Source organism: Thermobia domestica, chromosome 18 (assembly GCF_964235325.1).
Source record: "Thermobia domestica chromosome 18, izTheDome1.hap1.1, whole genome shotgun sequence".
Classification (NCBI taxonomy): Eukaryota; Metazoa; Arthropoda; class Insecta; order Zygentoma; family Lepismatidae; genus Thermobia; species Thermobia domestica.
In genome coordinates this window covers 22,140,993-22,203,252 of record NC_137471.1, presented here as the reverse complement: position 1 = coordinate 22,203,252, position 62,260 = coordinate 22,140,993, and the positions used below count along the sequence as shown (strand labels likewise).

Genomic DNA, 62,260 nt, shown 5'->3' with positions numbered 1-62,260 from the left:
CGGCCACCCCCTAAATTTTTGGGCTGGCTACGGGCCTGCTGTCTATAATGGAGTAAGCAGAGTGGGTCGGTGAGTTGTAGTGGGTAAGAGTGGTTAAATGGATCAGAACGGGTCATGGTAGGCCCCACGACCCACTAACCCACACATAAATCTAGACCGACTTGACTCACGACCCATTCCATCTTTGGCCTTAAGTGCTTGACTTTGAGATATTAAACTATTAATTTCATTTCAGTTTCTCCCTCGTGACTATATAGTTAGCGTATGCTCTTTTGTTGGGGAAAGCCCTAGTTCGATTTCCGGTTAAAGATCTTATGTAGTTCAGACCAAATGGTGTCGATTTCTATATAACTTTGGGGGAATAGTATTGAGGTATGTATGTTTCGTAGTCAGACATTCAAAGATCTTATGGAATGCATGCAAACTTTGTGGGAGAGATACGGGTTTCCTCCCCCTGTCCTCTAGAATCGGAAACAATATTCGGAAATAAAATGAAATAGAATCGTTAAGTTTTACGTCCCGCATTTATGCCAGCTAAGCTAAAAGAGACGGTGATGATGAGAATGGAATGAATAAAGTGGGAGGAAATGGTAGAAGCCCGAGAAAATCCCCGTATATGGTGTTTGTCCATCACAGGGCTGACTTTGTGTGAGCTGGGATCGAACCAAGGACCCCCATGCACCAGAGGTGAACTCTCTACCACTGAGTCACCGCGGCCCGGCGACCGTGTTCGGATGCCATTTCTCCCTAGGTGGTGAAAGGAACGCACAAGTCTTAAAGCAAACGACTAATCGATCCACTGTTGCAAGCCTATGTCAGTGCAATGCTATTTTGTTAGTTCCAGTAATTTGAGCGATTCGAACATGAAGTTATTTCGGCCGGAATATAGTTGCAAATAAATAAATAAATAAAAGCTTACTTTGCATTCCAGGTGCGAACCCAGAATTTTTTATTGGGAGGCGTCCAATACTATAAGCCTATACGTCTATGTAGTGTTCAACGGGACTTAATCTGCACCCGGAGAAATAATAAGTAATACAGTAGTAAAATAATTTCACCTATATTTTCAGAAAATAGAGATATAACTAGATTGCTTTTATAAGAGAAAAAGGACAGATGAAGTGTAAGATCAAATTTTCATGCTGATTACATCAATCATTTCCCTGTTAAACAAATCTAGTTTTATTGAGAGTGTACAAATGTATGTTAAACTAGGATCAAAGCCGTGCCGTGGAAAATCAGGGCCCGGGGCGAGAGTATACGACGGCGCCCCATACATATATTCCAAGCAATTTTCCCTATCTTTTTTCCTTTTTTCTCCCGAATTTTTCCCCCCCTTACTTCGGCACCCGGGGCCGTCGCCCCGCTCGCTCCCCCCCCCCCCCACGGCACGGCCCTGGCTAGGATTTTTTAAAAAGGGGATTCCGGACTCTGTGTGTGCGTTCCTGTCGCTTTCCTTTAACCTTCTTAAGGTATGACAATCACACGCATTGACAGAAAAGGTGAGTAGATTAAAGTCGTAGTTTCCTGCATAATCCTCGGAGCAATTATCTCAGTTCTTTGTCGAGGTTTTGAGAAATGAAATCTGATACATTTGGAAGACATATAAATATGAAAAAGAAAGAAGAAAAACATTACGTGGTTCAAAATGAATATCGGATTTAGGTAATGCATTGGAAATCATCAAAACAATCCAATTTGTTCATTGCCATGAGCGGTGACGTTGTGTGTGACGAAAGTAACGTAAACTGTTTTATTTATGTGTCGTAAATCCAGGCAGTGGACGCCTGATCGTTGGCACTCGTGTGTTGGTGGCTATTTTTGCCCAAAGCTCTGACCCTAGGCGGAGGGAGGCAGAGTACAGACAGACAAACACACACTCATACACACACACACACACACGCGCACAGGTAGGAAACACAAACTGCATTTTGTTTTTTGCTGGAAGAGAGACAGGAACGTGACTGTTACATAAGGTGAGTTAGTGCTGACAGTTATGCCTAATAGAGGGAGAAGACTCAGCCATGATCAAACATGTTGGATTGAGCAGGACGAGGAAGAACCTTTGAGGGCTCTACGGTAAGTGGCATCAGCTGCATCTCAGCGACAACATATGATTAACGACGTTTCCTGAAAACATCCGAGGAATACCTAGTTTGTTCTAATGTCACAGATGACCCCTTTTGCGTAAGTAGCACCAATTATTATAGTCGATTCTCTTCAATCAATAAGTACTTTAAAATGTATGATATTTTGTGTCCTGTCAATTTTTTTTTTCTCTCTCGAAAGCTTTTCAGCAGCACCAAGAACAATATGAAATGTTGTTGTCTGTGAAATTCGAACTACAGTAATGTGCTCTCCCACTGGGAATCGAACCCAAAATCTCATGCACTACACGCGTGCATCCTAGCCACTAGACCAACGGAACGATATATTGTTAATTTGTTATAGCCGAGTAGTTATAGCATGTTCTCTCTAGTTCAACTCACTGCGAGGGGAACGCGGAGGCTCAGTGATAGAACGTTCACGTCTGGTGTATGGGGTCCTTGGTTCGATCCCAGCTCGTGCAAAATGAACCTTATGGTGGACAAACACCGTGTGCGTGAGGTTTTTCGTTGTTCTCTCGTTTTCTCCCTCTTTCTTGGTTTCACCATTTCATTCATTTCACATCATTACCGTATTCTTTAACCTAGCCGGCATAATAGTGGGACGTAAAACTTAAAGATTTCGTTTTTTCTCGGTGAGGGCACAAGATTTTCCCTTTTATATTATTATTATTATTATTATGCCCGCTCTTCGCATGGACTGGATAGGATGAAACATGCAGCACCATGGGCGGCGATTAGGGGGAGCAAGAGGGGGCAGTTGCCCCCCCCCACTTTTTTGAAGTGACGCCCTAATTTATATAGTTTTATTTGGAAATGTAAACAGGGTATTCACACAATTTGGAGGGGAAAAAAACGACTTTTCCCTGACTTTCCATGACGAAAGTTCCAGATTTTCCTGATCCGTGAATAACTTAAAAATATAGAAAAAAGAAAGAAACCCCAGCATCTACACTCCCAATAGTTGGCCTTGTTCTCTTCCGCTTCTGTTTCTTTCTTTTTTCAATTTTCTTTCCAAACGAATGTAAATTTACAAACATATGCATTAGGCCGATATTGATTAGGCCTACATATTACACAAATTGTAAAGTTATAAACGAAAGTGTGCAGTATACAGAGTACTTAAGATACGGAAAAAATACACATTATAATACCAATTACAACATTATAATATTGCCTATAGTAATAAACAGTTCAAACATGTTTATTAAAAAAAAAAAAAACACACATACACACACATAACGTAACATACTTTTGCTGGGCAGTTGTTAAATGCAATCCATTTAGAAATTTGTTTTCATCCTTTCTCGCATAGTTTTCTTCTCATTGATCTGAATATCCTTCTTGTTGTCTCCGCATTTTAATTTTCTTTTTTTCTTCCTCCAACACCTTTAGTTGTTGCTGAATCTTCCGTTTCTCCCTCCTGTTCTCGTCTCCAGCATTTATTTTTCTTTTCTTTTCCAAATACACCTGATATTGTCTCATTGAACTCCTAATTGAATTTGTCATACCTATTGTAATTATTAATCCTGATGGTCCACCTATTCTCATCACAGAATCATATATGATCCGTTGAGCCACAAGAGATTCTTCTTGTAAGTTCTCAACAATGAGAATTTTATTTATTGTGAAACCACTTTCAAAAAATGCGTTTCCGTGAAAGAAGATAAAACACAATTTCATAACTGACCATAAGTCAGCGAAGTTCTTCCCATTTCCTAAGACTAAGTAAAAAAAAACTCATCAAGTCCAATACAATCTCTGTCATTGGCTATGAATTCACTCGAGTGTTCCTTAAATTCTTCCGTGTCTGAGCTTTCACTGTGAGCTGGAGATACTATTTCTTCACGTTCTCAGCCACCTGTCCAGACATCCTCTTGGCACCGTGCAATTCTTCTAGAACAGCGTCTACCCTTTTGAGCAAATATGCCAGGATGCAGTTAGATGTGTTTCTCGCAGGAAATTAGTTTCAACAACTACATCAGAGAACACTGTCTCCCTCAATATCATCATTGAGGACACTACATTTTGCATCCAGTAACAGTAAAGAAATCAACCTTATTTTATAAATTCAGTAATTGAACAGTGGACCAAAATAGATTTTTCCCTGAATTTCCCAGACCAATCTGCCATTTCCCTGACTTCACCTGATACATTTTTACTTCCCTGACCTTTCCCTGACTTTCACCTATTTTCCAGAATGTGGACACCCTGGTAAAGGTTTTGTATGTATTACTGTTTCATAGAAAAAATGGTGCCATATATTTGCCGTTGCGTGAGTACGTATTGGTTATTTGTCTTTGCGTGGAGTTAAGAAAACTACAGGAATTGCGTTTTAATTGCAATTCAAAGCAATTAATATTGCAATTGCATATTTCTTTAAATGTCATAGCATATGCTTGCAGTACTTACTGTATTTCATTTTCTAAGAGTAAAAACATTCATTTAATGGCATGCGTGGAATTAAAAAGTATAAGTTGTTCATTAATTCCTAGTTTCAATATAACTTCTACAAAACAAGCGTCATTATTCATTACTATGATTAATATTGTTCCTTCTATTTATTTGTTTTGTAAATTTATTAAATAATCTAATCACACAATTTTCCAGACAGAATTTTAAGATGTTCATGAGCAAAAACTCAAATCTCTTCTTACACTTTCGTTGTTTAAGAGTATAAAGGGTTCATATCTACCTGTATTGCTCTTATGAATTTACTTAATAAAATAGAAATACGATATGCGGTATTTTAAGTGAAAAAGATAGTATCCTATTAGTTATACAACCTTTCATCAAACAGTGTTAGAAACAATCAGGAAATCTAACATTGATATACAATTGTTCAGATCATGTCTTGCCCCCCCACTTCTAACGTCCAACCGCCGCCACTGTGCAGCACAGTAGAAAATGAAATGAAATCTTTGAATTTTACGTCCCACGGTTATGCCGGTTAGGCTAAAGGAGACGGTGATTATGAGAGATGAGTGAAATGGTGGAATGAAGAAAGTGGGAGGAAACGGAAGAACCCCGAGAAAACCCACGAGCACGGTGTTTGTCCACCACAAAGTTCACTTGGCGGGGGCTGGGATCGAACCCGGGACCCCAAGCACCAGAGGTGAACGCTCTATCACTGAGCCACCGCGCCCCCCTGCAGCACAGTAGAGTAGTATGGGTTGTCTAACTTGAGAAATTTCAGAGATACAGGCTAAATCAGTGCTATTCAACCTTTTTTTTTCTCGCGTACCCCTAAACATAGTTCGCCATCCATTGTGTATCTCTGAAGCTGATTAAAAGCAAATTAAATCGAAATTAACTTATTAAACTAAACACACGTGTTCTATTGATTAAAAAAAAGGGGGGGGGGCAAATAGAGACTAAACAAAAAGACAATCAGTGTGCCAATCAAAAGATTATTTACAGGGGAATAAAGTGTATATCCGAAAAAATAACATGGAAAATTTCAGAACATATGGAAGACATCTAGTTGTACTGAGAAGGATTTTTCCCTCATCCTCCCTGATAATTCGTACACTGAGAACAATATTAAAAATTCAAAAACTAAAAGTAACTTTAGAACTAACATGTTAATGAGATGACTGAGCTCGTTTCCGGGACGCCAACTCCTCGACTCTCGGTTGAATCTTCGAGAATGCGAGAATCAGAACTGATTCTGGATTCAAACAATTTCTGTGCTTCGTTTTTATTGATGTTAATGCAGAGAAACCCTGTTCACACAAATATGTTGATGGAAATGGAAGAAGTTGTGAGATAGCACTGTCACTAATTTCATTGTAATCTTTTCGAGCATAAATGCAAAAGTCACAAATTAACAAGTTATCGGATTTCATTTGCAGTGAACTGTCAACAGACATTTCCAGCAGACCCCAGAAGCAGCATTACGTATTCCTAGAAACATCTTTGCGTACCCCGGTTGAATACCATTGGGCTAAATAGTCGTGAGTTTAACAAGAGTGTGGGGCGTAAGAAAAACATTCATTTTCATACTTAATGGTGTACTTAGAAAATAAGTAAGTAAATAATTTACATAAAATTTACTTCATACTATAACCTTTAAAAAAATAGAAAAAAAAGGTAATCCTGGCAGTAGATAGATACCTAGGACCATATGCAGAGTCGTTTTGACGTATGATTTGCGTCATACTAAAGGCCTGACTACTGCAAGAAACATGTTAGTCGAATTCTTTAGTATGGCACTAATCATGCATCAGAACGATTCTCCATAAGGCTCCTACTGTTTATTTCCTACACGTGACATCGTTTTCCTTTAACTAGCATTCGGAAACACGCTGCCAGCACTAGCAATCTTCAGAATGCTTGTTAACTACATAGATCTCACTTGGGACCTATTCTTCTCCAAAAGTTGTTCACACTGATGTGTTTCACCGAATGTGGAAATCACGTTATGATGTAGTTTTGCGGGTTTCTGAGAAGTAGGCAAGTAGAATAATCGGCATCCATAGTCCATTTTTGACCTTGAAAGTACTTACACTTTTGGTACATAATGTCGTTGAAGTAATGAATATTGTAATTACTCTAAGTACTCTCATTGAAGTACAAAGGTTCAATTGCAATTAAATTATTACGGCTTTCTTTTTACCGGTACTTTAGGTACAATAACTGACATGTAATTATGCTGTACCGGACTGTAGTTTCATTATTTTGCCTACGTAATAACGACCTACATATTTTTTGTTCACTTTTTTTTTATATGCGTTCCTTTGTAGAGCATGTTAAAGTGACAGGATGAATTATTTTTTGATAAAGGTTTAAATAGGAAATTGAACGAAATGGTTGGCTGTGCTTGTACTTTATGTTGATTAATTATTTTCGTGTACTTTGTAACATTTTGAATGTCTAAACAGAGCTCGCCCATATATAGTGATAAGTAAATGCATTTATAATGAGGGTGTGACATTAGATGAATTGAATCGGCAGACTTTGTAGTGCTTTGAATTATAGCGAAAAATGTAAAGAAAACAACATTAGTTACTGAAAATAAATTGTTTTGGGTTTAAATGAGAAAATAATGTTAATTTAGTTCTGGGTAGGGTGGACATTTTAATATAAAGGAAGTAATTAATAATGTAAAGAATTCACGCGTGGTTCTTGAAGTGTATAATTAATGTCAACCGTTTGATTTTGAAAGACTTTTTTTTGAAACGGAAACGCAATCCTTTAAAGATTAATTGTTTGGGGAAACAACAGGCAAACAAAACTGCAACCCGGCAGGTTTAGGACGCGACAGGAAAATTAATTCAGAACGACAAGGGTTCTTTAAGAAAAGAGACCGCCATCTGTTTTAACATAAGTGCCCGCAGGGGAGGTTGGGCGACACAGAGGATGTAATATATGAGTTATGGAGAGTGAGGTTCTAGAATTTGGTAGAACTTTCTGGATTTATTTTTGTTGGTATACAAACTTTGATGCAAATCAAGTGGTTACATTTGAAGAAATAAAAGCACGATGCGTTTGAGTTGGTGAATTGTATTTTATAGAAGTTAACAGAGAAGAAGAATTTATCTGTAAGTACTGGCTTTGTTTTTTTCTTGTTTTATGTTTATGTTTTCTTTTTTTCGTATGAGAAGGGACATTGGAAATGAAATACACGCAAAACATTTGTAATTGTTGGGAGTATAAGGGGGACGGAAGTGTTTGTTTTTATCGGGAATTGATTGCGGATTTTCCGGCATCGAAAATCATATGACTCGATGTACTTATATGTAATTATAAATTAACTAAGGTGTAGTGTAATGTAATATGGAGGCTACAGGGATTTAATATTGGTCATTGCACTTGGATTTGAACCAGGGCCCTCCCACGTGGAAAACCGTACGCTAAAATTTTTTTTGTTCGATGAAGTTTATTACTTATATGGCACTAAAATTGAACACAATCTGTGACTTGCCGGGAATCGAATTATGATCTTCCGCGCCGAAAGCCAAACACAATAAACAAATAGCAAGGGATTTTGGATTGTTTGGACCTCTCCGTTAGGACGAGGCGTAGTTATTATTTTACATATTAAAAGAATAGTTGTATAGACACACAAACGGACACATTTTATAATAAATATGCGATTATTTTCTTGTTCATAGGACCATAGCATATCTTCAGAATATAAGAAGTTAGTGTTACATGAAAAGACCATTAAATGATGTGTGAAACTGATTACTTATGTAATATGGTATTAATTTTTATTATTTTTGTGTGTGGTATTAACATTTACAGTAGGGGAAAGGAACTGGGTAGCCTACATCTGCTTTGAGTTTTGCTTATTTTTATCTTTAGTACTATTGAACTGAACATAAGTTTGAATTTCGGTGACGAATAATATTTTTATAATTGTTAGCATATGTCAGTGGTTTCCAACCTTTTTCATTTTGAGGCGCATTTGGAAAAAATGTTGTTTGTAAAATGCAGGAGCTGAATAAAACCTTGGTATGTGATACTTTTGTAATCATTTTATGAGAAAATTTAGATTTTTTCTTATTGTTCCTTGATGGTACAAATAATCGTATTTGATTTGAAGTTTAGCGTCCCTTTTTAGCACCATAGTTATGTGGGACATGGTCCTACTGATTAACGTTGAATTAGAATCCTTCAGCTTCCGCAAGGAATTCAATCCCCACGCCAAAGGCGCGTACGCTAACCACGTAGCCACAAAGAAGATTTATTCGTGTTTGAAACAGTTACATGAACTAAAATACGGTATATAGTTAATTTCTTTTGGTAAGCTTCGTGTTTTATATTATATATTCACCTCGTGATTTACAGCGGTCCTAAACTAATAGATAGGAGTTTTGTGTTGTAAATGAGAGGAGAGTATTTGAAAATGTTATTTAGCTCAAAGTTGCGTCTCAGTTTCATTAATTGAATGCCGGACAAGCGCCTTTTGTAGGTATAGAGCATATGATTTTTTACTTTAACGTTTTAGGCTTACACTTCCTTGTTATGAAAGATGGGAAACTAGTTTAAAAAAGTAAAACGATTATTATGGTTTATATGAAAAAAGCACTGTGAATCAAACTTGGACCTACGTGTACGAAAAGCGCCCTGCTAGCCATTAAATTATCGGAATATATTAGACAGTATGGAGAACAAGAATTAGTACCAAGAATGTAATTTTACGTGCGTATGTGACATACACGCTGGGACGTTTTTATACTAACATTATCAGTGAGATTATTTTGTTTTGCTAATATTATATATCTAGGGTTTAGGGTAAAGTAGACGGATAAAAGCGAATACTTATAAGTAATTTATGAAGGGAAGAAATAATAGTGGTAGAGGGAAACAGACATAATGTTTCTTTGGATGAAAGGAAGACATTTCGTATGAGACATAACCATACTATTTTATTGAGGCATTAGGTCACAGATATTTTAGATCAAGAATTTTTAGATGGGGATAATGTAAAAGTAATTAGAACATGATACGATACTAGTTAACGAAGAATCTTCTTTATTGAAATTCTGTGTATGAAATTAGTACACAGTACTAATACTGCGTACTGCAGTGTGCTAAGATGAACCGAGAATAATAAGTTGTCTAATATTAATCACGTTGATTGCATGGTTTAAAGACACTTTTTAAATATAGAAAACATATTTGTTTCTCGCCGAGCGACTTTGTATGAGAAGTGACTAGTAAGAGGAGATATATATGTAATAACAGGTAGTGTACGTTAGGGACAACTTGTAGTCATCTAATCAAGGTAGGTAGCGACACTTGTTGTTACGGAATATAAGAGATAAACGTTTATTCGGCAGTGCAGGTAACGGCATCTAATAGTGTGATTAATGTACTTATTATTGGAATTAGCCTTATATACTGATTATAGTATTTAAGTTTATGACAAGATTTATTAGCTTTGAAATTTTGTAGGTCCGCAAATTTCCTGTACACTAGTGCCATGTTTGCCGTCAGATACGAGGCAGCTCAGATAATAACAACAATTGACTTAACCGACCTATTAGGAATTACCGTGACTGAGTTACTGAGACGCCTTGCTGTTACAATAAGGATAGTAGTTTTAATTCGGTAACAATATCTACTGTATAAAAACAAGCAAATGAAAAGTGGCTTGTTTTAAGATAGCACTGGATAAAGCATACCCTTTAACTGGCCTACACACCGTCTGCATGATGTAACTAGCTCTATTAAGAGTTAGGATGGGTTGCATTTTAGATATAATGAAAGCTTTACGCAGTATACTTGACATTTATGCTACGTAAAAATAACGTATTTTTAAATAATGTTTCATAAGTTTCTTTTTTGGAAGTTTGTGATTTCTGTGACAAAAAATTGCATTAGGAAGTGTGCTGCAATCTATTTTGTATTTATATAATTATTACTATAATTATATTTTCTATACTTTAAACAAAATCGAGACTTAGCCCTAATAAATGACTGCTTAATATTTTTAGCAAAACATATTGCATTCAAATTGTTTTGTTTGAAATATAATTGTGTTCTTATATTTGATATTGAGGAATTTCCGGCTATACTATGATCGTAAGACTTCTAAGAAGGAAGTGAAGAACAGCAAGCGAAACGAAAATGGCCCTAACTGTGTGTAAATCAGCAATTCACAACTTTTAATGCAAGTTGGCTACTAGTATGTAACTGACAGATTGTTAGATTCTTGCAGATGCTCGCTTGCTGCTAACTTAGAGATCAGATAACTTTTTAAAGTTTCGCAAGTCTAGTGCAAGTGAAGCGCAAACTTATGCTATGTAGGATGTGACATACTCTGCAATGAAGCAGAAACAGAACTGGTGGGTCACATACCTAGAACAGATAGAAGATGGACGAGAAATAACATACATTGGATTTTCTAGAGACAAGAAACGATGTACATAGAAGACAATCGAATACAAAATGTATAGATATAACCTGCCGTTTAGCAGAAACTGTACAAATGGAAAAGATCAGCTGATGGAAACATGTAGAAGAAAATGATGGAGACCTTCGTTCAGGAGATGATTTATATCATTTGAATACATAGGAAAGTTACACTTTTATATTTAAGCTGAACGTTACAATTTTTTCTACAGCGACAGGAAAATGATCTAGCAGTTGGCAACACTGAAAAAACGTTAGAAGCACAGACGGTGGATGATTTAAATTATTTATTTTTACGTCCTAATAGTTTTTTAGTTTCACATACATTAATTGTATTTTCGTTTCTTTATTATAAACATGAACATGCAAAGCATTTTGTTTATACAGTTACTTTTAATTATTTGATATTGTACTGATTGGTATATTATTTCAATTACTAGAAGATAGTTGAAAAGTTTTGTGTAGCTAGACGACTATGGAAACCTTAGAGTATTGTGATATGAGCATGTTTAAAGTTACAGAAGAAGGGTGAAACAGAATCATGATGGAAAGTTGTAAAAGGAGAATGTGTAAGGAAATAAGAGATTTGTGAATTTAGAGAGACAATTGAAATCATATTTAGTTATTAAACTAAAATATTTGATAAAGATTTTTAAAATTTTCTATAATTTTATTTGACATATCCAGTTAAAAATGCGCACGCTATTCACAAGTAATGTAGTTAGACACGTATTTGAAGACATTTAGTGGTATTTTGATACATTTTTAAAGATATGCCTGAATATTATTTTTAACGATATATAATTGTTTTGACTATATAGCTGAAAAGTAATCATACTGATATGTATTTTGGCTATATGTTTTGTTTTCCAAGGTCCTAATACGTGATATAAGCTATTCAGCATTTATGAACTTATTTTGTTCATCCACTACTAAATTACATCCATCAGTTGCACATTTAAATCAGTAATTTTTTTACTTATGAACCAACTAGTTATTACTGTGAAGACTACGTTACATCATAATAAATTATAATTGAGCAAATCAATTATTTCTAAGTCTTTAGCAGTGGAGGTTTAGATGTTAACTATCTCAATTGTTCAAAATTGGATTCCAATTGTAAGTGCACTTGTTATGATTACTTTTTTGATATTTTAGTTTCATATTTAAGTATAAAGTTTGTTTGTTTATTATCTATATAAGTAAATGTTTGTATTCATACTATTTAAAAGTTCCTATAATACATTTTCAATGAAAGGAAAATTTTCTGCATCTTAGTTTATCCGAAGAAACAATATGTAGTGTATTCCCCTGCAAGAGAAATGTTTCTGAAATTCAGTTTAACAGAAAAAGTTGGTAAAAAAAATATGTTAATAAAAATTTTAGTGCAAAAGTTAATGTATATTGTAACCAAAACGTTTCTACATTTTTAGTTTCTCAGAAGTTAGAAAAAAAAATGTAGTGTCAATTTTCTGCAAGAAAAGTTTCTGAAATACAGTTTAACAGAAAAAGTTGGTAACAAGATATGTTAATAAAAATTTTTAGTGCAAAAAGTTAATGTTAACGCTGTAACAACAAACATTCTGCATTCTAGTTTATCAGAATCGTTAGAAACAATATGTGGTGTAATTGTCTGCAAGAAAAGTTTCTGAAATACATTTTAACAAAAAGTTTGTAACAAAATTTATCTGTATAGTGTTGTAACAATAAACATTCTGCATTTTAGTTTATCCGAAGAAACAATATGTAGTGTAATTTTCTGCAAGAAAAGTTTTTTGGAACTTCGTTTAACAAAAGAGTTAGTAACATAATGTTAGTAAAACACTTTTAGTGCAAAAGTTAATGTTTAATGTTCTAACAATAAACATTCTGCATTCTAGTTTATCAGTAACGTTAGAAACAATATGTGGTGTAATTGTCTGCAAAAAAATTTTTCTGGAACTTCGTTTAACAAAACAGTTTGTAACATAATGTTGGTAAAACACTTTAATGCAAAAATTAATGTTTAATGTTGTAACAATAAAAATTCTTAATTCTAGTATATAAGACTCATGCCAGAATAAGAGTTTTCGCTTTGCTCTCAAGTCAGAGAAAGAAGAAACTCGTATCCACGAAGTGAAATTTCTCGAGTTGCTACTCGCCAAATTTCACAAGTTTCGTGTTTCACAAGGGGAATACACTACATATTGTTTCTTCGGATAAACTAAGATGCAGAAAATTTTCCTTTCATTGAAAATGTATTATAGGAACTTTTAAATAGTATGAATACAAACATTTACTTATATAGATAATAAATAAACAAACTTTATACTTAAATATGAAACTAAAATATCAAAAAAGTAATCATAACAAGTGCACTTACAATTGGAATCCAATTTTGAACAATTGAGATAGTTAACATCTAAACCTCCACTGCTAAAGACTTAGAAATAATTGATTTGCTCAATTATAATTTATTATGATGTAACGTAGTCTTCACAGTAATAACTAGTTGGTTCATAAGTAAAAAAATTACTGATTTAAATGTGCAACTGATGGATGTAATTTAGTAGTGGATGAACAAAATAAGTTCATAAATGCTGAATAGCTTATATCACGTATTAGGACCTTGGGAAACAAAACATATAGCCAAAATACATATCAGTATGATTACTTTTCAGCTATATAGTCAAAACAATTATATATCGTTAAAAATAATATTCAGGCATATCTTTAAAAATGTATCAAAATACCACTAAATGTCTTCAAATACGTGTCTAACTACATTACTTGTGAATAGCGTGCGCATTTTTAACTGGATATGTCAAATAAAATTATAGAAAATTTTAAAAATCTTTATCAAATATTTTAGTTTAATAACTAAATATGATTTCAATTGTCTCTCTAAATTCACAAATCTCTTATTTCCTTACACATTCTCCTTTTACAACTTTCCATCATGATTCTGTTTCACCCTTCTTCTGTAACTTTAAACATGCTCATATCACAATACTCTAAGGTTTCCATAGTCGTCTAGCTACACAAAACTTTTCAACTATCTTCTAGTAATTGACATAATATACCAATCAGTACAATATCAAATAATTAAAACTAACTGTATAAACAAAATGCTTTGCATGTTCATGTTTATAATAAAGAAACGAAAATACAATTAATGTATGTGAAACTAAAAAACTATTAGGACGTAAAAATAAATAATTTAAATCATCCACCGTCTGTGCTTCTAACGTTTTTTCAGTGTTGCCAACTGCTAGATCATTTTCCTGTCGCTGTAGAAAAAATTGTAACGTTCAGCTTAAATATAAAAGTGTAACTTTCCTATGTATTCAAATGATATAAATCATCTCCTGAACGAAGGTCTCCATCATTTTCTTCTACATGTTTCCATCAGCTGATCTTTTCCATTTGTACAGTTTCTGCTAAACGGCAGGTTATATCTATACATTTTGTATTCGATTGTCTTCTATGTACATCGTTTCTTGTCTCTAGAAAATCCAATGTATGTTATTTCTCGTCCATCTTCTATCTGTTCTAGGTATGTGACCCACCAGTTCTGTTTCTGCTTCATTGCAGAGTATGTCACATCCTACATAGCATAAGTTTGCGCTTCACTTGCACTAGACTTGCGAAACTTTAAAAAGTTATCTGATCTCTAAGTTAGCAGCAAGCGAGCATCTGCAAGAATCTAACAATCTGTCAGTTACATACTAGTAGCCAACTTGCATTAAAAGTTGTGAATTGCTGATTTACACACAGTTAGGGCCATTTTCGTTTCGCTTGCTGTTCTTCACTTCCTTCTTAGAAGTCTTACGATCATAGTATAGCCGGAAATTCCTCAATATCAAATATAAGAACACAATTATATTTCAAACAAAACAATTTGAATGCAATATGTTTTGCTAAAAATATTAAGCAGTCATTTATTAGGGCTAAGTCTCGATTTTGTTTAAAGTATAGAAAATATAATTATAGTAATAATTATATAAATACAAAATAGATTGCAGCACACTTCCTAATGCAATTTTTTGTCACAGAAATCACAAACTTCCAAAAAAGAAACTTATGAAACATTATTTAAAAATACGTTATTTTTACGTAGCATAAATGTCAAGTATACTGCGTAAAGCTTTCATTATATCTAAAATGCAACCCATCCTAACTCTTAATAGAGCTAGTTACATCATGCAGACGGTGTGTAGGCCAGTTAAAGGGTATGCTTTATCCAGTGCTATCTTAAAACAAGCCACTTTTCATTTGCTTGTTTTTATACAGTAGATATTGTTACCGAATTAAAACTACTATCCTTATTGTAACAGCAAGGCGTCTCAGTAACTCAGTCACGGTAATTCCTAATAGGTCGGTTAAGTCAATTGTTGTTATTATCTGAGCTGCCTCGTATCTGACGGCAAACATGGCACTAGTGTACAGGAAATTTGCGGACCTACAAAATTTCAAAGCTAATAAATCTTGTCATAAACTTAAATACTATAATCAGTATATAAGGCTAATTCCAATAATAAGTACATTAATCACACTATTAGATGCCGTTACCTGCACTGCCGAATAAACGTTTATCTCTTATATTCCGTAACAACAAGTGTCGCTACCTACCTTGATTAGATGACTACAAGTTGTCCCTAACGTACACTACCTGTTATTACATATATATCTCCTCTTACTAGTCACTTCTCATACAAAGTCGCTCGGCGAGAAACAAATATGTTTTCTATATTTAAAAAGTGTCTTTAAACCATGCAATCAACGTGATTAATATTAGACAACTTATTATTCTCGGTTCATCTTAGCACACTGCAGTACGCAGTATTAGTACTGTGTACTAATTTCATACACAGAATTTCAATAAAGAAGATTCTTCGTTAACTAGTATCGTATCATGTTCTAATTACTTTTACATTATCCCCATCTAAAAATTCTTGATCTAAAATATCTATGACCTAATGCCTCAATAAAATAGTATGGTTATGTCTCATACGAAATGTCTTCCTTTCATCCAAAGAAACATTATGTCTGTTTCCCTCTACCACTATTATTTCTTCCCTTCATAAATTACTTATAAGTATTCGCTTTTATCCGTCTACTTTACCCTAAACCCTAGATATATAATATTAGCAAAACAAAATAATCTCACTGATAATGTTAGTATAAAAACGTCCCAGCGTGTATGTCACATACGCACGTAAAATTACATTCTTGGTACTAATTCTTGTTCTCCATACTGTCTAATATATTCCGATAATTTAATGGCTAGCAGGGCGCTTTTCGTACACGTAGGTCCAAGTTTGATTCACAGTGCTTTTTTCATATAAACCATAATAATCGTTTTACTTTTTAAAACTAGTTTCCCATCTTTCATAACAAGGAAGTGTAAGCCTAAAACGTTAAAGTAAAAAATCATATGCTCTATACCTACAAAAGGCGCTTGTCCGGCATTCAATTAATGAAACTGAGACGCAACTTTGAGCTAAATAACATTTTCAAATACTCTCCTCTCATTTACAACACAAAACTCCTATCTATTAGTTTAGGACCGCTGTAAATCACGAGGTGAATATATAATATAAAACACGAAGCTTACCAAAAGAAATTAACTATATACCGTATTTTAGTTCATGTAACTGTTTCAAACACGAATAAATCTTCTTTGTGGCTACGTGGTTAGCGTACGCGCCTTTGGCGTGGGGATTGAATTCCCTGCGGAAGCTGAAGGATTCTAATTCAACGTTAATCAGTAGGACCATGTCCCACATAACTATGGTGCTAAAAAGGGACGCTAAACTTCAAATCAAATACGATTATTTGTACCATCAAGGAACAATAAGAAAAAATCTAAATTTTCTCATAAAATGATTACAAAAGTATCACATACCAAGGTTTTATTCAGCTCCTGCATTTTACAAACAACATTTTTTCCAAATGAGCCTCAAAATGAAAAAGGTTGGAAACCACTGACATATGCTAACAATTATAAAAATATTATTCGTCACCGAAATTCAAACTTATGTTCAGTTCAATAGTACTAAAGATAAAAATAAGCAAAACTCAAAGCAGATGTAGGCTACCCAGTTCCTTTCCCCTACTGTAAATGTTAATACCACACACAAAAATAATAAAAATTAATACCATATTACATAAGTAATCAGTTTCACACATCATTTAATGGTCTTTTCATGTAACTCTAACTTCTTATATTCTGAAGATATGCTATGGTCCTATGAACAAGAAAATAATCGCATATTTATTATAAAATGTGTCCGTTTGTGTGTCTATACAACTATTCTTTTAATATGTAAAATAATAACTACGCCTCGTCCTAACGGAGAGGTCCAAACAATCCAAAATCCCTTGCTATTTGTTTATTGTGTTTGGCTTTCGGCGCGGAAGATCATAATTCGATTCCCGGCAAGTCACAGATTGTGTTCAATTTTAGTGCCATATAAGTAAAAAACTTCATCGAACAAAAAAATTTTAGCGTACGGTTTTCCACGTGGGAGGGCCCTGGTTCAAATCCAAGTGCAATGACCAATATTAAATCCCTGTAGCCTCCATATTACATTACACTACACCTTAGTTAATTTATAATTACATATAAGTACATCGAGTCATATGATTTTCGATGCCGGAAAATCCGCAATCAATTCCCGATAAAAACAAACACTTCCGTCCCCCTTATACTCCCAACAATTACAAATGTTTTGCGTGTATTTCATTTCCAATGTCCCTTCTCATACGAAAAAAAGAAAACATAAACATAAAACAAGAAAAAAACAAAGCCAGTACTTACAGATAAATTCTTCTTCTCTGTTAACTTCTATAAAATACAATTCACCAACTCAAACGCATCGTGCTTTTATTTCTTCAAATGTAACCACTTGATTTGCATCAAAGTTTGTATACCAACAAAAATAAATCCAGAAAGTTCTACCAAATTCTAGAACCTCACTCTCCATAACTCATATATTACATCCTCTGTGTCGCCCAACCTCCCCTGCGGGCACTTATGTTAAAACAGATGGCGGTCTCTTTTCTTAAAGAACCCTTGTCGTTCTGAATTAATTTTCCTGTCGCGTCCTAAACCTGCCGGGTTGCAGTTTTGTTTGCCTGTTGTTTCCCCAAACAATTAATCTTTAAAGGATTGCGTTTCCGTTTCAAAAAAAAGTCTTTCAAAATCAAACGGTTGACATTAATTATACACTTCAAGAACCACGCGTGAATTCTTTACATTATTAATTACTTCCTTTATATTAAAATGTCCACCCTACCCAGAACTAAATTAACATTATTTTCTCATTTAAACCCAAAACAATTTATTTTCAGTAACTAATGTTGTTTTCTTTACATTTTTCGCTATAATTCAAAGCACTACAAAGTCTGCCGATTCAATTCATCTAATGTCACACCCTCATTACAAATGCATTTACTTATCACTATATATGGGCGAGCTCTGTTTAGACATTCAAAATGTTACAAAGTACACGAAAATAATTAATCAACATAAAGTACAAGCACAGCCAACCATTTCGTTCAATTTCCTATTTAAACCTTTATCAAAAAATAATTCATCCTGTCACTTTAACATGCTCTACAAAGGAACGCATATAAAAAAAAGTGAACAAAAAATATGTAGGTCGTTATTACGTAGGCAAAATAATGAAACTACAGTCCGGTACAGCATAATTACATGTCAGTTATTGTACCTAAAGTACCGGTAAAAAGAAAGCCGTTATAATTTAATTGCAATTGAACCTTTGTACTTCAATGAGAGTACTTAGAGTAATTACAATATTCATTACTTCAACGACAATATGTACCAAAAGTGTAAGTACTTTCAAGGTCAAAAATGGACTATGGATGCCGATTATTCTACTTAGGCAGGCAAGTATTTGTAAAATTCGAGGATATACAGTTCTCTGAATTTTTGCTTTAGAATTGATTCTCGCTGAATTTCTGTTAATTACATCTATAAATAAGCTTGTTTTTTCTCAATGACGGTTGAAAAAGTGACTGAAAATAAGGAGTATTCATCTTGGACAGATCGAATATTGTGTAAACTTTCTTTGAATTGAGTCTTCATACGCTGAAACTTCTCGATTTTTTTGATTTGGTTTCAGTTCAGTGTCCCTTTCAGCAGCAAAGCTATATGAGACGTGGACTTACAGGTTAACGTGTGCCTTCGCTCCACCACATGAGCTCCCGTCGGGATCGAATCCAGGTCTCCAACGCAAAAGTCGCGTAAGTTAACCGCATAGCCATATGCAAGCTTATGAAACTTCTCGAGAATTTTTTTTAAAGCAGGCTTCCTTCAACTTGTTTTGTATTTAGCAGAAGTTGCGAAGTGTGTCAAGTCTTAAGTTTTGATTCCCAGAGGGAGCTCATGTGGTTCGGATTCCACGATAATCAGTAGGTCCCGTCTCATAAAGCCTCGCTGCTGAAAGGGACGCTAAACTCAAAATCAGCTCAACTCAACTCTTAATTTTTGAACTGTTTCTTTCAGACTGCATTCGAATATTACCTCATGTTCGTAATATGAATATCGCTTTTCCTGCAGTTTCCCATTGACATCTGACAATTCATAATGTCAACAGTAAGAGAAAGATCTTGTAGTTACGAAGGATATGCCAGTAACTTATATTTTAATCTCTGATTCTCTCCTTCCCTTAAAAAATGGCCAATTTTGTCTTACAAGCTCCTAAAATTCTCGAGTTCGATATGCCTACTTTATACTTTTTGAACCTCCAGAATGTGTGACTCCCCAGTTACTTCCCTTGAGTCGAAAATCGAAAAGACAGTTTCGTTCACGAATAGATCTGATGCAGGTCTATCTTTTAACAAAATTTGGTGGTTCTAAGAGACTCCTTTTTAAGGAGAAACCAGACAATAGACACATTCACACATATTCTTTTACATGTTAATTTAGTCTTATTTATTTATTTATTTAATATTCCACAATTGTGCTCCGGGGTTAAGTTAGATGGTGTTAATTTATTCATTCATTTATTTATATAAAGTACACAGGGTTACATCCATAACATACCTTCTTGACATACATAATTAAAGGTAACATGAAGCTTAGAAGGAAAAAAAAGTAAAAACATTTTTAAAAATTAGCATTTAAGGCTAGCATGTAAATTTAATAGGGGATGATAGAAGAACAATAGAAAGAAATGAAGAGATCTTATTAAACGCTTGTAGGGACATGGGTTTAGAAGTAAATGCAGAGAAAATTAAATACATGGAAGTGCGTCGCTACCGTAATACGGCAAATTATGGATGCGTTAAAATATTAAATAATACTTTTGATAAAGTGGATACTTTCAAATATCTAGGATCAATATTAACAGATGAAAATCATATTCACGAAGAAATTAAATGTCGATTAAAGACAGGGAATTCGTGTTACTATTCGTTTCAAAATCTCTTGTCGTCGCGAATTCTGTCGAGAAATTTGAAGTTTAAAATATATAAAACGATGATCATGTCTGTTGTATGGTTGCCAAACATGGTCGCTTACTCTGAGGGAAGAACATAGACTGAAAGTTTTTGAGAACAAGATCCTGAGACGAATATTCGGACCCAAGAATGGGGAATTGCGGAAATTTCATAAGGAGGAACTACATAATTTAGACGGTTTACCAAACATTGTTAGGGTCATCAAGTCTAGCAAGCTTAGGTGGGCAGGTCATGTAGCTAGAATGGAAGAAAGTAGAAACGCTTTCAATGTCTTGACTGGAAGACCTATCGGAAAACGACCATTAGGGAGACCTAGACGCAGATGGGAGGAAAATATTAAGATGGATCTCCGAGAAATAGGACTACAAAATAGAAACTGGATCCATTTGGCTAAGGATAGAAGTCAGTGGAGAGCTTTTGTAAACGCGGCATTGAACCTCCGGATTCCATAGGCCATAGAGTTAGTTTGTTAGTTAGTTTAGTTAGTATTTAGAGTTACCCAAGTCATTATAGAATTTTCTGTAATAATAAATATACGTATGGTTTAAATTTATGACCACATGGTCTTTGATGTACTACCATGAGCAAAATAAATGACGCGTCTCTTTATTTTGAAGTTTTTTGAAAATATCTCCGTTTTCTTTATATGTTCGAAATTTCGGAAGGTTTCCCCAGCAGGAAACGTTAATAACAAGCCCGTTTTAAATATTTGTGTTAGATATTAGCTTAAAATAAATAAATTAGAAGCAAAAAACATTAAATCGACCGAAATTACGAGAATTACCAACTCTGCTAAAGTGGGAAATTTTCAAGAACTCGAGGGAATTCTACAGTTCAACACGAAGCAACGACATCTATGTCATTGAGAGAAATGCGGATTAAATCTACAAACGAAACTTTCAACGAAACATTTCTAATATGTCTTATTACATGTATTATCTGCAAACTTCAAATATATGAATCTATGCCAAGTATTAGCGTTTAGATAGAGCAAATAGTTGAAATTACCTATGGAAAAGGACGAATTGGTAGCACGATCGTAATGAAAAATCATCTTTACCGTATAACATGTTCAGTTTGCCTAAGAAAACAAATAGCTCAGTTAGTTAAAGCAACGAGTCTGTATGCCGAAGGTAGCTGGTTCGAACCCCCACAGAGGTGCAACTGTCATTTCTATTACTGTGGTTATTTTATTTATTTTTTATGTGGGAAAGAATCAAATTGTAACATATGTGTAAAACTCATGACAATACCAAAAAAGAAAAAATGTTGTCGCACTTGCATTAGTGTCTCTAATTTTTGTTTGCAAACAGTTTCGTAATTATTTTCCCTGTGCTCACTGCTCACAATATGCTCGCTGGTGTATAACGAATGCTTTCCAGTAAACGTTAATTCTAATTTGGAGATTTTTATAAAGTTTCACAATGTTTATCATTAAATAATCTTCTATCTACTTGTTTGGACATTTTGATAACAGATTTCCCTATTAAATGTTTAATTTTCCCTAGATGTTTCATTACGGAAAAGTTTTACAATGTATTTGTTTTAAATTGAAATTGTTTTGAATTTACCCCATGAGGTAAGTAGCCCGAAGGAGGAGAACTGAAGTAGCTGATATTCTACGTAAAAGCAACCTATTATAGAATGATGACGCTTCTTACCTTCAGCACATAATCTTTACATTAGAGAGTCAGAGAGAAAAATCCTGTTTTTTCCTCTCCTATGACCACCCATCTTAAACCACCTCTACATACCATGGTTCGTCTTACACAATTTCGGTGCTCCAAAGACATTCATATAATAATAATAATAATCCTGAATATGCCATACAGTGGCGGCGATTGGACGTTAAAAGTGGGGGGGCAAGACATGATCTGAATATTTGTATATCACTGTTAGTTTCCCTGGTTGTTTCCAACACTTTGTTTGACGAAAGGTTGTATAACTAATAGGATACTATCTTTTTCAGTTAAAATACCGTATATCGTATTTTTATATTTTATTAAATAAATTGACAAGAGCAACAGAAGTAGGCACTAGCCCTTTGTATTCTTAAACAACAAAGGTGTAAGAAGAGATTTGATTACTTGCTCATGAACATCTTAAAATTCTGGGGGTCGCGGTGGCTCAGTGGTAGATCGTTCACCTCTGGTGCATGGGGTTCCTGGTCCAAACCCTGCTCCCGCCAAGTGGATCTTGTGGCGGACAAACACCTTGTGCGTAGGTTTTCTCGGGCTCTCCCGTTTCCTCCCACTTTCTTCATTCCACCATTTCATTTACAGTATTTATCATCTTCACCGTCTCCTTTAGCCTAGCCGGCATAAGCGTGGGACATAAAACTCAAAACTTTCATTTCATTTCTTTCTCTTAACATTCTGTCTAGAAAATTGTGTAATCAGATTATTTAATAACAAATTTACAAAACAAATGAATAGAAAGGATAATATTAATCATAGTAATGAATAATGAGGTATGCTATGTAGAAGTAATATTGAAACTGGGGATTAATGAACAACTTAATTTTTAATTCCACATATGCTTTTAAATGAATGTTATTACTCTTGGAAAATGAAAGCCAGTAAATACAACAAACATTTGCTACGACATTTAAAGCAATACATGTATTTGCTTGTGCAGCTTCTCGAAACATGTTCGTTGCCATTAGGTGCAGTTTTAACTCACTTGGAATACATCAAAACACAACCACACTTAGAATCATTTCACACTCCAGTTATACAAAATAATTCTAAAACCTAGAATTATGTTGAATTTACTAAATCTAATTGTGTATAAACTCGTACACCCCTAAACACACCACTTCACTCGTATATTACACTACAAAACAATGGAAAAGGTAGAAGTTGTTTCTTATTACGCTCTTTTTAATCAATATTCCTTACTTTAGAAAGAAGAAAAGACATTTTAGGAACTGTCAATTTTTGTGCAATTAAAGAATTCCTTGTGAAATACTTTTTTTTTTTTTTTGCAAATGTTCTCTCAATTAGTTTCAAAGCGGCTGACTAACATATCGAGCCGTTGTAAGAAGGTTGTATAGAAGCAAAACCTTCTAAATTCGTTTTTGAATTTTGGCTGGGAACGAAGAAAAAGTTACGCCCTCATGTTTTCAGAATTTCTTAACAACTTTTTTGTTTAGTTGTTGATTTCACTCATTTGTATTATTGATAACAAATAAAACACAGTTCTGACCAGAGCAGAATGAAATATATTAAAAACTATACTTACAATGTTACAGTTTCAAGGACCTAACGTCCTCTTCATCAGACACAAACACTCAGAGTGTTTGTGTCTGATGAAGAGGACGTTAGGTCCTTGAAACTGTAACATTGTAAGTATAGTTTTTAATATATTTCATTCTGCTCTGGTCAGAACTGTGTTTTATTTGTTACTCTACTTATCCAGAGCCATGGAGTTTGTTCATTGTATTATTGATCACTAAACAAAAAAATGTTCAACAATTCTGAAGCATAAGGGCGTCACTTCTTCGTTTCCTGACAAAATTGAATAATGGATTTATCAGGTTTTGCTTCTATACCACTGAATTGAAAGTATGCTGGAATTATTGTGCTTCAATAGGTTAATTTTGGGGATGTTTTCCGTGGCAATTAAAACGCAATTCCTGTTGCTTTCTTAACTTCACGGGAAAACAACCAATATATACTCACGCAATGACAAATATTATATGGCACCATTTTTTCTATGAGACCGTAATACATACAAAAACATTACATTTCCAAATGAAACTATATACATTAATGGGTTACTTCAAAAAAGTGGGGGGACAAATGCCCCCTTTGCCCCCCCCCCTAATGCCGCCCATGATACCATACTTACCTAATGTAGTAACCTTAGACATCTTAGTTTAAAATGCTTTCTTTTGTAATAATTTGAGCAACCATGTGGGAGGCGGCACGACGGTTTTTTGCCCCTCTCATTTCCTCCCAACAGACAAGGACAACGTTACTGACAAACAGGGACAACGTTACGTAATTTCTGATAAGCAGGGCAGACAAAATGAATAAGAAAATATATTTATATCACCCTCTCCCCGTTCATGATTGGAATATCACGTAGCATTTTTAATTCTACTGAAGATAACCCTGTGCGGTTAGGGGTAAGTAACTAAAGAGATACCTAATACATAGCTCCCCTTGATTGTAATATTACCGCTTCTTTATTTGTTCGAGGGAGCTCCTACACAACCAAGGGTGACAAAAAGAATAGGAAAAGTGTCTATTGATTCTAGTGGCTGATCCAGCACGGATTCCTGAGTGGGGGGGAAGCGGTGAAGTGAAGGATTCTTTTGTTGATATGAAGCTGTCACAAATTACCACTTAACTAAACTAAACATAATGGTGTGGTTAACCGGAATCCAGTCAGTTCAAATTGATGTAAAAGTTTAATTTTTTACTTCATATTAAAGTTTTGGTTTCAAATGAGAATTTCAGTCCGAGTGGTCAATGATCAAATCTTGGGGGGCTTTTCGGTGTAGAGGCTATGACCCCCTTATGGGAAAAGGCAAAAATATTAAAATTCTTAAAACTTTCGAAGTTTTCGTCTATTTTAAAGGAACTTTTGGCTTCATATTCAAGTGTTTGTTCCAAATGACAATTCCAGTCCGAGTAGACAATGATCAATTCTCGGGGGACTCTGCAATGTAGGAAAAATAATGACGTCTATATCGTGATCCTGTTGGTGACATCACGAGTCATGACGTGAATATAGCACAAAATAAACGATAAACGCTGTCGGCTCTCGTAGCTGAGTGAGCTAGCGCAGCATGCTAGTAAGGAAGATTGGTTTTGGCGTGGGTTCAAATCCTGACTAGGGACGATTATTTTTATTATTTTTAAAAAAAGTTTATAACACTTCTTTCGTTTAAAAAAAGATTTAAAATAATATTCAGAAAGTGATTTAACAATTATTTTTTTTTTATTTTCGTTAAAATAAGTTGTACTATACAGTTCCACAGATCCATAGCGAAGTTAGTAATAAAAATAGTAGTAGTAGAAACGGGTTACAATGCAATTCAGCATTCATTTGTTTCCGTGCGATGTTGCCAAATGTAACTCGCTTACAATGCTTTCTGGCTAGGCCTTAGTGTGTTTCGAAAATATGCTTGTGTTCGGGATGAAGTTCCAAGGTTAAGCATTGACTATAAGTTTTTGCTATTAATATACCTTCTAACAATATTGGCAGTGGACAAAAGTTGGACCGTGTTGAAGCTTTTTGCTCCTAATTTAGTTATTTTACTTTATTATTTAACGAATATATTGAAAATATCTTTGTCAGCAAGCACGTATGCAGGAATTTATTTCGGGAGGGGTCCAAAGTTATCTGGGGGTCCGACTTCAATATTAGGATAAATTATCATATTTTTTTAAAAAAATAACCCCCAAAATTAGGTTAAATTTACAGAAAAGTTGGGATTTCAGAGGGGGTCTGGACCCCCTGAACCCACCCCTAAATGCGTCCTTGTTTTTCAGTAATGTTTCCTCATTTTGAAACCCTCAGAAACTTCGAATATATAAAGGAAAACGAGTTATTTTCGATAAAGTATCACTTCAAGGAGACGCGATATTTTTTATTGCACATGGTGGTACCCCAACTTAACAAGGGCAAGAATTCCTTTACTTTGGTTCTCTGCAATTGCGCTGTATCGAAAGGTTAGGTTTGTAATATATACTCCTAAGAACAAACGTGTTTGCCAGAGAACCGTGATACTGAACAGAGCTCCACAGAAATGCATGCTGAACTTTCGTTATAGCTACCCTTTGGTGTTTTTTGCCCTCAAGGTCAATCGAGTGATGATTCAGTTCAGTCCCTGTTCTTAAGCTGTGTTGGTATTACTTCGAATAGTTTTGACGTGTGTTTTCCAACCACCGTATCAACAGACAATCAGGGCAAATCATAGCATACAATACATTTAAGCAAGTATATATGTCGCGAAATTATTTCACACATTATCCAAAGACACTTAATATATGAATCCATACATTTATTTATATAGGTAAAGCAAAGAGTGGAAATTACCTATCGAAAGAATAAATTAACAGCACGATCATAATGAAAAGCATGCCTCGTAATATAACAGACTTCTTTCGCGTAAGAAATCGAAACTCAGTTGGTCAGAGCAACTAGTCTGTACGAATTAGGTTGTTAGTTGGAGCCTAATACGAGTAAGAGTTTTTTTTACTATTGTTTTTCTCTTTTTTTATGTGAGGAAAAATCAAATTGTAACATCGCGATATCAAATGTATTTGGTTAGGTAACTTTGTCTTAGCTAAACTTTAACTGTCGAAATTATTTTACTAACCCATCAGTTACTGAACATTTCAAACACCAGTCGCATAACATGAAGGTTAACCTCACGTCCGCAGCCCTTAGTTATGCGTCCATACTTTCATGGCCGGACCTTGGGCGGGGCAAGAGTCAGAGGGACGCCAAAACGAGCCTCAAAAAGTAAATTTTATAATGTGTTTCCTACTGACTTTTTTGGTTTATATTCTTGTAAAGTAGCGGCAATTACATAATCTTTTTCCATTTCACCATGGAAGAAGAGTTTCATAGCACTAAGGGGACTGTATCGACAAATTGAGAGATGGCATGTAGAATAAAGAGTGGAGGGGGAGTAAGTATTGTTTGTTTCTTTGCTTGAGTTTAGCGTTCCACATTTATGCCTTAATGGCCAAAGGAGATGTGGATACTGATTATAGTGAAATCCGAACCACGTTTATCGTTCAACAGTAACCCACCGGGAATTGGACCCGGGACCACAGAAGGCAGGCATGCTAGCCACTAGACCAAGCTGGAGGGGGGGCGTTGTTCGTATTGTTTATAGCAGGCCATATTTTTTGTGAAGTTTTCCTAGGTAATGAATGTCTTTCTGAAAAAAATGGGTTTAAACTATTAAAAACGCTAGGATAAATGTAAAATATAGGCTAATACTAGGGGGGAGGGCGCCATAAAGTCACTTTGCCCAGGTGAAAATTTGGCCTGGTCCGTCCCTGCGTACTTTCTATATATTTTTTGACTTTGCAGCTTGTGCGGTCCCCATGCCACAGGGTTGTGGGGGCGCCATTTACGCCAATAATTATTATTATTATATGAATATCTTTGGAGAGACGAAATTATGTGACACGAATCATTACATGTAGAGCTTTAAGATGAGTGGTCAAAGGGGAGGGAAAAAAAAGGATTTTTCTCTCTGACTCTCTAACGTAAAGATTATGTGCTGAAGGTAAGAAGCGTCATCAATCTAAAATTGGTTGCTTTTACGTAGCATATCAGCTACTTCAGTTCTCCTCCTCCGGGCTACTTACCTCGTGGGGTAAATTCAAAACAATTTCAATTCAAGACAAATACACTGTAAAACTTTTCCGTAATGAAACATCTACTGAAAATTAAACATTTAATAGGGAAATCTGGTATCAAAGTGTCCAAACAAGTAGATAGAAGACTATTTAATGATAAACATTGTGAAACTTTATAAAAATCTCCAAATTAGAATTAGCTTTTACTGGGAAACATTCATTATGCACCAGCGAGCATATTGTGAGCAGTGAGCACAGGGAAAATAATTACGTAACTGTTTACAAACAAAACTTAGGGACACTAATGCAAGTGCGACAACATTTTTTTCTTTTTTTGGTATCGTCATGAGTTTTACACATATGTTACAATTTGATTCTTTCCCACATAAAAAATAAATAAAATAACCACATTAATAAAAATGACAGTTGCACCTCTGTGGGGATTCGAACCAGCTACCTTCGGCATACAGACTCGTTGCTTTAACTAACTGAGCTATTTGTTTTCTTACGCAAATTGAACATGTTATACGGTAAAAATGATTTTTCATTACGATCGTGCTACCAATTCGTCCTTTTCCATAGGCAATTTCCACTATATGCTGTATCTATACGTTAATACTTAGTATAGATTCATATATTTGGAGTTTGCAGATAATGCACGTAATAAGACATATTAGAAATGTTTCGTTAAAAGTTTCGTTTGTAGAATTAATCCACATTTCTCTCAATGACATAGATGTCGCTGCTTCGTGTTGAACTGCAGAATTCCCTCGCGTTCTTGAAAATTTCCCACTTTAGCAGAGTTGGTAATTCCCGTAATTTCAGTCGATTTAATGTTTTCGCTTCTAATTTATTTATTTTAAACTAATATCTAACACAAATATTTAAAACGGGCTTGTTATTAACGTTTCCTGCTGGGGAAACTTTCCGAAATTTCGAACATATAAAGAAAACGGAGATATTTTCAAAAAACTTCAAAATAAAGAGACGCGTCATTTATTTTGCTCATGGTAGTACCTCTTGTAACGGGAAAGTTCTGGTAACTTTTAGATGATTTTTTTTAATCTGGGCATAAATTTTGTACATAAATGTACAAATCGAGACGAGATGAGGGACTTTTTTTTCTAAAAATGAGACGAAACTAGAATGAATTCTTGAAGAATCAAGATGAGACGATAAAACTTTATTTTTCGTCTCGTTTGTTGGACAAAATTAATGTTTCCATCACAGAAGAGGAGCACAATTTGGATTCGAACAAAACCACGTAAATAAAAATTACGTGCATTAGCCACTTGGCATTATTTATTTTAGAACTTAAGTTGGCTACCTTTACTTCAAGCAACTCCCTAAATGTGTCAAATGGGGAGACAGTAGCTCAGTGGTAGAACATTCATTTCTGCTGTGAGGAGTCACTCGTTTGATCCCAGATCATATGAATTTCCTGGTGGAAAACATCGTGTCCGTGGAATTTCTCGAGGTTCTCCCGTTTCCTCCCTGCTGATCTAGTGGATAGAGTCATAATGATAATGAATAAAATGGTGGAATGAAAACGATGGGAGAAAACAGGGGAAACAAGAGAAAACTCACGTCTCGAGCGTTTGTCTACTACAAAGCACGTTGAGACCAAATCAGAGAACCCTCGCACCAGAGGAACCGTTATACCACTGAGTCACCGCGGTACCTTCTTTTTAATTTAACGTCCCGCGCGTTCCCCCTAACTTTTACCCCTAGTGTTGTTATAATAATAGGCCTAATAATAATAATAATAATAATAATAAGAAGTTGTAATAGTAGTCTTATTGATAATTATATTGTCTGTGTAGGATACTTGAAGAGATTATTTGAAACTACACGCAGGATTTAGCTCGATTTGGCTCGACGCGACTCGAAACTCGACCCGAATTCGAGTCGAGTTGGAGGAAATTTTTCAAGCCAAATTCTGGAGTCGAGCTCAAATATGTCTGTTTCGAGTCGAGTCGAGTTTCAAAGAAAACTCGTTCGTGCCCATCCCTAGCCATAAATAGTCAATAGAAAGATGTGGAAAGAAAATACTTATAACCTTGTCTAAACAGTGGCCTAGCTAATTTGAAAGGAAGTGAAATCAAATATTACGTCTCAGGATTATGCCACCTAGCCAATAGGAGTTCTGATGAAGAGAAGTAAAGGAAGTGGGAGGAAACAGGAGTACCCCGAAAAACTCACGCACACAGTGATTATCCACCAGAAAGTTCACTTGGCCCGAGCTCGAATCGAACCAAGGATCCCATGCACCAGAGGTGGGTGAACGCTCTACTACTGAGCCATCGCGGCCTTACTTTGTTGATTTGTCCAAATGACGTGCCTATAATATTTTTCTGGTAATAATACGTAGCGTTTGACACGAACATCAAAATATTTAATATTTCAATAGATCTTGTGGAATTTTTATATGAAGGAGCTTTATAGTCCTTTTAGGGCTAAGGCTGTGAGAAATCTTGAATAATATTAAAAAAAATGCTTGTTTATTGCACAAAAGGACAATAGAAGTGTCTTTCATTTAAGTCTCCCAAATTTTGCTCCGAAATAGTGGTTCTAAATGAATCGGATCTCTCTCTACTAGGGATGCACGCGAGACGCGAGAAGTCTCGTCTCGTCTCGCGTCTCGTCTCGCATTTGCGAGACGAGACATGAGACGAGATTGAAAATTTTATGCGAGACGCGAGACGAGACTAAACCATGCGAGACGAGACGCGAGACGAGACTCAGTTAAGTCTCGCACGAGAAGTCTCGCGAGACTTCTCGCAGTCTCGCAACATTTATGAATTACATGTGATTATATATTTAGTGATTTTACATTTATAGGATTTTCTAAGTTGAGCGTTAATGCCTCCAGGAACAAAAAAGTGATTGGGGCAATATACATTTTATGAGATTTATTATTATTCAAGGTTGATTTTCAGAATTAAAGCCTTCTTTAGTTTCTAAACATCATTAAAAAAGAAAAGCTTTGTAAATTGGAAATTTATTACAACATCGATTTAGGACTTTGTTTTGCGACACAAACACATAAACGCGGGGGCGCACGAATACTAGAACTTCTGTTTTTTGGTCTGAAAAGCGAATAAGACTCCCTATTGCTGCAAAATGTGATATTTCTGTTGTTTCTGTTTTTCTTTTTCACATTACTACTAGCGATTTATGTTGGGGGATGGCGGGGAAATCCCCTCTCGTCAAAGTTTATCCCGGGTCCGGCTCGCAGAAATAACATGATATTTTTACATGGAATAAGTATTTTCTTTCTATATATTTATCAAAAACATCCCCCTCTAGTTCGGAAGTTTAATTCAAACACTGGCTTGGTAGGATGGCCCTATAGGTTTGATGCGAGATAGTATGAATGGCCCTATATCTGTCAGTAATTTTATTTTCTAGATCTGGCAACACTATATAAGTTGAAAGCGAAAGTTGATAAAATGCGATAATGCAACATTGCTACAAGCGCTTTTGGTGGTATAAAAACATCTTTATAATGGAAAATCACCCTTCAAGGAAACGACCAAAACGTGTAAATGTTGATAGTGGCAACGATATTTTAGAAGAGCCAAATATTGCTGGAGACCTCTAAGCTGGAAAACAATGTTGGATCCAGCAACAATTTATGCTGGTTTTGATGTAAATTATGCTATTAACCCTTTGGGGATCCCATGGTACAATCCGTACCATAGGGATGTTTCATGGTACATTGCGTTATAACTCTCCTATTTGAGCTTTTTCGTCCTTTTTTTTTTTTTTTTTTGTTTGTTTGTTTTTCAAGTCCAGAGGCATTGTAGAAGACCTTACGTATTGTAACACAAAGTGAAAAATGGGGGGTTGCGTAGCTCGAGAGGGCTAAAGAATCTGGGCAATGGTAGAGCAAATATATAACAAATAAAAGAACGGTTTCAAATTAGAGAATGGTAGCTTAAGGTGCGTGAAGGGATAGATGGTAGAGCAAGGGAATAGCAACTAAAGATTCAGTCTCACCCACACTAACAAGATGAGCAGGCCGGTGTCTGGTCCTTCTGAGGATGGTCTGGAATTCTCCGGCAGCCAAGTGAACCTTCGGTGAAGTAATACTGCGGTTAAGTTACCATCGACTGGTCTCCTCTCAGCAAGTCGACCCGCAAAATGACCAAGATCAAGCTTTCTCAAGTCTATTTGTTCCGACTGTCTCTCTGAACAGTAGTGATGTTCAGAGAGACTTACTTAGTAGTGATGCTTCCTAGTTGTGTCAGACCCTGGGTAAATGTTCGGAGCGTCCATTGATCGACAATAAGGCATGACTATGAGAGTCCAGTAGAAACAAACTTATTGAGAAAGCAGCTGATCAAACCAGAAGTACGGAAAATAGCAAACGCGGATGAGACTGTTAGAGGTTAAGGTACTGAAGGTTGCTACCACTGTTTATTACACAAAATACATACAAGGAGCTTCCTTGTAGTAAGCAAACAGTTTTCAATTTTAATGATTCAAAAGACTAACGCTGACATCGGGCGACGTGGTCTGGTGTTGTTGACATCTGCCAGGCGACGAACTCCCAAGGGCGATGACTGAAGCACTTCCAAAGAATAGATGAAATCTCGGGAAGGCTGTTGGGCAGGCCTTCATATCCCGTTACAGTATGGTTTCACACCTTCCTGCGTCGAGACATAGGAGGTGATGACGTCATAATTCTAAAATATATATTTTCTTTTAATATTGCGGGGCCGGTCTATGTTCATTATTTTTTGGCGGGCTTATTTTTACACGTAGAAGATTGAAATTTTGCACAAACATTCAGTCCACCGAGTAGTATTTACCAGATTTTTTTTCAGATTTCTGCGTTAAAACAGGGGGGATCCAGAGGGGCAAAAAGTTGAAAAAAGAGATATTTTACCAAAAAATTCATTTCTTCGCGATTTTCTCGCCTTAGATACATGATGGAGACAAGTGAATGGTACCGCCTCAAAGGCAGTTCTATTCTGAAGAGAATGATATGCGACACATGACCCTAGGATAATTAGGGAAGTGTCAGGGAATTTTTATGAAAATATACTTCTGTACAGGGGAATTTTGGACATTTTCGGTATTATTTTTTGCGGGTTTATTTTTGCACCTAGAAGATTGAAATTGTGCACAAACATTCAGTCCACCGAGGAGTATTTACGAGATTTTTTTTCGTACTTCTGTGTTAAAACATGGGGGTACAAAGGGGCTAAACGTTGAAAAAGGGAGATTTTTACCAAAAAATCTCTTTCACGGGATTTTCTCGCCTTAGATACACGATGGAGACAAGTGAATGGTACCACCTGAAAGGCAGTTCTATTCTGAAGAGAATGATGTGCAAACCATGATCCTAGGGTAATTAGGGATGTCTCAGGGAATGTTTAAAAATTTCCCTCTGTATACGGGAATATGGGACATTGTCGGTATATATATATATTTTTTTTTGGCGGGCTTACTTTTGCACCTGGAAAATTGGAAATGTGCATAAACATTCAGCCCACCTAGTAGTATTTATCAGATTTTTCAGATCTCTGCGTTAAAACAGGGAGGTCCAGAGGAGCTAAAAGTTGAAAAAAAGGATATTTAGACCCAAAATATCCCTTTTCTCGGGATTTTCCCGCCTTAGATACATGATGGAGACATGTGAGTCATACCGCCTGAAAGGCAGTTCTAAGCTGAAGAGAATGATGGGCGAAATATGACCCTAGGGTAATTAGGGATGTCTCAGGAATTTTTTTTTACCTGAGATCATGATGTTTTACGGTAATTTGGGGCATGGTGGGAATTCCTGATAAAATTTCTTCCGCCCTTACTATTCAAGATAGAAACTTGAAATTTGGCACACACATTTAGTATACCAAGTACTATTTATCAGATTTTTTTTAGATGGATACGTTCACACAGGGCCGCTCCAGAGGGGCCCAAAGTGCGAAAAAAATTCCCTCCGTAATTTTCCCTTTGACATCTTTTTCCCGCTCCTGGTATATGGTATGAGCATGCAAGTGGTACCATTTGAAAGCCAGCTTCATTCTGAAGAGAATGAGGTATGAACCATGATCCTAGGATAAATAGTGCCTATGCAGTAGCTGCTTGACTGAAAGTCTAAAAAAATAGCCCAAAAAGCCGGGTACCGAAAAGGGTTAATTTGACGAAAGCTAATGGTCCAGGAATCAAATTCCAGCACAACTTTTCTTTTAATTTGAAGCGGAGGGGACACAAGTTCGGATACCATGTTGAACTCCAGGTTCCGTCTCCTTAGGATGTTATGAACATTCATCCCATGGAAAGCAATGGCAAACCACCATGGATTACCTTGCCAAGGGACTTTTAGGTCAAATACCTGCCTTCTGACAGAATATCACATCATCATTCATTAACAGCCATAGAATAACACATTGCAAAATTTTGACTAGAATATATGCGAGACTGCGAGACGATGCGAGAAAGTCTCGCGCGAGACGCGAGACGAGACTCAAAATTTTATGCGAGACGCGAGACGAGACTTCACATTTGCGAGACGAGACGAGACGCGAGACGAGACCAACATTTGAGGCTGCGAGACGAGACGAGACTTTTCCATTTCTCGTCTCGTCTCGTCTCGCGTACATCCCTACTCTCTACTTATAAAACTTTCTTGTAGTTTTTGTTTTAATTAGTTTTTTTTTTTCGAACGGCATTCAACACTATCCAAATATCGATGTTTTAGAATTCTGCTTTATTTCCGCAACAATTTTTATAGAGGTAGTTGGTGAGTACTTCAAATTATATGCCTGTAGCCAAGCTCCCTCTATAAAAATTGTTGTGTGAGTACCTTAGGATTCTGAAACATGTATTTTTGGATAAAGCACATATTAGTTCCTAAGTGAAGTCTTGACCCGATTACGGTAGGTCCCATAGTTTTGGAGCTATGGACCTTAAAATTTCATTTTTTCAAAGTTTTCGGCAGCCTATAACTCAGAAAGGAAGCATTTGTGCACCCAGGTTGGTCTATATTTTTCTCTTATCTTGGTGTCGAGAATCACCTTCGAAACGTTATCAGTGTTGTTTTGAAACACAATGTATATAAAGTAGCAGTAGTCGAAATGAGACGATATGCGGTGGTACGCCATATCGCCTTTGGTTTTTCAGTGATGAAGGCTTATAGCCTCTGGTTTTTCAATGATCAAGACATACCATCACTGGAGAATAGATGCTAAATATCTTTAATAAATCTATTTTTATACACAATAATTGACGAATAGCTATGCACGCAAAAAGATTTTATTTCTTATGTAGAAATAATTTCTAAGTTGACAAGACCTACATTTTTGCTATCTTTTTTCCTATCTTTTGTTTTTAAAATGAGGTGTCTTCAAGGAAGTTCATCTAGTTTATATTTTGATATGCCATATTGAATTGTATGTGTGTATGTATGTGTGTGGTGTGTCTTCTTGACTTAATTCATATAAATGTAGTGTTTTGAGCATGAGAGGATTTAGGAGTTGTCTGGTCTAGGGACGAGGGTTTGGAATACCCCTCAGTCGACTGGGGGTCCGGAAGTTTTCTAGCAAGGAATTCTTAATATAAAAACTCGTTTTTTTTGTTGTTGTTTTTTTTAAGCATTTTCGTGTATAACTTTTTATAATACAACATAAGGGGATATTTTATTTTATTTTATTTTATTTTTAGAAAGTTGTTGGCAAGGGATCAAAGTCTCTTCATGCTCTCCTGTAACTAAAGAAAAACTCTATAGTCTTTTCAGTCATTATATAAATAGAAATGCAATATTTTACGCAACACACCCTCACTGCATTTCAACATTTAGATAGCCGGTATGTCAAATTCAAATCGTAATAAAGCATACCGCCTCTGCTTTTTTTTCCCACTTCGAACACTGTAAAGTAGTATAGTTTCTTTAAATGTATTTGACTAAAATCTGGGTCGGCGCGTCCCCCCCCCCCGACCTCCCTGCTAACGACGCCTATGTACAAAGTAATATGTCACACTGATAGAAAAAGATCAAGATCTACCACGATGTCAAGTTTACTCCCGATTGGATGAATTAGGATGTATGGAATTTTGCTTTCGATAATATGACGCAAAATTCGGTCACTAATAACACGGGAACCAAGAGCCTGCGTAGGGATGCGCACCAGACGAGTCGAGACAGGATTTTCCTGACAAAATTCGAGTCGAGACACGGCTCTTCCCATAGAGAAATATACATTTTTCGAGTCGAGACATCACTTTTGCAGCACATTTTCGAGACGAGGCAGCCACAAATCTTGTCTCGTGCGCATCCCTAAGCGTGCGTAACACAATATTTCATACGTTTACATAGGAGGTCAAAGTCTAAAACCATGCCAAGTTTGATCCCGATAAGATGAGCTCCTTGTACGATTTTCTTCTTTAGAAAATATAAAGCAAAATTCGAATACCTATAACTCGGGAACCATAGGTCTTAACAAGAAAATATTTTATACATTTGTACAACAGATTAGGGTCTACCATCATGGTAGATTTGCTCCCGATCGGATTACACATATATGGTATTTTGATTTTTGAAAACATGACCCCGGAGGTCACAGTGGCTCAGTGATAAAGTGTTTACCTCTGGTGACTTGAGTTCCTGGTTCGATCTACGCCGAAATAAGTTTGTGGTGGACAACATCGTGCCCGTGAGTTTTCTCGGGTTACTCCCGTTTCCTCCCGCTTTTTATTCCACCAATTCTTTCATCATAATTCACTTGCTTTAATCATTGTCTCCATTTGCCTAATGGGCATATTTGTGGGACGTTAAACTGAAAAATTTGGAAAGTATAACTGAAAATTTGACCGCTCATAATTTGGGAACCAAAAATCTACATAACAAAATATCTCATACGCTTTTATAGTAAATGAGGTTGTACCACTGGGTCAAGTTTGATTCCGATGGAATTAATTTGGTATATCAGTTCTTGTTTTCGAAAAACTGACGGAAAATTCGACCGCCCATAAGTCGGGAACTGTAGGCCCTTGTAACATAATATTTCGCATGCATGCTAGGATAGCAGGTCGAGGTTTACCGTAATACCAAGTTTGAACGTTAACGGAGTACAGTTGAATTTGTGCAGTATATACAGGGTGTTTCCAAAAAAACATCGACAACGCTTGGGAGGTGATTCCTGACACTAAGATAAAACAAAAAGTATAGACCAACCTGGGTGCACAAATGCTTCCTTTCAGAGTTGTAGGGTGCCAAAAACATGAAAAAATGAACTTGAAAGTTCCATAGCTCTAAAACTATGGGACCTACCATAATTGGGTCAAGACTTCACTTAGAAATTAGTATGTGCCCTCACTAAATATCAAGTTTCAGAATTCTGTGGTACTTCCACAACAATTTTTATAGGGGTAGTTGGTGAGCACTTCAGATTATATGCCCATAGTCAAACTACCTCTATAAAAATTCTTACAGAAGTACCGCAGAGTTTTAAAACATGTATTTTTGGATGTCACATATTAGTTCCTAAGTAAAGTCTTGACCCAATTACGGTAGGTCCCATAGTTTTGTAGCTACGGACCTTTAAAGTTCATTTTTTTAAAATGTTTTTGGCACCCTATAACTCCGAAAGAAAGCATTTGTGCACCCAGGTTGGTCTATACTTTTTGTATTATCTTGGTGTCAGGAATCACCTCCAAAACGTTGTCGATGTTGTTGGGAAACACCCTGTACAGTGTCCCTGATTTTTTTTAAGGAAAAAAATAAATGAAAGACGGAAACATTGTTTGAGATTACGACTTCGGTAAACTAGTGTTGACCACAAGACTCAAAAAATATTCTCCTCTCGGCTAGGTTCTTGTTCCGTAAACGAGAGACGGATTGTGATCTTTTCCCGTCCGGTTTCCAATTTAAAAATTGATTTCTCGTCTTCAAACGAGACGAGTATCAAACTGAAACGAAAGATTTTTCATCTTGTGGCAAAAGTAGATAGAAACTCGAGTAATGTTTCGCTTCAAACTTTATATAGTACGCAGTACTATATCGTACAGCTTAAAAGGGGCGATAAGGTGCACGGTGGATCAATAATAGAGCGCTTACATCTGGTGCGTGGGGTCTTTGAGTCGATCCCCGGCTAAGTAAGTTTGTGGTGGACAAGATCCCGTCCATGTTTTTTTTCAGGGTACTCCCGTTTCCTCCCACTTTCACATCCCATTTCTTCCATCATTATTCACCCGTTTCCCTTAGCCTAAAGGGCATAATCGTGGGACGTTAAACTCAAAGATTTCATCGTTCGTAGCTAAGCGTTTAGCGTACGGGCTTTTAGCATGGGAGACCAGAGTTCGATTCCCAGCGGGAGCTCATGTGGTTCGGAATGAAATGAAATGAAATCTTTGAGTTTTACGTCCCACGGTTATGCCGGTTAGGCTAAAGGAGACGGTGATGATGAGTAATGAATGAAATGGTGGAATGAAGAAAGTGGGAGGAAACGGGAGAACCCCGAGAAAAATCCACGCGCGCGGTGTTTGTCCACCACAAAGTTCACTTGGCGGGGGCTGGGATCGAACCCGGGACCCCAAGCACCGAGGTGAACGCTCTACCACTGAGCCACCGTGGCCCCATGTGGTTCGGATTCCATGTTAATCAGTAGGTTCACGTCTCATATGGCCTCGCTGCTGAACGGGACGTTAAACTCAACTCAATTGAAACTCTCTCACTCTCTCTCTCTCTCTGTATATATATGAGAGAGAGTACCATTTCCATTTATATGTAATGTCGTCATCTCATTACGCCACTGGAAGGAACTAGTCTCGACATTTTGTTCACTGTTTCTCGCTATGCCCCATTTATTTAGTCTTCTCGTAATGAATTCACGTACTGCCACCTCTATTTTGCTTCTTTTTCGAAGGTAAAGGACAGACATCTTTTAAAACAATTGTCCCTTGTTGTAGTAGTGTAGTATGATATTGTTGACTTGGGCAAAATGACAAGAACGTTGTCGCCATGTAACTACAAGTCAACGTTACACTAAGGGTGCGATCAAGAAAGACATGGCTTTGTTCTGTGTCGAACTACGTTGTTTTTATTGTTACACATTGTCATTTCTACAGATTTATCTGCATATCTACAGGGCCGGCGAGAGGGGAGGGCAGGAGGGGCCAGAGCCCTGGGGCCCAAGGCTCCAAAGGGGGCCCGGCGGCCGAGGATAAAGAATTACTAAATGTATATTTTTACTCAGTTCGCTTCCAATCAGTGCGCTCTTTGTGTACACAATTTTTGTGTACTGTGGTCTTGCAAAGAAATGACAGGTGACCAGATCCAAGAACAAGCAGCTGCACTAGTCCAGCGGTACCCAAAAGATTTAGGAGATGATCTTTCTGATGATCTTAATAGCCTGAAATTGATATATTCGGCCAATTTTGGTGAGAAAACGCTTTCACCATGGGATCTGCTAAATAAAATCAAAACTTTGAATCTAGAAACTTTATTTCCAAATCTGACAGTGGCCCTTCGTATATTCGCCACAATCCCTGCTACCCGTTGCTAGTGTAGAGCGCTCTTTTTCTCTGTTAAATAGAGTAAAAAATGTTTTACACTCTACAATGTGTCAAGACAGATTATCAAGCTTAGGCTTGTTGGCAGTGGAGACAGAACTTATCAAGTGTACCAAACTGGATGCTATCATTGATGAATTCGCCCTCAAAAAAAGCCAGAAAGGGAATTTTGTTGTAACTATACGTAGAAAAGTATGCATTGTAACTGTAACAGTTGTCTAGTAGTAATATGTATAATAAATTTCTTCTACAGACAATTACTATTAATATCACATTATTAATCACACTATAGTTAATTTGAGCAATATTTCATTGAAGTAACTAAATTAGGCCTAATGCCTCATGTTTCTAGTTAAGGAAGACTAACTGCATAGCTTACTTCTATATAATTATTTATAGCAACAATTTGTGCAAAGATATGCATAGTACAGGGTAGGTTGGATGGTTGAGAACATTTACTTTCTCAACTTTTATTAACTATTTAATACGTTCTTATTCTATTTTCTTCACAAATTAGTTTGTTTTGAGCATTTGATTGAGCATTAGGGGAAAACTTTTGCTATTACAAATAGATAAGTTACTTTTTTTTCTATATTTTGATACCATTGTATTTAAATATAAATTTTTTTTATTCATTTTAGTTTTGAAGCCTTCAAAAATCTTAGAACCAACAAGTATAGGGTCTAAACAAAATCATAAATAGTGAATTAATGAAGTTTTTTTTTTTTTTCATCGAACAATGAACATAGGTTAGGTTCAGAGTTCTTATTATTCACTTATTTGGAGATATAGCAATATTGTTTAACATGTAAACTAAACGCATTAATGGTCTAATAAAGAGTTCAAAATAAGTCTTAATGTTCATTTTAGTTTATTTCCGTCCAAAGTGGTAAGTACGTAAAAAATCATAAGGATACATGTAAGGGGCCCGGGATTGCTCAGCCCCGGGGCCCGCGACCGCTCTCGCCGGCCCTGCATATCTACAGAATTCTCAAAGCAATACAGAAAGCAATAATTTTTGGTGTGATCTACATTTTTTTTTTAAAGTTTTGTGTTGAACAGCCGTATGAATTTAACCCTTTGTAGTCTTTTTGTAATTCCCGAGTTCGTCTAAATAGATCTAATTTCCGAGTTTGCCAAATTAAACGTTTAGTATATTACGATATATTTTTTTCGAAGTTAAAACCTTATATTAACGGCCATCTATTAAAACAATTTGAAAGTAATGCCCTTATTTGTTGTCCACTAGATGTAGTACCAAAAAAATCAAGCAACTAACTCTTGACTTAGAGGAAATTAACTGTAGAAAGCATGTCGAGCGTCACTAGAGATGCAAACAAGCCAGCTTTTTTGAATCGATGGTTTTTTTCACATAAAAAGCCGGCTTTTTTGGAAAAAAAACGAGAATTTTGGAAATTTTGGCTTTTTTCAACTTCATGATTTTTCTATCTAAATAGCTTTCTTATAGTATATTCTATAGTTAGATAAGAATTCCATGACCTGAATGTGATATTTCGCTCTGAAATTCACCATCAACATGGATGGAACACATGTTTTACGAATTAAAGCTAACATGAAGAATGTAGTATTTGAGGGCAATTTTAGAGACTATTTAACTTTATTTTAACTTTTGAGTTATCGACATCTTTTTCCTTCTCTAGATCATTTTAGTTTGCCATCCGTGTTTCATTTCTAAGAGCTTTTAGTACTCTAGCTTCTAGCGCAAAAGTTAAACTTGCCCGTTTTTCTATTTATCCGTCAAAGCGTACGTTTTTCAATATATCGTCAAGCCGTACTTCCACATTTCTGTTATACTGTAGTTGTGAAGTGATTTAGCAATAATTTTCCGGACACAACCTTGAATACCAATTTATACAAATAATCAGTAGCGGATTTAGAAAAGTACTTTAGGGGGGGGGGTTCTGATTGTTTCGTTTCCTAAAAAGTACTAATTTTATTTGGGAAGTGCTTGAAGTTTATGAGTACAGGCATAACTAATATTTCGTTTCGTTTATATGTTTAGCAATAATCTTCCGGATACAACTTTAAAAATCATTTTATACTGAGAATCAGTGGCGGATTTAGAAAAGTATTTTGGGAAGGGTTTCTTACTAATGTTTAGTTTTTTTTTAAACATTCGTAATTTTTATTTGACGGGAGCTTAAAGTTTATGAGTAAAGGCATACCTAATAGATATTTCGTTTGTTGCAGACATTACGTAACTTTGGGGAACGGGCTTCAGACCGAAAGACCGCCCCCCTAACCTTCGCAAAACCGTCACTACTGGTAATTAGTAATAATAACGATTTAAAAACAATAAGAAAGGAAGTCGGCCAACTCACAGTACACGCACTATTTCTACATTCACAGATGGAATGAAGAAAAGCTTTGTCAGAATGGTCGAATGCTGGTTGAATCCCGGACTTCCCGATAGAAGCGCAAAAGCTAATCACTAAGTCATGTTTGTTGTGCAGTTGTATTTAGCTTAACTTAAATATATTCCGTATTCCTTTTTTGTTTGGGGGGGGGGGTCCGTAATGATATGTTGAATCTCTCTTGTTAAAAATTCAGAAAACTTGAGGATTGGGTAAACCGTGATGGTCGTTATATAAAACTTAACTGTAGAATTTCAAGAATATACAGAACCAAAAGTTCTAGATGTGCAGCCTTTAAGTGTATCATATAAATCTAAGTATTTCTCTTATGTTTTACTTTAATTTTATTTTGTTTCAAAAAGAGGGTATGGAATATTTTGAAGTAAAAATACTACATTCTATTTTGCTAGTTATTTGTGTATTTTTTTAAAAAGAAGTGTTTACTTTTAGGGTTGGCTGGTTTACACCAACTTTTTTTTTAATAACTAGCTTAAACCAAAAAAATAAAAAGAATGAAAAATGCGAATCGTGTGAACCAGATATCAAACCACCTGCAATAGTTTTATTTCCCTTTCACCTTTTAATCAAGGTGTCTCATGTTCAATTCTCGGTCGAACCACAACCCTTCTTTCATGCGTAAACCAAGTAGCGGTTCGGATGTCAGTTTAAGCGAAAGTCTTCTCCTTGATAACCTCGGTATTTCGTAAGGATGTTAAGCCTAAACATACGAAACGAAACCAAATTGTATATTTCTGCATGCCTAAATGCCTGTTGTTTTATAAAGAAACCAAGATTGCTTAAATATAGATTGGCAAAATTTATCGATTGCCTACGTAGCTTCCAACATTAGCTTCGATTGGATTTTCAATGGTATCTACGTACTAAATTTGTAATTTAATACCTGAGTTTTAGCGTACTGATTATGATACGTTGACCTTTAAATTGTACATGCAAAGCAATAACATAATTTTCCCGTTATTGCCTTACATTTCAAGTAATGACGGGATTTTTCCGATGGCAAGGCGGGAGAGAAATTTACTGACCGGGCTTCTTTAAGCTTATGGGAGTTCTTCCGCCATAACCCCGCTGTTGCATAATAACACCAAGGCGAAACAAACTTATTTCTGTGAATATGTAATATAAATACATAAAGCAAAAAAATCTAAATCAAAAAAGCCTGGTTTAAACACCCCCCCAAAAACGGGTTTTTGGCATTTTCAAAAACAATCATGGTTCTTGCCAACTCTGCTTACTTTTGTATATAGGAGGTTAAAAAATTCTTATTATATTCATTGGTTAATCCTATGGAATTCATAATGTAAATATGTTGAAGAACCATAATGTAAATATGTTTACTCTAGGTTTTATATTATTATCAGCATCAACCACTAATTAAATGACTTTTTGTGTTATAGAGAAGCGAAACAAAGTCTGCTTTATCAATTTAAAGCAGAATTTCGAAAAAAGCCCAAAATTTCCCAAGCAGAAAAGCGAAGCAGAAAAAACAGTTTTTTTTTCAAAAATGCCTTTTTTTTTTTCCCGAGCCCTTGCATCTCTAGCTTCACTCGACATCCGACATCGAACGGGGATGAACAGATTGAATGTCTCGTCCCACCCGACATAGGACCGAAACGGGCTAAACTATGAAATTGATAGAAGCATAGCCTAACGTATATTTTATTGATATTTGTGATGCATCCGAATGGTGCAAAAAAGAAATTAATTAATTTGCCTTGTTTGTGCACTATATATTAAATAGGCCTATTAAGTTGAACAAGCAACTAAAAGCTGAGGTATGAGTAATCATTACATATATCTACCCCGATACGAGGGTCACTACGAAAGTTTTGAGATGTGAAATAAACTTAAAATCAATTTAACACTTACGTTTTCTCAAAGTATTCACCATTACAGAACACTGTACACATTTTTGCATCCTCGAAAACCACTTTGCCACGAAGCAGTGTTGCCAGTCTTTTTCTTCAAATGTTGAAAGTTCATTCTCGTAAGCCACTACAGCTTCTTCAGGGCTGCAAAATCTCTTCCCACGCATGCGATCTTTGATCCTGGGGAACAGAAAAAAAAGTCACACGGGGCCAGGTCAGGGCTACACGGCGGATGAGACATAAGTTTGATCTCCGTAGATTTTAAAAACTGAATTGTGATGTTGGCCGTGTGTGCTGACGCGTTGTCATGATGAAGCAGGATCCCACGCAATCCAGTTCTTGGACGCCGTTCCCGGAGTTCTGGAACACTTTTGTTAGGCAAACAATGGTGTACCACTGAACAGTAACAGTCCTTTGTTCTTCAAGTGGAACAGTTGCAACATGGCTAGATTTGGAGAAGAAAGTTGCGACCATCTTCTTCCCCACACTTCGCGGTCGCTTCACTTTCGCGGGTGGATTTTCGTCTGGAAAGATCCAAACTGTAGACTGGCGTTTATTTTCAGGGTCAAATTAATAGATCCAAGTCTCATCACCAGCAACAATGTCAGAGACGCGTTGAGAATTGCCTCCATAAAATCTTGCAAGCATATCTTCACACCATTCCACACGCATGCGCTTCTGCTGTTCAGTCAAAGTGTGAGGCACCCAACGAGATGAAACCTTCCTGAGCCGAAGATGATCATGAAGAATTTTTGTTACTGCTGGCGATCCAATGTTCACTGTAGATTCAATGTCCTTGAAAGTTGTTCGAGGATTTTCTCGAATCATTTGTTCCACAGCGGCAATGTTTTCATCTGACACAGCTGTTGCCATACGTCCAGCTCTCTCTTAATCTTTAAGCGATGTCCGGAATCTTCTGAATTCACCAAACCACCGAAAAATTGTAGCACGGGAAGGAGCAAGGTCCCCAAATGCCCCCTGCAAACGGTCAAGGCTTTGTGTCTCGTTCAAACCACTTTTGAAATCGCAAAGGACCATTGCCCGAAAACGTTCCCTTTCGAGCTCCATTCTGGACAGCCGAATACTGCTCACATCAACAAACAAGTGAAGGCGATACGGCCACGCCGATAAACGAGGCGAGTTGAAACTTGCTTCGCTTCGTCGCTCTGGATGCCACTACCGAACGCAATTGTTGGAATTCAAATACTGTGCCACAACAATGCGTATCTCAAAACTTTCGTAGTGACCCTCGTATATATAAAATATTTAATTTTCAAAGTTAGAAACAATGTTGCTGTTTTGTTTATGTAATGAGCTTCCTAGTTTAAAAATATATGCATGAACAAACCTTAATTTTGATATAACCATTATTTGTGTATCGCTTCAGGTGTTCTACTATCTCAAACTTCGGGTTGCATTGTATATTGGGTACCCTGTGTAAATCATATTTCTGGGAAAAACCGAGGAGTAGTAGTTTACTCTTGGGGGTGTTTTATTTCGGACATTTTTTTCCAAAATTGATTCAGGGGAACTTGTTCATATTTCCTAAATAATATTTTCATTCATGACTTGTTGAAATCATAATAGTAAAGAGTTGGCTGATATACTCAATTACACACAAAAGCCAGAAACTTAATCCATCCTTTCGTTGAGGTAAATTGCGTTATGTAGATATTTCTGTCCATAGCAGTTCACTTACATACTTCATTTGGTTTCTTCCTATAAAAACTCAATGACTGTGAGTAGTAGCGTGCGCAGGAATTTATTTCGGGGGGGTGTCCAAACTCAATATGAGGGTATTTTATATTACAATTCCTAAAATTGTCCATAAAATTAAGCTAAATTTACACAAAAGTCGAAATTTCGGGGGGTGTTCCGAACCCCTAGGACCCACCCCCCTGCGTACGTCCGTGACTGTAAGACATTCGTGCGAGTTCTAATCGGATCTGAATCAGACTTTGTATAGTTGTAGACTTTGACCACGTATACAAGAATGTGAAATATTAGTGTTCAGCAGAAGCGGATCCAGAAAGGACTTCTGGGAAAGGGCGTTGGGTTGTAATACTGCTACTTAGAGCTACTTTTAAGATCTCCAAATTCTGGGAAGGGTTTTATTTATATATAAAATTAAAAGTTTTCTCTCCTGTGGGGGGGGGGGCGATCGTCCCGATCGCCCTCCTGGATCCGCCCCTGGTGTCAGATATTTGATTTGTATATTATACTTAAAACGAATGTTAAGTGTAGACTGATTTTTTTTTACGTCACTGTGTAAGTTTCAGCGAATTCACATTTTGTACGATGTTCATTATAAGACTTCAATTTGCCAATTGAAGCCGCGTGTTCCATAACGGCACAAGTAAACTAAATATGTTGTTTGTTGTAGGTATTACATTATTTGAAGACAGAGAGTGGGTTTATGCACAGTGACAGTTTGTTGTTTCATTTCCACAGACATTATTGCTTAAACATCAGTATATTTCTTTTCCAAAGCAGAGTTATAGTATCTAAAACCAGTGTAACAGATTAATGAGCAAGGGCGCCGATTTCTCTATAAATTTGGGGGGCCCCATTCAGATGCAAATGGTATATATATATATATGAGGATTTTAAGACAAATTGCACTCAAAGTATGCCAAATATTGTATATTCATAAATACAATAGGGGGACCGACATGAGCTTTGTGGGCAGGGATTCCGCCCTTCCCCCAGGATCGGCGCCGTTGCTAATGAGTTCCATAATAACGCAAGTCCAGTATTTTCATTATTTTATTATAGACAAATTACTTGTAATATTCGTTATTTTAATACTTAGTGACATTTGTTATTCACCGAAGTGTAAGAATGAAAAAATCTGATTTCTACGTTCAAATTTCCAAGACATTCTGTTTTTATTGATTTTCTTAACCCCATAGCAGAACATGCCGCAGAAAATTTGCCACGCCTGTGCAGAAAAATTGCCAGAGAAAAAAATATAGCTAGCAGAAAAGTGTAAAAACATGCCTGCTACGTGTAGATCTCTTAAATGCACGGACGACTCGCATAAATATATTTTGAACTGTTTTCTTACGTCGCGTAAAACGTATTTTTTTAAAACAATCACAAGTGTTTCTTCTGCAGAAAGTTTTTGCAGAATTCCTGCAGAAAAATTTCTTACAAAAGCTCATCGCAGAAAGACAATGAAAGTTCTGCCATCGGTTTTCTCAATATCTCTTCAGCTGGACTTGCGTGGTTATGGAAGTCACGGCTTCAATTCTCTCTGATATGTATCTGAATTTTTCCAGGTTGGTGGCCAGAAGAGGATTGTCAGAAAAGCAAGTTATTATTTTGGTGACTGGAATTCTGGCAGTGATCAATGGCGCCTTCATGGTGTTCTATGTAGCCAATTCTGACGAACTCATCACAGACAGAAGGTGAGATTTGAGACTGTTAGACACAGAAGCATTTACTGGATGATTTATCGTAAAAGAAACAATCCTCCTATGATCGTTACCCTATACTGTGAAACAGAAATTGCAATTTAATTTTCTATGCGATGGAATTTCTTGGAGATGCTGCATACTCATTTTGTAAGATGTTTTGCAGGATTTCTTGGCACGGTGTGTGGAAAGGATGTAAGATATACAGGGTATCCGATTTGAAACATACTGATTTAAACTGTGAAACGAGCTCAAATTACTCTTTTTTCTCTCTCTCTCTTCGCTCCCATCAATATTTTTCTTGTTTTTTATATTTTCTGTTTTGGTATTATAGTATAAACTGTGTATATCTTATCTCCTAATTCCTTATAATTATATTTTAGTATATATAGTTTGCTCTTTTTGTTTTATATTGTTCTACATATATGTTTAAATATTGTAACGTTTCTTTTTAATTTCTGTAGTTTGCAAGTTATACAAATGGTAAATAATGATTAGCTTCTTGTAGCGAAGCCCAAGCTATCTTAATACTCTTGTAAAGTCTTTAGAAAAGCTCCTAAACCTATTCTTTCCAAATTAATAAACATTTCCTTTATTATTAATATTATTTCATAAAATTAATACCATATATTCATAAATGTTTTAAATGTCTATTATACTTTGCACTCTCTTTTATATTTTTTTATCTCTTAATGTTTCGAGAAGACAACTTCGCTTGTTCCGGGAAAAAGAAATGGGCACGTTGGACTTAAAGATGACAAGTAACTGAACTAAACTTGTAAGCATAATATTCCGCAAACAACAGATAATGAGGCAAAAAATAAAAAAGAAGTAATATTTTAAAAAGCAAACATAATTATTAACCATAAAACCTAGCTCTTTCTAAACTTAAAAATCCGTTCTATTTTGCAGGAAGGCCTGCTCCGTAATAATTCAACAAGGTAATTTTAATTTTAAAAAGGGATGCACCCCAATCGTAATAAGCTACAGTCGTAATAAGAATACGTTTAATATAATGTCAGTAGCTAGTCTTCACCGGTAGTGTTTTCGGTTTCCTAGTGATTTTCCTTTAATCTTCTAGGATACCTGATGTTCGTTTAAGCCTACCTTTTTAAAAAAAATAAGGAAAAATGTGCCTTACTTTCATTCTCTTTGTATAGGGGCAGCCTGGTATTATCACAATAATTTATAACTAAAATTGCATCTCGGTGCAGAACATATAGCAGTTTAGTTCGTACGTCTCGCTTCCGCCTGTCTATTTACCAATAGGCCTACTACTACTAATTTTGCGTCATATCCTAAACATTAAACAGTAAAGATTTATTATTTTAATTAAAAAGTAACTTACAGTTAGTTTCGTTGAAATGCTTGCCTTTCCTTTATTTTATAAATTTTTAGTCTAAATTTATCAATCCAATTAAACACTGTACATCGTTCAATTAAACTAGCTTAATTACAGTATTCGTATGGTCGCTTACACTCATTCTAACTCGTTAATATGTTTCCTCCAGAACCGTATAATGTCAATATTGGTAGTCTTATTTTGATTATATTGGCCTTTACTACACGTCATTTTAAAATGTTACTATTGTGGCATAAAAATAATGCATTTAAGAAGAAATATGCAACAAATGTAAAAAAGTTACTGGGATAACAATGTAGCATATGTGAATCCAAATTTACTGGTCCAGTCTGCAATCTTTGCGCTACAATAATAAAGTTGTTAATAATAGTTATGTAGCCTGTTTCTTCATCGTATTATAAAATATCTGTTAATAGTATAATATAAAAAAAGGTTTTGTAATGATATAAAACAATAATAACCACTCCCTTTATAAATCGTCCATGGCTATCAGTATATTTTCCTTTTTTATGTAAGCTGCTCCCTCATTCTCAATGTATACCACCAGTATTTTTTCTAATGTTTACTTGCTGACGCTTATGTTACATATCTCAATTATGTTTGGTTGTAACTCGTTGGTACTAAAGCCTAAAAATGAATATTAGCATCACCGTGTGATACTGTTTTAATAAAAGTGAAAAAAAGCACAGTATCTAAAAATATATATTAATATTTAAAAAAAATGAAATGAAATCTGTGAGTTTTACGTCCCACGGTTATGCCGGTTAGGCTAAAGGAGACGGTGATGATGAGTAATGAATGAAATGGTGGAATGAAGAAAGTGGGAGGAAACGGGAGAACCCCGAGAAAACCCACGCACACGGTGTTTGTCCACCACAAAGTTCACTTGGCGGGGGCTGGGATCGAACCCGGGACCCCAAGCACCAGAGGTGAACGCTCTACCACTCAGCCACCGCGGCCCCATATTAATATTTAAGTAAACATCGTATCGTTTATCTCATATAAAGGTGAATTATAAAGTAAAAAAAAAAAAATCAATAGTTCTACATGAAAACTAAAAGGCAATTTAAAATAAACCCGGGCTAGCTAGTAAACTTATCTAGAAATTGAAGATTTGTTTTAAAACTGTTACAAAAAATTAGAACCTAGAATTTAACAGTAACTTAAAAATTTACTTTTAAAACTATAAATAGTTCTTTTAACCTTATAACATAAAAAAATAATAATTACAAATTAACATAAAATAACTCTTCTAGTTATTTTTTCCCTAAAATATGTTTACATCAATTAATACTACCTGTCTAACTAAAATAAAGGTTAATAATTCTGTTCCTAGCTACTTCTTACTATGTAAAACAATATTTTGGTAGTTTATAAAAAACCTTAAATGAAATAGTAACGTCCTACACCTAAAGTATAATATCTACTAAAATAACCTTAATCCCAATTAAGCTCAAGGCTCATATATTTCTCTCCAGATTGCTTGCAGTATCTGGTATCAATACTGCAATGGTATGGTTTAACTGTATCAATAACACGACAGATCCTTTTACGAAGCTGTACCACAGTTGTCACTTTAGTTGTATAGACCATGTCCATAAACATTCTCCCTCAGAAAAATCCAGGGGAGTAAAGTGAGGTGATTGGAGTGGGCACACTTCTCCCAATCCATTTTGTCGGAATTTCTCATTCGATGAATTTCGGATTTACGAATACCAATGTGGTGGAGCTCCATCCTACTTTAAAAAAAGCAGGTTTTTTAGATGTCGATGTTTTATCCGAGTGAATACAAAATTTTGTAACATATTAAAAGATATGTGACGCCAGTAATAGTTTTCTCCGCAACAAAAGATATCAAACGACCACACCACACGTTGACCTTGGGATTGTCACGTTGATATTCCATGATCTCTTGAGGATGTTCACTATCCCAAATTTGCACGTTGTGTCCATTCGCGATATCATTTAGGTGAAATATTGTCTCACCAGACAAGAGAACCTTAGCTAAAAAGTTGTCGATCTCAGTACACTCAAGAATGTCTACGGGAAATGTTGTTCGTTTGCTGGGTTTCAACTCATGTAAAACTTGTAATTCGTATGCATAACGCGTATAAGATGATTGCGAAACACATCGTGGACTATGGATTTTGGATGAACAAGCTCGCGTGACATCGTGCGAACAGATTTCTAAAGATTTCTTGCAAATGTATCTCCAATGTATTGAACGTTCTATCGTGATGTTCGTGATTGGCCACCACTATGCCTGTTAGCGACAGATCTTATCTCTAGAAACGCTGTTTTCCACTCCTTGATTCTCTCGGCATCAGGAGGCTCTCTGTGATACTCTGCAATAATGGGTTCCATAGGTCATCTTACTACCACACAGCATTGGTCGTCATTTTTACTTTTCACCACCTGGAACGATAAAAGAAATCGTTACTATTCATTACTTATTAAAAACTTACACAGCTAAGCTACCTTCTACCACCTAACAAACTCTTGGGTTGCCTCTTTATTAGGATCACTCAATGAGACATATAAGATTATGTTTTTAATACGTCCATCTCTCACTCTGCACGATAACTCTTTCAACGGATGAGAATTTTTGAATTCTGTTTTTTGCAACACATAGCCAGAGAATTATCTTGGCCGAGTTCATTAATGGAGTGAATAGTAATCTATCCAAATCTTATAAATAGAAACATTTCCCATGATCCTTTCTATTGTCTTTACCAGAGTTTATCTAGTTTATTATGTGCATTTGAAATCAGAATGTTTCAATTCGGACATTCTGTATATTGTGTAGGAAAAATAAATTGAAATGGAAAGAAAGAAATTGCATGGGCTAGAGATGTTGCTGTTATCATATTGTTGTAATAGCCTCACAATATAGTTTTCTCTACCTTACATATCAGTCTTGCAGCTATGATTGTTTTTTTTCCTTATACTTCACAAGATTATGCTTATCAAAATGCTACTTTGCAAAACTGACGTTTATATATACTTATATGTAAATTTATATCATTTTAGTATTATAGTCTTCTAAATATTTGATTTCTTTAATTGGGATAAATAATTTCAAAATTATCCAATTAGTAAATCCGATGATTATTCAACATAGGCGGATTATATTTACAATCTTGTGTATGTTTACGTTTCCATATGGTTTAATGAAAATGTTGTCATGGAAATAGGCGTATGAATGAACCCCTGATTTGAGGAATGTCTGGGGTTGAGATTAAATAGTTGAACGTGATTACAAACGGAAACAATGCGTATTATTTGTTCCGAGAGTTATTTAGCGATTTTGCTAATTTAACCAGAATTATGGTATGTTTGACAATGTGTATGGTATGTTTGAAGAATTTTATCAATACTATAATTTTGAAGCCATCGAATTAGAAAAAAAAAACAAATTAAATTTTTATTTTTCAGAACTCTTTCATTCTGCCAAAATATTAATAATTTAAATATGTAGTAAAATATTGTGCAGTGGTCGGAGATACAGTCGTTTTACTCTGCAGAAGATGAAATTAAAATAAAACTAGCCACAAATCATTTTAATTGTCTTTGCTTATGCTTTCAAAATTCCAACTTCCTTTGCCAGTGAAAGAAATTTGAATTGTAATGTTAAAACTGCCAAAACGTTATATTTAGTTCTAAACTTAATTTTTGAAGAATCCTCTAAGCCAAAATAAAGGTTCAGCTTAGTTAATGATCAAGATTTACTAATCAACAAACATATTAAACAAGTTTAAATCACTAATGAAATAAGAGGTACCTTTTCCCACTTTAGATATTTACCCCAATTGTTTTATTTAACAGATTATCTTCAGCTGTATTTAGTTCAATATTTCTTTTTGAATTTTATTAACTGCAATTCAGTTGTAAAACATACCTTAATTCTGGTTAAATTAGCAAAATCGCTAAATAACTCTCGAAACAAATAATACGCACTGTTTCCGTTTGTAATCACGTTCAACTATTTAATCTCAGCCCCAGACATTCCTCAAATCAGAGGTTCATTCATACGCCTATTTCCATGACAACATTTTCATTAAACCATATGGAATCGTAAACATACACAAGATTATGAATATAATCCGCCTATGTTGAATAATCATCGGATTTACTAATTGGATAATTTTGAAATTATTTACCCCAATTAAATAAATCAAATATTTAGAATACTATAATAATAAAATTATATAAATTTACATAATTTACAAAAAAAATCCTAAATATATGAATTTCAATGAGTAACAACATTGGATCATTAGTATCACTACGCCCACATATAAACTAGTCACATCACAACACAAGTGACGTAAACGAAAACTTCGAAAGATTGAATAAATATTATTAATACACGAAATTTTCAACAAATTATACTAATATTTAGAAAAATGTTGAGAAAAGTAAAAATAGAATTTCTACATAGAGGGAAGAAGAAAATTTGGGAACTAGTAAAAATACCCTTTGTTGGACATACTTATTTAACATATTTAAATATTTCCCTAGTAAAAGCAGACATGGGCGTAATTGCACAGACCCAGGCAGATTATGTCTGTTAAATAGTTGTTAATTTAAATGCCTGTAAATAGGGAATGTGACAAGCTAAATTTTTAGTTTACGCAAATGTTTAGGTTGTTCCTTCAGTAGTGATCATGGATATCTGAAGCTTTTATTGGCCAATTGAGTGGACAGATTTACCTAGGGTGACCAGACGGACTGATTTTCGCAGTACAGTACTGTTTTTCAAGGAGCTGTGCTGCGTGTTGCGAAGTCCTCTAGAAAATCAAGAAATGTCCTTCTTTTGGAAAACATTCTGTAAAATGACCTGGTTTAACTTACTTGCACTACATTAATGTTTTTATTCTGTATTCACATTTCGAATCACAGGCATTCTTTTTTTCCGAATCAAATTTTAAGAAATGTGTGTGTTCATTTTGTTCAACTTACAAGGAGTATATTGAGCAGTGACCCACACCTTTCGCAGACATTAACATTTAGAATTGAACACTTAACTCACAAGGGACATCACCCAATTGTCCGGCTCCGATTTCAATGAAATTTTTGTCGCTGATAAAGGACATGTATTCATTACTTGTGATGACAGAAATTTTTGCCATGGTGCATGTTTTCTATTTTTTAATATTTTTTAAAAGTTGTGATGTGGTTAATAGAGATTACTGCAGAAGTCCCTTACTACCCTTTGTAAACGGAGTGTTATTGAAAGAACAACCATGTAGATACGTATAGGGCCTAGGAAGAAGTCGTATGGTACGTATGACCTTGACGGCAGCCATCTTGAAATCCACCATTTTGAATTAAGGTCAAGTTTTTTAAATAGGAATAGGGTATTATGATACATAATTTCGGGCTAGAATTTAATCAGGAAGACAATGGTAAAGTTAGTTTTAAGATGCGCTCATTTGGTGAAAAGTTACAGGCATATTAATTGTTTATACTTACTATGTGCATAAGTCCCTGACCTCCGCTTCTAACCCGCGTATTAATGAAAATAAGTGGATAAAGGTTTCGGTAATACATATTATGCCTAGAGGGAAGTGATACGATAAGGGTATCATTGACGGCAGCCATCTTGAAATCCGCCATTTTGAATTAAAGTGAAGTTTTGAAAACTGAAAACCATAGCATGTGGCACCAAATTTTAATAGTAAATTTTCCCCAAAAGCCAATGGTATGCTTATTTTTGTTCTATAGTTAACCAGTATGAACTTATGACTCTTCTAATGTGCACAAAACGTCCATTATTCGATCTTTAAAATTGGCAACACTCCTAATTTTCATAGCATGTTTTAAGATTCCAACTGGCATTTTGCAATTGTTTCCATGGCTCATGTTTTCTGAATTTATTATATTTTTTTAAAAGTTGCGATTTGTCAGTTCATGAATAGTGTTGGGATAAACATCCAGCAATCATTCTGAATTTTGAAGATTGCCATGTAATTATTAATTTACTAGTCAGTGTAACTATTTATTTTAACCCAGAGTACATGAGGAACCTATGGACCTATGTGATGTAAAGAAATACAAATGAAATTATAAGAAATTGGTGTAACACGAACTCAAAATTATCATGAAATCTAGCCTATATGTTGCGCAAACGACAAACAGTATTTTCTTTATTGAAATAAAAACAACTTTACAGCTTTAAAGGAACGGCAGCAATGATAGAAAATATCAGAGAGACATAATATGACTGTCACATTAAAATTACTATTACTATTAATGACTGTTACTATTAAAATTTGGTGCCATACGCTATGGTTTTCAGTTTTCAAAACTTCAATTTAATTCAAAATGGCGGATTTCAAGATGGCTGCCGTCAATGATACCCTTATTTATTTATTTATTTATTTATTTATTTATTTGCCTGTTTTGCATACAAATGAGAGTATTCTCGAGCACGCATACAGTTGTCAAAATTACAAAATAATTACATATATGGTATTACTTCCGTATTACTTCCTTATCGTATCACTTCCCTCTAGGCATAATATGTATTACCGAAACCTTTATCCACTTATTATCATTAATACGCGGGTTAGAAGCGGAGGTCAGGGACTTACGCACATAGTAAATATAAACAATTAATATGCCTGTAACTTTTCACCAAATGGGTGTATCTTAAAACTAACTTTACCATTGTCTTCCTGATTAAATTCTAGCCCGAAATTATGTATCATAATATCCTATTCCTATTTTAAAAACTTGACCTTAATTCAAAATGGCGGATTTCAAGATGGCTTCCGTCAAGGTCATACGTGCCATACGACTTCTTCCTAGGCCCTATACGTATCTATATGGTTGTTCTTTCAATAACACTCCGTTTACAAAGGGTAGTAAGGGACTTCTGCAGTAATCTCTATTAACCACATCACAACTTTTAAAAAATATTAAAAAATAGAAAACATGCACCATGGCAAAAATTTCTGTCATCACAAGTAATGAATACATGTCCTCTATCAGCAATAAAAATTTCATTGAAATCGGAGCCGGACAATTGGGTGATGTCCCTTGTCAGTAATTGATTGGGGTAATGTCCAGAGCAGCTTGAAGTACATTAATGAATTGCCAAGAAAAGAAAGAAACTTTCTACCTGTTTGATTAGATTACAAATGTAAAGAAGTATGCAACTTCTGAAAACTGATCAAATAAGAGTATATTTAAGATGAAGTGAATTGTTCAAACACTGAAGAAACATCCATTCTATATTCCCAAGTATGTGATAATATGGAGTTCAGTAGGTGCCTCCCTGTCACAAGTGCTTCGACAGAAAGGGTGTTTCGTATAATGAATATAATTTGTGGACTGATGAGAAATCTAAGCTAAAAACTGAAACTCTCAAACACCTAATAATAACCAAATGTAACTACAGTGTAATTGTGTCTGTAGTGCATTCCATGACATGATTTTGCAAAACAGCAAGTTACTGCGCGTTATACATTCAAACAAAACATATGTTACCCAGCTCTGTACTGATGTTTAATTGGTATGTCACATAGTAATGAAAATAATTTGGTAACATTTTTGGAAAAAGTTTCGGAAGGTAATGAATGAATAACTGCTAAGACGAATCACATTATTATGTTGTATTAAATTTTTATGCTTCTACGTACTTAAGTTTTCTTTTTCCTGAAAGTGACTCCTTTATGTTACTCCATCAAATTGTTTTAAATTGTTTCATCAACCCTGTACTTGTCATTCATGAAAGTATTTAGAGTTGTGTTGAATTCCTTCATTATTTTTGTTGCGTAGCGTACCTTTTTTTAAAAAAATGAATGATTAGGTTAACGTTAAATGAAATAAAGAAATGTGTAGGCTATCATTTACTATTGTATTTGTGTCCTACTTTTCGCTTGTCAGAATCTGGTCACCCTAGATTTACCCCGCCGTAGTTACTGATGCAACCATCATGTTGTCAGTTAGTTTTTAATTGAATTTAATTTCAAAGCACTATTTTCATTTGAGTCCTGTGCGAAAAAGTTTAGAAAAGTTTTGTATTTAAGCAACTAAAATTTGGAATTAAAAACTTTGTATTTTGTTCGTTTTTCTTTCCAGATCTGCTCAACTATGGACGTTTACTTGCGTGGAAAACCAGTGCATGAGAGAACGTGTGAACGACACTCGAGACCCCGTGAATCTTGACATTTGTCGCATAACTTGTGGCAAATTCGGTAGTCTCTGGCCAAAGCCTACTGGACACGTTAGTCTAGGAACAAACACAGTTCCCATAAGTATTGCTAATTTACACTTTATGCTTCTTCAAGCTCCAACGTACCCAGTGACTACTCTCTTAAGGCAAGCTTCAGTGAATTTCGTCAATGACTTAAGGTCTATGATTCCTCATGAGTTTGAAGGTTATCCAGGAGCTAGTAGAGTGTTAGTGTATCTAATGGTGAAGCGGCCTGATGAATTTCCTTATTTGGGGACTGATGAAAGCTATGACCTTGACCTGCGGAGTGGTAAGCTGAGGAAAGAACTTAAAGTGACTATCCGTGCGGAGACGTATTTTGGTGCGCGACATGGGTTGGAAACTCTTACCCAATTGGTTGATTACGACAACTTCTGCCAGTGTCTTAGAATGGCAACATCAGCAAGTATTAGTGATAAGCCATTTTTCACTCACAGAGGCATTATGCTTGATACAGCAAGAAGTTTCTTCAGTGTTGAATCCATCAAGAGAACTTTGAACGCAATGTCTGCTAACAAGTTGAACACACTTCACTGGCATCTCACAGATTCTCAAAGCTTCCCTTTTCATTCCAATAGAATCCCTGAAATGGCCGAATGGGGTGCATATTCTCCTGAGAAAGTGTATTCACGTCAGGATCTGATTGATGTGGTAAAATATGCTCAAGTGAGAGGTGTTAGGATTGTTCCCGGCTTTGATATTTCGGGACACAGTGGGTATGGTTGGCAGTGGGGTCCGCATTACGAGCGAGGGGACCTTGTTCTTTGTCTTAACGCTCAACCCTGGCAAGAGTATTGTGGAGAACCTCCATGTGGATTCCTCAACCCTGTCAATGATAATGTGATGGAAATTTTGAAAACACTTTTTCAAGATTTTCGCGAGATTTTCAACAGTGATGTTTTCCATATTGGAGGACATGAAATGAATTTTAACTGTTGGAATTCCAGTCAGGAGATTATCGAATGGATGGATTATCACAATATAAGTGATTTCTATGAGCTTTGGAATGACTTCCAACGAAGAATTGTGAACGACATACTGGAAGCAAAGTGGGAGCATAGTCAGACGATTGCAGTGTGGGACAGCAGACAGATCAGTGCAGACAAATTAGAACTGGAGCCCAACAACAAAACATACTTGATCCAAATTAAGTCCTCCCGCAAGATTGGTGATGTATCTTTTCTACTTCAAAAAGGATATAAGATCATATTTTCCAACGAAGATGCTTGGTGCTTTGACTGTGGGTTTTCTTCCTGGTGGCAGGAAGAAAGTGATAAGCGTTTCCTTAACTGGCAAAAGTTTTACAACAACGACATCTTAGCTTTTGGAAAGGAATCGTCTCTAAATGCGTCTGAATTATCCCATTTGATCCTCGGAGGAGAAGGAACTCTTTGGTCTGAACAAGTAGATGAACATTCAATGGATTCGAAGCTGTGGCCAAGAGGATGCGCTTTAGCCGAAAGACTATGGTCGAATCCATCAGAAAGTTGGCATGAAGTGAAAGGCAGACTAGCTCATCAAAGAAATAGGTTAGTGGTTCGTGGTGTGTCTGCAGATGCAGTGCAGCCTCAGTGGTGTGATGGCAAGATTCCTTATTGTCAGTGATTGCTCTAAAGGACTATAATGGCGTTAATCGTGACATTAAGGAGCAGACTACTAAAAATGATACGAAAGCTAGCCATTTATCGTTTGACTGTTTTCATAAGTGAAAAGGGATAATGAAATGTAACTTACCACAATAATAGATAATGTTATTCTACACCTGAAAATACGAATCAAAAAATTTTCAGCGTTGCCATCCGGAGAAATTACAGTGTGGCCAGAAATGAATTACCCAAAAATTTAGGTTAAGGCAGCGACTAGAAAAATAAACTTAATGGTAATTGATGACTTACCATGTTGTCTTGGCTCCTTGTTAACCACTCCTTACGTGATATTTGTATTTATTTTGTAATAAACAGTACAAAATAAATAATATTGTAATAAACAGTACAAAATAAATAATTTTGTAATAAATAGTACAAAATGAATACAAATATTATTTAAAAAGTAGTTAACAAGGAACCAAGACAACATGAAAACAGTCATCAATTACTGTTGAGTTCATTTTTCTAGTCGCTGCCTTAACCTAGATTTTTGGGTAATTCATATTGTGGCCATACTGTAATTCCTATGGATGGCAACAACAGAAATTATTTTGATTCGTATTTTCGGATGTAGAATAACATTATCTATTATTGCGGTAAGTTATATTTCATTATCTCTTTTTCACTTACGAAAAATAAGCAAAAGAAAAATGGTTAGTTTTTGTATCATTTTTAGCAGTCTGCTCCCTTAAACCAGGTTGCACAAGTGTACACAAATACAGTGAGTGGACACTTTGATGTAAGTAAAAAGGGTTACTTTTTGTTTCAGCTTGGTTCTTCTGCAGCCATTGGTCAGATTCTCTTTATTGAAATATAACTAAGCACTTTTGTGGACATCAACTGGCATTCCAATCAAGTGTCAGTAATGGTTTGTTGTTGAAGTATTAGGTTTTTTTTTCAAAAGACATTGCGTTTATTAATTATAATATTCAATGTTCTAATTCATAAAAGTACAAGTGATCATTTAAGAGATATTCTGTGTTTATATTATTAACCTTAAGCAGAAAAATAATTTAAGAGTATTTACAAAGAAATAATACTAAACTAGCTGAAAAATTATGCTTGTCTTTCCTACTCTCTGTTCCCTCTTACTTGTAAATGGTAATAAACAAAACTGTTTGTATCCTTCCGCCATTAAAAATATCTGATTGGCTAGTAATGTTTCGCTCCCATTTTACAGAGGGAGTAGCAAAATAAACACGTGCTCTGTAAAATTATGCAGCGAAAGAATGACAGTGCCTTGTAAAACATTGATTTTCTTTCTTAATTAAAATTTCCTAAGCAGCCAACAATTGTGATCTATATACTTGTTAATCACAAGTACGGAGAAGAATTGATCCTCATCGTTTTCGTGAGGTTTTACATTAAAATACTATATTACAAAATTATATATATTAAAAACCCAGTGAGATAGGTAACTAGGATAGGAGTCTGCATCTGAAGATAAAGAATCCCAATTCAGACTTTTTTTTAAAAAAAAAAAAGAGCAGAGGTATATTTCGTAAGTACTGTAACTTGTATTTTAGCTATAAAAATTTCCCCTTATATCAGTTATTTTCTTCGTGTAAAATCCAGCATTTCTCCGTAGTACTTAAAGACTTCTCTTGTTTTTACCGTACCCAATCATCGTGAAAAACCAGGAGTCAGCAATTTTTCCAATTCAAACAACATAGTCTTACCTTTGAGGAAGTCGATCACCACACGTGCTTATACCTAATACTTCTGTTATATAATCTTGTTATTGTTTCTAACATTGTTTCTAACATTTAGTTAATGTTATGATCTCTTAGTGTTATGAAGTTTGTTTTATAAACTTGTACCTTTAGTAATATTCCCCCCCCCCGGCAAGAACATGTATGCGTCAGTAACAACATTAAATCTTGTCTTCTTCAGTATTAACAGTGTTTTTAATTAATAGGTGCATCAGCCTTATTGGTCAGGTATGCTATAATTGTGTGTAACTTGAATTACTTATTGGAAAATTGAATTACTTGGATTAAAAATTGTAAAGAAGTTTACAAATGGGGGATGACGGCATTTGCATTTTTTGGCCGACTTTCGAGTCAGTCAAATTGCCTGTAATATATAGTAAGGAAAATGTAGTAAAGTAAATATTGTAATTGTGCAAATTCAAGATCAGGAATGATAGTTTGTCAAAGTCAGGTAAAGAAATGTATAGTCACAATAGGGTGTAATAATAATCAAAATCGTGAAGGAGTTCCAACGGGAAGAAGAGGGCCATTTACCCAGATGGTCATGGCGTTAAAGTTGGAAAAAGTGAAAAATAAATGAAATGAAGATGGGTAAAGTAGTTGTAGATGAATGTAGATGTTTTCATAAGTATTTGTAAAAGTGTATAAAAAGTGTACGATGAGAAATGTTCACTTTATCCACTTCCTCTTCTGTACCTCACTTTAAGAGATGTTAACACTATCACATGCACTACGGAACCTCTCAACACCAAATCAACAAGTTTTAATTAACCATAGCTTTGTTTCTGGACGCTTAGAAGTAAGACGCAACTAATAAGTAAATTATCCGAACAGCTTGCAGTTTGTTTGATTGAACAGTTAGAGGCATTTTATGATTAACTACCACCCTACTGTTCTCTGTTGAATGACACAACATACACCAAGAGGGGAGATTAATGTATGATCTTATTACAGTGTTATTTGTTGAAAATGTGCCAAATATTTTTTATATTTAAACCATATGTAAATAGTCTACTCTAGTCACATGTAAATAATAATAATGTATTACGATCGTAATTTACATTTGGAAGTTGATGTTCACTATCTTTAATAAATAAACTACAAAAATTTCGACCATCTTTTGTTTTGTTATACTGTTGTTAACAGTGTTTTAAATCGGATAAGAGTGTGTTAATAATCTGAAATGGTAAAAAGTAAATTTCGTCTACTCATAAGGTAGTAGTTTTTATTAACGAAACAAACAAAAACTTTGAATAGTGTTATGGAAACACTGTTTGTCTCGTGGAATGGAGCAAAAGTGGTTCACAGAATGTCTTTAGTATAACGTCATATGTACAGGTTAGCTTTTAGTATCGTAGTTTTCGAAAGCTTTCATTAGTTTTTGACTCTAGTATTGAAAACTTTTAATTTTTATCTACTTCAAAATTGGAAACTGTTTACAATTTCAGCACATTTTAAATTTTGTTTGACTAGAGGGTTTCTTTGTCGCAAGCATAGCCTTAATATCTGAAACTAGCCTATTAGTAGAAAGAGATAAATTTGGAATTTTTTCGAGGAATCTCCTTCTAAAGTTGTACAATATTTGGTAATTATTGTATGTCTTTATATTGTTCTGAACGAAATACAGAACGAAAAAGAGTAACGGACTGTACAATTTTGGAATAAAAGAGACCGTAATCATCTTGTAGAATGCTGTATTGAATTAATTTTGACATCAGAAAAGAATTATTTCCTGGAAATGCGTGGTGCATAGATGAACACACGACGAGCACGAGATAAGATTTGAGGCTGTCTGTCTTAAAAATATGCTGTAAAAGTGATGTCTCGATTCAAAAAAAAAAAAAAATGTATATTTCTCTATTGGAAGAGCTGTCTCTCGACTCGAATTTTGTTACGAAAATTCTGCATCTCGTCTCGTGCGCATCCCTACACACGACGCAGATAATACGAAGGTACAAAACCGTAAGTATATTATTTTTTTACATGTATTATTACGAATTGGTTTTTGGTGAAAATAGTCTTCTAAAAATTCATTTTGCTATTGGATAACTGTCTTGTTGAAAACTCAAATTTGCGTTAAAAACTACGGTTGACTCTACATACGATATATGGTCAAATCTGAAAATCTTGAATACCTTTGTTAGCTTTGTCCAGTTTCGATATAACAAAATTTGAAAATGGAAGTATTCCTATTGATGAGTAATTGATTCGAAAATGTTTGGTTTGAATGTTAACCTTGAATTTAAGAAAATTTATATCTTTGCGACACGTTGCTATACCCCATCCACATTAGGAGTGTGGAATGTCTCAAAATAAATTTATACAAACAAAAATGTAATCTTTCTTGCATTTTGG

The 62,260-nt window shown here is 35.4% G+C and overlaps 1 protein-coding gene across 2 annotated transcripts; it reads left to right on the top strand.

Moving 5' to 3' along the window:
• Nucleotides 1-1,926: 1,926 nt before the first annotated feature.
• Nucleotides 1,927-58,273, top strand: LOC145674808 (chitooligosaccharidolytic beta-N-acetylglucosaminidase-like). 2 transcript variants are annotated; one of them, XM_081745026.1, is made up of 3 exons: nucleotides 1,927-2,079; nucleotides 46,829-46,957; nucleotides 56,415-58,273. In XM_081745026.1, the coding sequence occupies exons 1-3, from the start codon at nucleotides 1,997-1,999 to the stop codon at nucleotides 58,150-58,152; spliced, it is 1,950 nt and encodes a 649-aa protein (XP_081601152.1). In that variant the 5' UTR covers nucleotides 1,927-1,996; the 3' UTR covers nucleotides 58,153-58,273. The 2 variants fall into 2 exon arrangements, with proteins under 2 accessions (XP_081601152.1, XP_081601153.1); XM_081745027.1 differs by having other exon boundaries at nucleotides 2,056-2,187.
• Nucleotides 58,274-62,260: the final 3,987 nt, after the last annotated feature.

Bases quoted from the DNA above. Each gene is read 5' to 3' on its own strand.
- LOC145674808 (XM_081745026.1), top strand. From the start codon at position 1,997: ATGCCTAATAGAGGGAGAAGACTCAGCCATGATCAAACATGTTGGATT. The intron at 2,080-46,828 runs GTAAGTGGCATC...GAATTTTTCCAG, and splicing joins GAACCTTTGAGGGCTCTACG to GTTGGTGGCCAGAAGAGGAT. The intron at 46,958-56,414 runs GTGAGATTTGAG...TTTTCTTTCCAG, and splicing joins GAACTCATCACAGACAGAAG to ATCTGCTCAACTATGGACGT.